Source organism: Musca domestica, unplaced genomic scaffold, assembly GCF_030504385.1.
Source record: "Musca domestica strain aabys unplaced genomic scaffold, Musca_domestica.polishedcontigs.V.1.1 183, whole genome shotgun sequence".
NCBI classification, from domain to species: domain Eukaryota; kingdom Metazoa; phylum Arthropoda; class Insecta; order Diptera; family Muscidae; genus Musca; species Musca domestica.
Genome location: NW_026712241.1, coordinates 977,326 through 1,034,762, shown reverse-complemented (window position 1 = coordinate 1,034,762; position 57,437 = coordinate 977,326). Strand labels below are relative to the sequence as shown.

The window sequence follows — 57,437 nt, the reverse complement described above, 5'->3', positions numbered from 1 at the left end:
AAAACACGAAAAAAAGCCAGAAAAAATCATGCAAAATAAAAGTTTTATTTTTTTATATACATATATATAAAAAAAATAGTAGAATTGTTATTAGATGATATAATTAATTAATGAATTCATTAGAATGAATTTAGTTTTTCATGCTTTCTTTCTTTTCTTCCGGGGAATTAAGTTTCAGTTTTTTTTTTTTTTTTGGAGATTTTTGCCCAAACCTCTTCAGTTGTAGAAAGTTTTGCGTTTCATACTAAAAAAGTAAAAAAAAAGAAAACCCAACAAAGAAAATATGGAAAAAATCAGAACAAAACAAAGCAAACCATTAGAACACAACCGCAAGAAGTTATAAAACAAACTAATCACAAGAAATATACATTGTTAAAGAAATGATAATAAAAACAAACAAAAAAAAAAAAAAAAAAAAACAAAAACATCATAATAATTGATTATAAATAAAAGATAACACACATACATACATACATAAAATAATAATTTTCTAAACCTATCCAGAGAAAGAAAACGAATGAAAACAACCACAAAGAGAAGAATGAATAAAAAAAGAAATACTAACAAAGAAGAAAAAAAAAATGCAAAAAAAAAACGAAACGACAAAAATTGAAAGATGAAACAAATTCAAGTAGTGTGTAGTAGTGCAAAAACAAAAACGTGTTTGTTGTTAGTTTAAATTTTAGAAAAGTTTTATTTTTCATCAAAATATTAATTGTTTTGCTATATTATTATTATTATGATTATTATCACTATTATTATTTTTCTATTATTCTAATTCTAATTTTTACTATTCGATTTAGTTGTGAAACATAGAAGTTTTTATTTTATTTTTTTTTTCAAATGAAACTATAGTTAATACAATTAATTATTATTTTGTTTAAATAATTATAAGTAACTATTATTATTTTGTTGAATAGAAAAGCCGAAAAGAAAACAATAAAAACAAATATTGTAATTTGAGACAAAAAAAAAAAAAAAAAAACTACAGTTGTTTTAATAATGTTCTCACAGGAATGTCAATGGAACAGCGGTAAGGGTATGGGGAAAGTGGGGTGGAATCGATTATTTGGCAATCTATGTCATTGTTTGGCATAGATAGCCTATGCTTAATGAAATTAAATTCGAAACCGCATAATACATATTAAAGCTTCATAGAATCACCATCTATTTTTTAATAAATTAGGTACACTAAGTTCTAGACCATTTATAGTGTTGTTGTCTTACGTTTGTAGCACATCGGTGCTGATGCTCACCTGCACAAAATTAATGTCTGAAAGAGCTCCGTCGATCAGTTACTTTACTTATTTGACAGGTCGAAATTTATTAAAAACAAGTTAAAAAGTATCAGTCGGTATTGCCGACAGATATATACCCTCAGCCTATGTTCGATTAAATAATCGAAATATATTTGACTAGTGTTACAATTATTCAAACGTTTGACCCTCTATGGAGCCGATTTCGAAGGAATGGGTCAATATTGCCCATTTCGTATCAGACTCAAAAATATGATATAAATATTCCGTTCCTGGTATGGATTATATCGACTCACCCCTTACTTTATATGAGATATTGTATAATTTTTAGAAAATGTTAAAAAGTGCGTGATTTACCATATAGAGTCTACCGAAATATTCCATTTTTATACTTCACCTGATATTGAGCGAAATATGGGGTAAAATTACAAGAAAAGTTATTTATGTCAAATTTTATGCGAAATCATAAATTCCGATAAATTTCAAATTCATATCAGGCTTCTTATTGAGAGAAATATTTGAGCATAGCAAACAGTAAAGAATTGCTAAATTGTTTCGAAAGTTATGACAGATAAAATTATTGAAAATTGTGACCCTTCGTATAAACTTCACAACAGATATTGTGTTTGCAAAAATATTTGTGTGTGTGAAATTTGAAAAGAGTTGGATGCTTATTTAGCTTTATTTGTGCGTTTTGTTTTTCAAAATCTTGAACCCTATGTATAGGGGAGGTACCAGAAGAAATGGTTCGATCTATACCACCTTTATAACAGATCTTGTGTTGATAGAAATATTGAGATGTGCCAAGTCTAAATAGAATCGGATATTAATTTGGCGTTTTATGAGCTTCATGGGTATTCAAAATTTCGACACTTTGTGGGGGAGGTACCAGAAGGAGTGGACCGATACATTCCATGTTAACACCAGATCTTGGGTTTATAAAAATATTGGAATGTGTGAAATTTGAAGACGTTCGGACTCTTACATCATAAAGTTGTTATAAAAGTTGTAATTATTCAAAATTTTGACCCTTTGTGGGGGAGGTTCCTGATGGAGTGGACCGATATTGTCCATTTTCGCACCTGACCTAGCACTGACGCAAATATTAGGATTTGCAAAGTTAGAGCAAAACCGAGTAATCGTTTCTCTTTCTGTGCAAAAAATATATTTTATATATATTTTTTGAAAATTTCGACCTTTTTTGGGGGAGGTACCAAAAGGAGTGGACCGATGTATTCCCTCTTAACACCAGACCTTGGGTTAATAAAAATATTGAGATATGTGAAATTTGACTATCGGGCTCTTACATCACATTCGGACTCTTACATCACATTTTATAAAAGTTATAATTATTTAAAATGTTGACCCTTTGTGGGGGAGGTCCCTGATGGAGTGGACCGATATTGTTCATTTTCGCACCTTACCTAGCACTGATGAAAATACTAGCATTTGCAAAGTTCGAGCAAAATCGGATTATCGTTTCTCTTTGTGTGCAAAAAATATTTTTTGAAATTTCGACCTTTTGTGGGGGAGGTACCGGAAGGAGTGGACCGATACATTCCATTTGCGCACCAAACCTTGTGCTAATAAAATTATTGCGATGTGTGAAATTTGAAGACTATCGGGCTCTTACATCACATTTTATAAGGGTTGTAATTATTCAAAATTTTGACCCTTTGTGGAGGAGGTCCCTGATGGAGTGGACCGATATTGTCCATTTTCGCACCTGAACTAGAACTGATGAAAATATTAGGATTCGCAAAGTTCGAGGAAAATCGGATTATCCTTTCTCTTTCTGTGCAATAAATTATTTTCTTTGAACATTTGGACATTTTGTGTGGGAGGTACCAAAAGGAGTGGACGGTATTGCCCATCTCCAAACTCGATCTAAGTTTGACAAAAATATTGCGATGTACCAAGTTTGGACCAAATCGGATACTCCCTTTGAGAGTTATCGTGCGCACCAGCCAGCCAGACAGACGGACGGACATCGCTAAATCGACTCCAAATGTTCTAAAACGGATTTGGTCCAAAGAGACCTAGGGTCTAAAACCGTTATTTCAACTAGGCACGTTTTGGCCGTATCAAATGATATATACCCTCTGTAGCCATATGGCTGAGGGTATAAAAAAACTAAAAAAGCAGCTTAGTTCGGCCGAACTTTTAATACCCTTCACCATTTGAAAGAATAAAAAAATTCCGAAAACTGACACTTAAATAAAACCCGTCATGTGGGGACTATACATAGGCTGTAGTACGCATTACGAACTTTAAATACGAAATTCGAAACAACTCCGTTGAATAATGTCTCGAATATTATCAAAATACTAAATAAAGCTGCCGTTGTATGTTGGCTATATTAAGAGGTGCATGTGCCGAGATAATTTTCCGTCACAAGTCTTAGTACCCATTTCGAATTTCAAATACGAAATTTGATGCAATTCCGGTGAATAAAGTTGCGAATATCCTGGAAATACCAATTATCTCGGGTTAGTGTTATATGGGTGCAATACTAAAACGTTGACCTATATAGATAATTCTCTTCCAGGGGTTAAGTAAAGAGAATTCCTTGTGCGGATTTTAAGCCAATTCCATTGAAAAATGTGGCTAAAATCATCAAAATACCGAATTGCGGGAGGTACAATTGTAGGGGGACATACGATATCGTAGACCTATATAGACAATTATTTTTCAGGGGCTAAAGTAGACAAGAAGAACTCCTTGTGTAGAATTTCATACAATTCTATTGAAAAATATGGTTAAAAATATGGTCAATATACCCAATAACGGGGGTACCGTTATATGGGGACTATACGATATCATGGACACATGTAGAAAATTCTCTTCCAAAGAGTAAAGTATCCTAAAATAATTCCTTGTGTAGAATTTCAGACAATTCCATTGAAAAAATGTGCCTAAAATCATCAAAATACCGAATATCGGGGGTTACCGTTATTGGGGGCTATACCGATAAAGCCCATCTTCGAACTTAACCTGCATGCAGACAAAACACAGATCTGTGCAAAATTTTAGCTTCCTATCAACAGACGGACAGGGCTAAATCGTCTTAGATTTTTACGCTGATCAAGAATATATATACTTGGTTGGGTCTGAAATTATGTTTTCGATGAGTTATAAACGGAATGACGTACTTAATATACCCTCCATACTATGTATGGTGGTGGATATAACATGTTAAATAATATAAGTCAGTTTTGTCTACAGATGTATACCCTCACCCATGTTGGATTATTTAAATAATTTTGACTTCTGTTATGATTATCAAAATTGTTGACCCTCTATTGGGTAATATTTTAAAATCTGCCACCCCCAATGTTTTTGCCACTGACAGGACAGGTGTGAAAAAGAAGAAGAGAACTTCTCCATCAAGTAACTCTAATAAAATTATAAATAAGAGTCTGATTGTCTTCAAAATTTTACACATCCCAACACAAGATCTGGTGATCGATCCACTCCTTTTGGTACCTTCTCCTAAATGGGTCGAAATTTTGAATAACCATTAAGCTCGTAGTGCGCGAAATTAGTATCCGATTCTTTCCAAACTGGAAATATCGCAATGTTTCTATAAATATAAGATATGTTTTGAAGATGGATCATGTCGGACCACTGCTTCTAGTACCTACCCTACAACGGAAAAAGGAGCTATACGAAGGTGTTGATCTGCAGGATAAATTTTGTGTCATTGTGTCATGTGTACGAACTTCAAATATCAACTTTGAAAAGAATTCGGTGAAAACTTTGGCACAAATTATTAAAATACCGAATGTTAATTATATGGGGACTACTCCTTAAACTAGGACCTATGTGGACAGTTATGCTATGATAGGATGTTTCTGATATTCTAAGAACACAAACTGCGAATTTACAGCAAATTTAGGATTAAATTATGTATAAAACAACCAAAAGTATGGTGGTAGAGTATAGTGGATATATCAAAACGTGGACCTATATTTTACCATTTTCAATACCTGCAGACCCATCTAGTCAAATTTTTATCAACCTACTACATTTTGTTTGAAGTTCAAATTGTAATTGAATGCGTCGAGTTTGAAAGGATTCAGATCCTCTCGTTTTATGAGCTTCATTTTATGAGCTTCGTTTTATGAGCTTAACATTTTGACTGGTTGTGGGGAAGGTACCAGAAGGAGTGAACCGATATATCCCAACTTTACACAAGATCTTCCGTTAGTAAAAATATTCGGATATGTGAAATTTGCAGAGAATCTGATGAATATTTCACAATTTATAAGAGTTGTAATTATTCCAAATATGGAGTCTGTGTGGGGGAGGTACTTGATTGAGTTGTTCGATATTGTTCATTTTCGTACCTAATCTAGCACTGACAAAAATATTGGTATTTGCAAAGATTGCAATTAAATTATTTTCTTTGAAATTTTTGACTATTTGTGGCGGAGGTACCAGAAGGAGTGGACCGATGTTGTCCATCTCAGAACTCGATCTAAGTTTTAAAATAGTATTGTAATGTACTAAGTTTGGATCAGATCAAATACTCCCTTCGATAGTTATCGTGTGCACCAGCCAGTCTGGACAGAGAGACGGACACCCCTAGATCGAGTCCAAATGTAATTCAATAGATTTGGGCCAAAGTGTCCTATGGCAGTATCAAATGATAAATACCCTCTGTAACCACATGACTGAGGGTATAATTAACAAGATATATTGAACCTTGCAAGTGTATAACACTACGAACCAGCAGTGATGGTCATCAGTCATTATGTGAAGATCTTCCGCTTTGTTTACTTTCGATATTTCCTAAGCTACCAGACTTTTTTACAATTTCTCTTGAATATTTAATTGCAGTTTTCTAATCACACTTTTCAAGCATACGGCTAAAATAATATCTGTATCAGACTAAGATTAGTTATGAACATAGCTGAAATCGGAAAAATGCAAAATAAAATAGCGATTTTTATCATCAACTCACACCCAAAAATATTAGATTTTGCTTTAAGAGGAAATACATCGACCTATACTCTTAAAGAAATTCAAGAAGTATGTCCGTTCGGTGGTGTAAAGATTTGATAAGCTAACAGTCATATGCTGATGGCATATATCCGTCGGATAATCGAATGACAATTTTCAGTTATGTTTTTTACTCATTACATAGCTAAACGCATAATGGATTTGGAAGAAGTTTTCTTATGAAAATTAACAAAAGAAAGGTTTAAAATTGTAGCATACCTTTAGGCGTTTATATGAACAGTACTGGGTGTTTCATGTATTTCTAAATTATAAATGCTAACTTCCTCGAAAAATTCAAAAATAATGTAAAAAGAAGTTTTTATTATTTTTACGTAGCATGATCATCTGTGCTATATAAAAATAATTTGAAACTAATTATATATTCTTCAACAACCACCACAACGATTTCGATTAAGTCAAATAATGCCACATAAAAACAATTTGTTTGTTGCGCAGTGTACATTTTTTATACGACAATTATCAGCAATGTAGAACAAGGCTAGTCAACAAAATGAAATTTCGTCAATGCTGATAAAAGCCACAACTTTAGCCCCCCAATGTAGTTCATTTCACTGCTTTTATTTTGCTTCATATATCTATAAACATTGAGATAAGAAAGTTGTTCACATAAATATCTGTGAAATGAATTAATAAATATTATTTACAGCTTCTGAAAGCGAAAATAATTATTTTGTATATACAAAAGTGAATGTACAATAACAAGGTAAAAAGTATCAGTCGGATTTGGCGACAGATGTATACACTCAGCCATTGTTCGATTATTTAAAAATATTTTGACGTCTGTTATAATTATTCAAATTGTTGAGCCTCAATGGAATAGGTAATATTGTCCATTTCGTATCAGACCTAAATAAATCTGATATAAATATTTCGACATGCAAGGTCTGGACTATATGAGATAGGTGATAAGTTTTCGAATATGTTAAAATGTGCATGAGTTACCTCATATAATCGACCGAAGTATTCTATTTTCATATTTCTAATAAAGATAAATATATTGGTATGGGCAAAATTACAAGAAAATCGAAAATTATATCTAAGGTTTCTGGTTGAGAGAAATATTTAGATATAGCAGATTGTAAAGAATCGCTGACATGTTTCGCAACTTATGACAGATAAAAGTATTGAAAATTGTGAATCTTTGTGAGTGAGGTACCGGAAGGGGTTCGCAGACATATATCATCTTCACAACAGATCTAGTGTTAGCAAAAAATTGTTGATGTGTGACATTTGAGGAGAGTTGGATGCTCATTTTGCTACCAGAATAAGTGGTCCGATCTCTACCATCTTTACAACAGATCTTGTGTTGATGTACATTTTAAGATGTCCTAAATCTGAATGAAATCGAATATCAATTTTGCATTTTATATGCTTTGTGAATATTCAAACTTTTGAGTCTTAGTGGGGGAGGTACCAGACCGATATATCCCATCTTCACAGCAGATCTTGTATTAGTAGAAATAATGGGATGTGTGAAATGTGAAGATAACCGGATGTTATTTTTTTTTGGAATTTGTGATCGTTTTTGTTATTCAAAACTCTGGCCCTTTGTAGTGGATGTACCAGAAGGAATGGTCCGATCTCAACCAAGTTTATAACAGATCTTGTGTTGAGGGAAATATTGAGATGTGTTTAGTCTGAATGGAATCGGATGTTAATTTCGCGTTTTATGAGCTTCATAGATATTCAAAATTTTGACCCTTGGTGGGGGAGGTACCAGAAAGGGTGGACCGATGTATTCCATCTTCACACCTGACCTAGCACTGATGAAAATATTAGGATTCGCATGATCGGGTTATCCTTTCACTTTTCGTGCAGTAAATTATTTTCTTTGAAAATGTTGACATTTTGTGTGGGAGGTACCAGAAGTAGTGAACCGATATTGTCCATATATGAACTAGATTTAAGTTTGACAATGATATTACGATGTACCAAGTTTGATTCAAATCGTGTACTCCCTTCGAGAGGTATCGTGTGCACCAGCCAACCAGATAGACGGATGCCCTTAGATCAACTTTAAACGTTCTGAAACGGATTTTGTCCAAACGTTTTGGCCGTATCATATGACTGAGGATATAACCAGTACGGACGGGACGGCCGGAGGGGACAATACTATACCATGCTCCTTATTTTATATTATGTAGAGCTACCAGTAAGAAATATACGTTTGTATTGAGTATTGGGAATTATGCCAACTATAATCGTTGGTGAATGCCTGTTACACCTTTAGAGCGGTTAAATATAGAAAATTGCAAACACGTCTGTTAAAAAAATATAGATTGGGAAGTATGGCCATATGGAAGCGCTATTTACATATTATGAGCTGAACATACATTTCTGAAGACAATTTCTTATTTTATGAGAGTTATGATTATTCCAAACTTTGATTCTTTCTCGGCGGGGTCTCAGAAACATATTTTTATTTTTTCTTCAAGATAACAATAACAACAAAGATTCGGCTGGGGCCTAATGGAAAATATTTAGAGAGGCATATTGCCATATAATTTGTTCTTTTGTTGCCACTTTTGACTAGATACATAAACATTCAATATATTATCTTCCATATAGGCATGCTGCTGTAAATATATTAATGCATAAACAATTTTGTTTCTGAAAACAAGTGGTCTACCTTGCAAACACATGCTATCAAACCAAGCTTGTACTGGACATTATATCATATGCTGTTCATTTGTGTTGCTATTTGTGTAAACAGACTTTAAGTGAAAATGTGTGCGTAATACATTTTCACATAAAGTCAGTGTACACAAATAACAACGACATTCCGTCATCGTCGTCGTCATCATCCTCTTCAACACACATCATGTTGCAGTTGTCAGACTAGAAATATTGAACTTGAGCTTGAAACGGAAACCTGAGCATTGTGATGAATTGTCAGACAACCGCAACAAGTTTCAACGAAACAAGGAAGTAAAGCATGACCAATGAAATGCTGAGGAAAATAATATTCCTACTCAAAATTGTATAATTTACTTTTTGATTTCAAAATAAACAAAATTCAACAATTATTAACTTTTATGAATATATTTATTAAAAAGGTCTCAGTGAGATGAAATTTACTCCAATAATGACGATTTATTTTAAAAATCGGTAATACAGCGGAAGGTTTTATTGAAAAGTATCCATCAAATATATTGTAATATGATATTTTTGGTTCTCAGGATTTTTCGGATACACCGATTTTTTGAAACATGTGGTTTCTTAAGAAGAAATTAGTCTCAGGATATTTGGGCTTGAATTGGCTGCGTCAGGCAATCCGTATTTATATAATTGTTCTTATCACACTTAGATCGAAATTAAATAAATTAATTAGTCAAATGGTACTTCCCTCACAAAGGGTCAAAATTAAAAACAAAAAGTTACAACGTATCAGTCAGGTTCGCCGACAAATGTATACCCTCAGCCAATGTCCGATTATTTAAATATATTTGGACTTCTGTTATGATTGTTCAAATTGTTGACCCTCTATGTAGTGGGTTCTGAAGGAGTGGGCCAATATTACCCATTTCGCCTCGAAGATTTGAAGACAATCGGACTCTTACATCACATTTTAAAAGAGTTATAATTTTTCATTTTATCCGTCCGTCCGTCTATGTATTCTTGTTAAAAAAAAGGCATTTATTATCCGATTGAGATGGAATTTTGCAAACAATATTTGTTTGGCCCAAGGACGATTGAAATAAGTGATAATCGTATCAGATTTAGATATATTAATATATATCTTCAACCGATTTCGGGTTAATTGTTCACCAAATGGACTGAATTCATCCAAGAAACCAATACTTCAAAGTTGGTGTAAATCGGTTCACATATAGCTATAGCTCACATACATATGTTTCATCCAAATTGATATTTAAGTCCCTCACATTCGTAATGTGCATTCGACAATGATATTTGGTACAATATATCTTATGGAGCCATTTTTTTGCGAGAAAGGCTAAGATTTGGATGTAGCTCCCATATATATCCTTAATCCGATTTCAGGTTTATTGTGCAAATTTGGGCTGATATTAACTAAATGGGCTCGGCTCCGATATATATTTTTAGCAATCTCAATAGCAATCTTATTTGGTATTAGAGTTCAAAATGTCTTTGTCGAATTTAGTGAAAATCAATTCGGAATTGGATATGCCTCCCATGTATTAGTTCCCTCTGAACCCAAACTATAATTGCTCTAAAACCAAATGTTGTTATGATCTACTTCAAATGAATTATCGGCTCGTATTAGGGTTCGAGCTCGAACCCATAGCTACTATAACAGATCATTGCCTGTATAGGTTCACGTTCTGCCATTTTTCGGTACTCTGACGAAACTTGAAATAAACGGCGAATAATGTAGCTAAAATTATCAAAATATTGTATATAGGGAGGTACCGTTATATCGGAGCTGTGCGAAGACCTGGACCAACATAGACAATTTTCTGTCACAGGCTATAGCATCCATTACGAACTTCATATACGACATTTCAAACAATTTCGGTGGGTATCGTACCTAAAATCGTGAAAATACCGAATATAGGGAGGTATTGATATTAGGGGCCTATACGAAGACCTGGACCTGTATAGACAATTTTCTTTTCCATTGCGAACTCTAAATACGTAATTTGAAACAATTCTGGTGAATAATGTCGCTAAAATCGTCAAAATACCGAATATATGGAGGTACCGTTATATGGGGGCTATATGAAAATGTGGTCCTACATGGCCCATTTACGAACCTGCCCCTTGGAAAAATAAAAATGTGTGCAAAATTTAAGCCTTCTATCTCAATTAGTTCGAAAGATAGCGTGATTACAACAGACAGACGGACAGACAGACAGACAGATAGACGGACAGACGGACATCGCTAAATCGACTTAGAATTTTAAGCTGATCAAGAATATATATACTTTATTTGGTCTGACATGATTATTTCAAGGAGTTACAAACGGAATGACAAAGTTAATATACCCTCCATAGTATGGTGGAGGGTATAAAAATAACTGTTGATTGTGGCAGTCGTTTATTATTACAATTTTGCCTGCAAATTCCACTCGAATGTTGTTAAAGGAGACCATAGAAGATATACTGTCGATTTCCACCCACAAAAAAAATCTTTAAATAGAGCGAGAATTGAGCAGCAAATTGAAGCTCTTGGCATTTAATGCGGTGAATTACTCACGATGATATTTCACAATGACAACATTCACACAAGCCATACCAATGGAGCTGTCTAATAACCAACCAACCGCAATTTGTTTCTCTTTACACAACAGTGACGCACCATCAGCGCGGCACAACATGTAACTGAAGAGTGCTTTCAAAGCTACATTGAGTACAACCAACCAATGTGACGTAACATATACATACCCACATAAAGCCAAACTCGAGTAAATGGTGTGCTATGCAATAATTGAACGAAATGTAAAACGCTCTCTAATATGTATGGCACAGTGTTTTTTGCTTAGCAGCACTCATTTTAGTTCGATCAACTTAAAATTCGATAGCAGTTGAACAGTTGACATTTTCTACTAAAATGTAGTATGATTGCAATACATTGTAATGAGTTGTCCAGCTCATATGACCGATCCATCTATTTTTTGAATATACAGGGTGAGATGCAAAAACTGCAACCAACTTCAGACTGCTGTCAGCCTAAGCCACTCGTCCGACTGTTGTTAAAATTATTCCCGTTACAGCTCATTACAAAAGCATTTTAGTGAGAATTTTTCAGAATAAAGTTATTCGTGATGGAATTTAAGCGTGATAGTGTGATTTCTTTATATTTGGCTGGAAAACCTTAAGTGGAATTTGGTTTTCTCCGATGAGAAAATATTCGTTATCCAGCAGTTTGTGAACAAACAAAATGATGGTGTTTACTTACAAAAGAGGTCAGCTGAAAATGTGCACCTTCGGTTGGCCACCAGAACTCAAGCGCCGGACATGGTGATGGTGTGGGCCGCCATAACAGCCGATGGTCGATCTCGGCTCGTATTAATCGACCCACCGTGGCATTAGAATAAATGCCGAGCATTATCTCGAAAATATTCTGGAGTGTGTATTAAAGCCTTGGGCACGCAAACACTTTTGCCGCAGATCTTGGACATTCTACCCACCCAAGAATGTTTACAAAATGAGGTTCCTCGAAAAAAAATTCCGGATACAAATCCAAATTTCCGGATACAAATCCGTTGTGTCTGGAGTATTGTGGAAAGCAAGGTTGGCACTAAAAAATACCAAAGTGTCGATCACCTCAAGCAAGCGCTTCGCCGGGAATGGGCCAAAATACCGCTGAGCAACATTCGGCCATCGTGTGACGATTTCATTGGCCGTTTAAAGGCCATAATTCTTGCCAAAGTTGACCAATTCAAAAAAATCTAAACTTATTCTATTTCCGATATTTTTAGCTTTCATTGAGTAACATTAAAAATAAAAATGTAAAAATGATGGCGTTTGACTTTCTTGCATTATTTTTCCCTCACCCTGTGTGGTGGACAATAACCGTAAAATCGTATGAATATGTATATCGAATGTATATAAAAATCTGAACCAATCTCGATAAATTTTGGCAGAGGTATTTTCGACCTGTATCTGATGTCCTGTATCAAATATCATTGTTGTGGAGTGCATATTACGCATGTGAGGGACTTAAATATCAAATTGGATGAAACATATATTTACGAGCTATAGCTATATCTGAACCGAACTTCACTAAGTTTGATGTACTTGCTTCCAGACTGAATTCGGTTGGATGTGCCAAAATGCAGGTTTATGTTACAAACAAATGCACAATGACATAATATCCTCACCACTATGTTGTGTAGTCTAGAAATTTTCGAACGAATAAAATAAATATTGTTACAAAAACAGGCTGTGAAATCGCCCTAAATTGAACATGTAAAAAAACAGTAAAATTCGTAAAAAAAGGAACATTAATTCCATAAATAGGTAAATATTTCTTATACCCTCAGCCATATGGCTAGAGAAGATATGTATCATTTGATATGGCCAAAACGTGCCTTATCGAAATAACTCTTTGGATCAAATCCGTTTCAGGACATTTGAGGTTGATCTAGCAATGTCCGTCCGTCTATCTGGCTGGATGGTCGCACGAAAACTCTCAAAATATCGTAAATCGTAATATTTTTGTCAAACTTAGATCGAGTTCGGAGATGGACAATATCAGTCCACTTCTTCTGGTACCTTCCCCACAAAATGTCAACATTTTAATAGAAAATAATTTAGATCAAGAAAGGATCATTCGACTTTTATCAAACTTTGCAAATGCCAATATTTTTTCCAGTGCGGGTTCAATTGTGAAAACGAACCATATCGGCTCGCTCCATCAAGTACCTCGCCTGAAAAAGGGTCAAATTTTTGAATAATTATAACTTTTATAAAAACTGACGTAAGAGTCCGATTGCATTCGAATTACACATATCACTATTTTTATAAACCCAAGGTCTGGAGTAAAGATGGAATATATCGATCCACTCCTTCTGGTACCTCTCCCACAACGGGTCAAAATTTTGAATATCTATGAACCTTATAAAACGCGAAGTAAACATACAACTCCATCATCTCAATATTTCTATCAACACAAGATCTGTTATAAAGATGGTAGAGATCGGACCATTTCTTCTGATACCTCCCCAAATAGGTTTCAAGATTTTCAAAAAAAAAAAAAAAAAAACACTCAAAGGAAGCGAAATACGCATCCAACTCTCTTCAAATTTCACACATACAAAAATTTTTGCCAATATAATATCTGTTGTGAAGATGAAATATATATGCGAATGCCGCATTCTCAGGGGGTCACAATTTTTAATGCTTGCAAAAAAACCAGAAATGTGAGATGAATATGGAATTTATGATTTCGCACACCAAAATTTTTATTTGTATAAAATGAAGCATGAAAACGGAATCGTTCGGTCGACTATACATGGTACCTCACACACATGTTAACATTTTCTTAAAATTATTACATATCTCATATAAAACAAGTTAAAAAGCAGTAAGTTCGGCCGGGCCGAACTTTGAATATTGCCGTTATATTGGTGCCTATACGACGTGGACCCACACAGGCATTATTTGTCATGAGTCATTACCAAATTCAAATTCGAAACTTGAAATAAACGCGAATAATGTAGCTAAAATCATCAAAGTATAGAATATAGGGAGGAACCGTTACATCGGAGCTGTGCGAAGACCTGAATCTGCGTAGACAATTTTTTGTCATATTCTGTAGCATCCATTACGTTAAGACATTTCAAACAACTTCGGTGAGTATTGTACCTAAACTCGTCAAAATACCAAATATAAGGAGGTACTGGTATATGGGGCATATACGAAGACGTGAACCTGCATAGATAATTTTCTGTCACAGACTCGAGTTTCCATTACGAACTCTAAATGCGTAATTGGAAAAAAAATTTGGTGAATAACGACGCTAAAATCTGACATGAGTATTTCGAGGAGTTACAAACGGAATGACAAAGTTAATATACCCTCCATAGTATGGTGGAAGGTATAAAAATGAAGGAAGTAACCAATATAGTCCAAACCTGTCATCATACGAAATGGCCCATTCTTTCGGAACCTACTCCATAGAGGATCAACAATTTTTGTTGGCATTTAATGGCCAAACGATAACAACTTATTTCGGGCGACATATCCTTGTTAAAGTAATGGGTTAGTAGGTTGATTTAGAAGTAGTTACCATTGCCAAAAAATGGTTAGGAAGCTCGATATGTGGTATTGGATGTTTTTGCTGGGATGCGTATTAGCTTGTGTTTATGTCACGGAAAATGAGGGGTCCTAGCTGTTGCGCATTTGAAAACTAACCTAACCTAAACTACTGTGCCCCAATACTATGTAAGCGCGTTTCGAAATCGTATACATACATGTATGTGTTTGTACATTTGCTGGGTTAGGTCTGTGACATAATCGTCGTCGTGTCGTACGCCAGCAACAACAGTAACATTGCGAGTATGAGTAAAGCCATAGTAACTCATTGACGCCAACCAGCCAACTAACCCATCACAAGCAACAAATACTAGCAAAAGTGTATCCCCACATGTTTGGACGAAAGAGAACCTAAGAGATTTCTTGACAGTGGTTGGTTGTTAACAGTAAACCCCCACAAGCAAGAGCAGAGCAGAATGGAGAGCAAAGACAAAAATGAACTGCTCCATTGGGAGCAAAAAAGAAACAGCGTTCGTGTTTCAATGATTTTGGATTATGCGGCAGCAGCGGCAAACAATTCATTCGCTTTTTAGCAGTGGCGGTGATATGCAGCAAATTTTCGCTTCTATTAACGCGCGTCTAACTCGTTCGAAAACGCAACAAATACACAAATAATAAACACAAAATAATACAAAAAAAAAACATATTTTGTCGTTTCGATTTGGCGGTGTATGTACGAATGTTTGTGAGTGTGTTCAAGGGAGCAATCAACTGCAAACGCACCAATTTAAAACGCGTCCAAATACCTCTCTCTCTCTTCTTCTTCGCCGGATATAAGTGTGACTGAGGCCATTCGCGCGTTGTTATGTGTTTGTTTGTATGTGTTCATGTGCTTAAATAAAATAAATGCGAAATTTATGTAAACAGATTTCAAAAAGGAAGTCATGTTTTTTTAAAAAAAGTTAAATAAATTAATTACTTGAAACAAAATATTTTATGAAAATCAAAATTGCATTGAAATTTTGCAGATCCTGCATTAAACCATAGAATTATTCTTTGAATATCAAAGGAAACAGCTGCAAAAGTAGTTACGTAAATAAATCGTTTCTTACAAAACAAGTTACGCCCCAGCTAAAATCAATGAGAAAAAAGCAAGTAAAACAACAGAAAAATACATCTGAGAATCGTGAAGCCAATGTTCTTGGAGAAAAAAAAGAAAACAACAATTATTTAGTGTTTAATTAAATATTATTGCAAGAAAAAATTAACATATGTTTAAGGAATAATAAAAGCCTATTCTGGAATTCCATTTCACCGGAGTACCCATTATGAAATAAAGAAAAGGTAATTTAGTGTTCAATATTTCAGCAGTTTTATATCGGTAATTCCATAAAATCAAAAAATACTATAATCTCAACAACATTATGCAAGTGATTTTGGTGTTATAAAAAAAATTCTGATAGGATTGCGTGAATTGAAATTGAAAACAGCAACAAAAACAACAACAACAACAACAGTACCCAAGCCAAACAACTCAGCACAACAGAGTGTTACAAACACAGCCAACCACCAACCCTCATTTAATTGCGTTTGGCGAGAGAGCGAGAGTACGTTTTGCGAGAACCAAATCTTGTTTGTAACAGAATAATGTTGTTACAGTGCTGTGCAAAATTTCTTCAGTTAAAGTGCAAAATGAGAACCACCGCTACAGGTTGTTCTAACACATGGAGAGTATATTAACTTCGTCAATCCGCTTGTAACTCCTCGAAATACTCACTTCAGACACAACAAAGTGTATATATTCTTGGCCACCGTAGAATTCTAAGTCAATTTCGCAATGTTCGTCTGTCTGTCTGTTGTAATCATGATATCTTTCGAAGGAATTGAGTTTGAAGGCTAAAATGTATATTTTGTCAGTAGCCTGGTTAAGTTCGAAAATGGGTCATACCGTTTTCGTATAGCCCCATATAACGGCACCTCTAGTTACAGGGTGAGATAAAAAAAGTGCAACAAAATCAGTCGCTAAAATTTTTATATTTTTTCTTTTTAATTTTATTGAATGAAAGCAAAAAAATGTCGGAAATAGCATCAAGTTTTGAAATAAGTTTAGATTTGTTCGAATTGGTCACTTAATGGCCAACCAAGCCGTCACACGCCGCTCGAATGTTGCTCTGCGGTATTTTGGCCAATTCCCGGCGAAGCGCTTGCTTGAATTGCAAATATTGCGTAAGCAGGCTCTCGTATATACCAAATATAAAAGATTTTTTTAAATAGAATCAAGACTGTCAAATTAGATAAACATCGGTTCAGATATACTTATTTCTCCCATGTAAATATATGTTTCATTCAGCCCAAATAGTATGGAATTTTGCATCTACTGGAAAAAAGTATGTCAAATTTGATAGAAATCGGTTCAGATATAGCTATAGCTTCTATATATCGATCATCCGATTTGATATTTTTGTCCTCCGCAGCCGTAATATTCAATCTGTAACAATGATATTTGAGGAAATATATCAAGTACAGCGCAGAAATACCTTTCTCAAATTATACCGACATCGGTTCAGGTTTGGATATAGCTCCCGTATCATCGTCCGATTTGCCTTTTATTGTGCAACAAGCGTGTAATATTAGCCCAAATGGGACGAAATTTGGTACTTACCACAAAATTGAGCATAGAAACAAGTATGTCAAATTTGGTAAAATGGGTTCAGATATAGCTAAAGCTCCCATGTATATTGTTCATCAGATTTGTTATATTTTTTATTTGTTGTATGACCCACCAAATAAGCAAAGGAGTATAGGGTATCATCGCCCGACTTTTAGTCTTTCTATACCGGTTTATACCTTATTTATTATGGCTTAATATACCGTTATGACCCCACATTCTGTTTGAACCAAATCCCTTTTCTGAACATTTATCCATATGGCTAAAGCACATAATCCATTTCATCATCGTTATGTCTCATCAGACTTACATCTACGTTACAGATGAGCCATATCGATAAATAAAATAAAATTCTTATATTTCTATTTACAATAAATCTAGAGAAAAGTCAACAGTTTGGAGAATAAGAGCCCCAAAAATGTCGATTTTGGGACTGATTTCCATCCAGAGTAAATAGGTTATATTTGCCCACAAGTTCAAAAATTAAAATTCCAAAGTTTATTGATCGTAATTTTAGTATAACGTTTAAGGCAATTTGTGAAAAGGGTTACATCGGTCCACACCGTCCCGTAACCTCCACAACATTTCAACGTGTTTTTTTAAGCCCGATAGAACTTGCAATTGTAAAAAATAACACAAAAAATTAAATATTAATCAATTTTTTTTATTTGAAAGATCAATACGTGACATTAACATTTGAAAATGATTTCGGGCATATGGGCACCGCGATTGTTCTTGACGAAGTGCATTCTGGAAGTCCAATTTTTGGCCACATTTTCGAGCACTGCTGCCCGTATGTCACGAATAACACGAACAATGCTGGCCTTCAAGGCGTCAATTGTTGCTGGTTTATCAGCATAACCCAGTGAGTTCACGTAGCCCCACCGGAAATAATCGAGAGGTGTCAAATCGCACGACCTTGGAGGCCAATTGACAGGTCCAATTCTTGAAATCAACTTATCGCCAAATTTTGATTTCATGGTTGCGTTCCACATCTCCTCCGGATCAATGTCATCTAATTTTTAAACAAGAAATTATTGATCATGGTGCGATAACGATCTCCATTAACCGTAACGCGAGCTCCGGCCTCATTTTTGAAGAAATAAGGTCCGATTGTGGATTGGTCTCACTCCATATGCGGCAATTTTGCTTATTTACAAACCCGTTAAGCCAAAAATGCGCCTCATCGCTGAACATAATTTTGTGATAAAAAAACGGGTCAATTGCCAACTGCTCTAGAGCCTGATTTTCAAAGTAAATTTGGATAATTTCGTAGCGTTGTTCAAGCGTGAGTCTATTCATGATGATTTGTCAGAGTATACTGCAACAAATAAAACAAGTAAAAAAGCTGTAAGTTCGGCCGGGCCGAACTTTTAATACCCTCCACCATTTGGTACAAATTTGGCAATTTCCAAAAAATAAAACCCGTTAAAAATTCTGCTAAAATCTTAAAAATACCGAATGCTTATACGACGACGTGGGCCTGTATAGGCAACTTTTGTCATAAATTATTACAATATTTAAATGCGAAATTTGAAGAAAAATCTGTTTATAATGTAGCTAAAATCGTCAAAATACCGAATATGGGGGGTACCGTTATATGGGGGCTATACGAAGACGTGGACCTGCACAGACAATTTTGTGGCATGGGCTGAAGTATCCATTACGAACTTCACATACGAAATTTGAAACAATCCCTGTAAATAACGTCGCTAAAATCATTAAAATACCGAATATCGGGGGGTACCGTTATATGGGGGCTATATGAAGACGTGGACCTACATGGCTCATTCTTTGACTTTGGATGAAGTATCCATTATACCATACCAAATACCAAATTTGAAACGATTCCGGTAAACAATGTCGCTAAAATCATCAAAAAACCGAATATCGGGGGGTACCGTTATATGGGGGCTACAGGAAGACGTGGACCTGCATATATAATTTTCTGTTATAGGCTGTAGCATCCATTACAAACTTCAAATGCCAAATTTTAAATAATTCCGGTGAATAATGTCGCTAAAATCATCAAAATACCGAATATCGGGAGGTACCGTTATATGGGGGCTATATGATAACTTGGACCTACATGGCCCATTTACGAACTTAACCTGCCTACTGGGAAAAAATACATGTGTGCAAAATTTTAGCCTTCTATCTCAATTTGTTCAAAAGATAGCGTGATTACAACAGACAGACAGACAGACGGACAGACAGACAGACAGACAGACACACAGACAGACAGACGGACATGGCTAAATCGTCTTAGAATTTTACGCTGATCAAGAATATATATACTTTGTTGGGTCTGACATGAATATTTCGAGGAGTTACAAACGGAATGACAAAATTAATATACCCTCCATAGTATGGTGGGGGGTATAAAAAGTTTCATCAAAATTTAATTTTTTGTGTTACTTTTTATAGCCTCAACCATACTATGGAGGGTATATGAATCTTGTCATTCCGTTTGTAACTCCTCGAAATACTCTATTGATCGAAATACTATTCTTGATCAGCGTAAAATTCTAAGACGATTTAGCCATGTCCGTCTGTCTGTCTGTGTGTCTGTCTGTCTGTCTGTGTGTCTGTCTGTCTGTCTGTCTGTTCGTCTGTCTGTTGTAATCACGCTATCTTTCGAACAAATTGAGATAGAAGGCTAAAATTTTGCACATATGTATATTTTGCCAGTAGGCAGGTTAAGTTCGTAAATGGGTCATGTAGGTCCAAGTTTTCATATAGCCCCCATATAACGGTACCTCTCGATATTCGGTATTTTGATGATTTTAGCGACATTAGTCACCGGAATTGTTTCAAATTTGGCATTTGAAGTTCGTAATAGATACTGCAGCAGAAAACAGAAAATGGGCCATGTAGGTCCACGTCTTCGTATAGCCCCCATATACCGTACCCCCCCCCCCCCATATTCGGTATTTTGATGATTTTAGCGACATTATTTAACGGAACCGTTCCAAATTTGGTATCTGAAGTTCGTAATAGATACTGCAGCAGAAAACAGAAAATGGACCATGTAGGTCCACGTCTTCGTATAGCCCCCATATACCGTACCCCCCGATATTCGGTATTTTGATGATGTTAGCGACATTATTTACCGGGATTGTTTCAAATTTCGCTTTTGAAGTTCGTAATGGATACTTCAGCCCATGCCAGAAAATTGTCTGTGCAGGTCCACGTCTTCGTATAGCCCCCATATAACGGTACCCCCTATATTCGGTATTTTCATGATTTTAGCTACATTATAAACAAATTTTTCTTCAAGTTTCGCATTTAAATGTTGTAATAACTAATGACAAAAGTTGCCTATGCAGGTATACGTCGTCGTATAGACATTTGGTATTTTTAAGATTTTAACAGAATTTTTAAAGGATTTATTTTATTTTATTTATTTATTTATTTATTTTATTTTTTTTGTAAATTGCCAAATTTGTACCAAATGGTGGAGGGTATTAAAAGTTCGGCCCGGCCGAACTTACAGCTTTTTTACTTGTCACAATTTAAAGTTCTATCTGACTTGAAAAAACACCCTTTAAATATCGTAACCGGTGACCAGACTGTTTTTAAAACTTCGCACACTCAAACATTTCAGTTCATATTATATCTAAAGTTCATATATTATATATAAATATGTAGTTATTATTGGTGAATTTGTGTTGTCCAACAATAAAAAATATATATATATTTGTTTTATATTTTGAATCCACTTTTCCACCGACTAGACCCTTATGATTTGTAGTTAAAACCCCTCTTCGTATTTGTGTTATGTTTTCACTCGTTTCCCAACACCGAATTTTGTACTCACAACCTTCGGTTTGGTAGTTGGCCGACGCTACTCATTATTTGGTAATAAGATAAGTAAGTTCTTTTTCTTTATACCTTCTAACGGAATATGCCATTATTTTGAACATACTGGTAATACAGTGGTATTACATTACTTTTGAATTGGTTATTCGGTTAATAAAACTTCCCAGTTTTTGTTGGGTAACGCCACATCATATGTTTATAACGTTTTTAGTTGTTATATAAATAGTTACAAACAAAATTTTACTCGCCAGTGTAAGAAACACATACATATTTCATTTGTTTAAATAGCATGTTTACTCGTGTCCGATACTTGTACTCAGTGACAACACTTGGGCAGATGTCAAATTCACAACTATTTGGACAAAACGGAGAGCATGTTTTTAATGCAAAAATGAAAACAAAGAAAATGAGAAGAGATTAAATCAAATATTATTCTCTGACATGGCATGTTTGTATTTGTTATCCCTTGCGAAAACTCTTTGTGGTTTTTCTCTCCCTCTCTTTCTCTTTTGCCATAAGAGTCTGTCTCTTTGTTGTTTACGGCCACACCACATGAATTAAGTAGTGATTATGAAACACATCCAATGAGTTATATGAATGTACGACTCATAACTTTTTTTTTTGCATTTGGCATTATGTGAGTACCCAGAGTGTTGCGGCGTGCTGTAGATATGTAGGTACACATCTATGTGGGTAGGTATGTCAATGTGTTGGCGGCGCCGAGTATCCATGATTGTGTGTCACCGGTCGTAACAATGGGGGGAGTAGCTAAGTTTTGTTTTTACAAATAAACAGCATTAAGACGAAGGCTAACCAGAGAATTGTGTAGGCATCAACGTTTTACGTTTCCATTCAGAAATTGCAAATGGCATTGTTGAGCTGCTTGATAGTTTGCTTGTTTAGCTGTTTGTCTGTCGGTCTGTCTTCTTCCTTGTATTTTGATTGCGACCATGTCATTGTAGCGTTTTACAGCTAATAACAATATTTTTACTGTTGCCGTTCAAAGAATGCTGATGTGTCGCCTTACACGAATGCAAGCGAATGAGCGAACGCTTGAAAGAACAGAGAAAACTCTCGCAAATGCAGAAAACAAACGCTTACGTGTTGCTGTATTTATAAACATCATTACTAACCGACAATAACAACACATACGTCAACGGCTGCAATAACAGAAGCAGCAACAGCGGCTTTACAATATTTTGTTCTGGTTGTATAATTGTTTTTTTTTTTTTTTTTTTTTGTTAGATTGTTTATACGAAAATTATACAAAACAATATCGGACACCGCTTATAGGTGTATTTTTTTTAAATATAAATAACTGAACCCAAACGAAAACGTCGTAGTAGAATCGTATTGTTTTGACAAAACAGGCTAGACTACAAAATGTGAAAAATAAAAAAAAAGAAATTGTGACTAATTGCTGGCATTCGATTATCGATTTGTAGGGAAATCCCAAGCTATTTATAAAAAGGAAACATTGCGTCGAACGTACAATGACGGTGCAAATTTCCTTCTCGCTGTTTCTTTTCACTTTCGCTAAGGAATTATTTTAAATAAATAATATTGATAAATTGTTAATTTGTAAAAAGACAAACATAAAGGAAATGTATGTTTTATTAATAATTATTTGATGAAACATGATTATGTAAACTAATGTATACATAGTATGTGTCGTATGAGCAACATTGATATTAAAAATAATAATTACTCATACACCACATTGGCAATGGCATCAAAACAGTGGAAAGCATCCGAAGACCGCAGAATTCGATAGTAAACCTATTAAAACGAAGATAACTAAAAAGTAGGTCAAAATATTTTCAAACTAATAAATAAATACATATTTACATATATCAACAAATACTTTCCAGCATGACTTATTCTTATGGATTTTTTTTTCAAATTTCCCCTAATGTGTTCCTTTTTGTTAGTTCCTATGTCAGATTGATAATTATACCCTCATATATACCATAAGGCTAGAGGGGGTACATTTCATTTGATGCGGCAAAAGCGTGCGTCCGTTTCAGGAACATTGAAGTCGATCTAGCTATGTCCGCCCGTCCATTGCTGATGCGCACGATAACTCTCGAAGGGAGTATCCGATTTGGTCCAAACTTGGTACATCGTAATATTATTATCAAACTTCGATCGAGTTCGGAGATGGGCAATATCGGTCGATTCCTTCTGGTACCTCCCCCACAAAATTTTCAAAGAAATTTCCTGCACAGAAAGAGAAAGGATAAGCTAATTTAGCTCCAACTTTGTAAATCCTAGTATTTGCAGGTACGAAAATGGGCAATATCGCCCACTTCATCAAATACCTTCCAGACAAAGGGCCAATATTTTGAATAATTATAACTATTATAAAATGTAATGTAAGAGTGCGATTGTCTTCAAATTTCACACATCACAATACCTGGCGAGATAAAAAAAACTGCACCAAAGTGAAAGTACATATTTTTACATTTTTTTTAAATTTTATTGAATGGAAGCAAAAAAATGTCGGAAATAGCATCAAATTTTAGAATAGGTTTAGATTTATTCGATTTGGTCACCTTTGGCACAAATTATGGCCTTCAAACGGCCAATGAAACCGTCACACGCCGACCGAATGTTGCTCCTTACTTTCCAAAATACTCCAGGCACAACAGTCCAACGGATTTGTATCCGGAGATTTTGGTGACCATTGTGCGCTGGAAATGAAGCGAGGAACCTCATTTTGTAACCATGCTTGGGTGGTGCGTGCTGAGTGCGTTGGAGCTGAGTCCTGTTGGAATTTTCAAAGTCTGCGGCCAAAATGTTTGCGTGCCCAAGGCTTTAATACACCCTCCACAATATTTTCGCGATAATATTCGGCATTTATTCTGATGCCACTGTCGATTAATACGAGCGGAGAGTGACCATCTTCTTCTGTTGAGTTCTGGTGGCCAACCGAAGGTGCACATTTTCAGCTGACCTCTTTGGCAAGTAAACACGATAATTTTGTTTGTTTACAAACTGGTGCAGTTCACCACTTTCGGCCAAGCGAAGCAACTCTTTAGCTCGTTTGAGTCTATTTTCTTTCTGTTGCGCTGTAAGTTCTTGCACTTTTTGGAACTTCAATGGCTTTAAACCGAGCTCATTTTTCAATATTTGCCGAATGGAATGTTGCTATATGTTCATGAACCTGTTGCTGGTTTCTTCCGTCCACTTCCTTGACGTTGGACTACGCTACCAGTATCACGGTAACGAGCGATGGTACGAGACACAAAAGATTTATTCACTTTAAATGCTGGAGTGCTCCAACGATAGCCACTTGTGTTTTTCCAGCCAAATATAAAGAAATTACGCTTGAATTCCTTCACGAATAACTTTTTTTTCTGGAAAATTCTCACCAAATTGGTTTGTACGCTTGTAAACAATATAAGGAGCTGTCACTGGAATAATTTTAACAGCTATCGGACGATTGGCTTAGAAATGACAGTAGTATGAAGATGGTTACAGTTTTTTCATCTCACCATGTATGTAATCGCTTTTTCCTGCTCATGAGGTTTGAAGTTTTAATTTCTTTCCTATTGAATTCTAGCAGGAGAAGAATGCAATAAAAACTTTCTTCATTCGTTTCGTAACGTTTGTGTTCCATCTGAGTTGTCACTCAATCAAGTCGAAGATAAGAAAAAAGTTTTTTTATAAACCAAAATGATCGAAAAATCTCCGTATAAAATTTCAAGGCTCCATTTTAAATGTTGCGAAATGTAGCTCAAAATATTGGAGTTCGTTCGTGTATGGTTAAATATAAATGCCCTAAAAATGTGGACCTAGAACTCAAAACTCTCTTAAAATTTCCCACTCTAAGATTTGTCGAAAATAAATAATATTTTTTAATAAAACATAATTTATGATATTTGTCTTGTGGTACATTTTGAATGTACACATTTTTTTTCTTTTGACAATTTACCTAAAATTACATTTTATTATAAAAATATAAACATATAATTTCCACTTTCAGTATATGCATTTCGAATATAATTTACTTAAAAAGTATAATACCTCGATGTATTGCCGATGGAAATATTGCCTAAAATGTAAAAAAAAAAAATTGGGAAGAAGGGTAATTTGCCCCTCAATGTAGGCCTTCTTGCGGTATTAAGGATCAACACCCTGATACACGCGTCTTCTTATTTTAGCTCTACTTTCATTATCTACTGCGTTGTTCTTGTAATTAATTAATAACCCTGGGTACCATGAACCCAGGGTTATCTATCACTAAGCCCGATTCAAAAGTCAATGCTTATATGATTTGTAAACAGGTGTATAACTTTATTTTCCATAATAGTATTGTAATAGTAATTCATGCATACACCCGAAATAAGTACAAATTGTTCATGCCCACATTTTCATTTGAAATTTAATTCGAATATAAATTCAAAATAAAATTCAAAGAAATTTGTATTTGTAAAATATTTATAAGTTTTCCTGTGACTGATGTAATCTGTAACAAAGTAGCACATAAACTGATACATATTTACATACATACATGTTACTTTCTACAATGCTGATTTGTCTGTCATCATGTCTTTGGTTTATTTTGTCACAAAATTTTTGATATCAGCCGACACAGACGATTATATAACATCAATATTTGATCAACTACTGTCAAGTAAAAGGAAAAAAAAAAATGAGAACAAATAGGGTGTTGATATAAGTGTGATACAATTGTGTTAAGGGTCTTTGTGCATTTGTTTGGAAGGAAGCGAGATACCCGCCTCTCCATGTATTTTTGTGAACAAAATGCAGGTCGCAATGAGATGAAATTTCCGAAACAATATTTGTTAAGTACAAGGACGAACCCTATTGAAATTGGTGAGAAGCGGCTCAAATTTAGATGTAGTTCCCATATATATGTTCATCCGATTTCGGATTAATTGTGCACCAAATGACCAATATCAGGCCAAATTATCAGAATTTTGGTACATCCGACAGAATTCAGTCAAGAAGCAAATACATCAAATTTGGAGAAAATCGGTTCAGATGTAGATATAGCTCCTATATATATATATATATATATATATATATATATATATATATATATATATATATATATATATATATATATATATATATATATATATATATATATATATGTTTAATCCGATTTGGGGTTTTAAGTCCCGCACATGAGTAATATACACTCCACAAGAATGATCTGCTCTATCAGATACATCCCAGCAATACTTCATGCAAATTTTATCGAGATCGGATCAATATCAGCCCGAATGAACTCAATATTGGCAGTTCTGACTGAATTCAGTCTAGAAACAAGTACTTCAAAATTGTTGAAAATTGGTCCAGATATAGCTATAGCTCCCATATATATGTTTCATCCCACAGCCGTAATATGCACTCCGTAACAACGATATTTAGGGAAATAAATCAAATACAGCCCAGAAATACTTTTGGCAAATTTTACCGAGATCGGATCGGATTTGGATATAACTCCCACATATATTTTTACCCGACATTAGGTTTATTGTGCACCAAATGGCTAATATCAGGCCAAATGTACTGAATTTTGACACTTCCGACGGATTCGAGATGAAAGTACTTCAAATTCTGGAGAAAATCGGTTCAAATATAGCTATATAGCCATATACATATATTTCTTCCCATTTGGTCTAAAAGTCCCTCACATACGTAATATGCACTGCACAACCATAATCATTGGTACCAGATATCAGATACAACTCAGAAATAAGTATCTTAAATATTGTCAACATAGCTTCCATATATATCTTCAACCTATTTCGGATTAATTGTGAACCAAATGGCCAATATCAGTTTCAATGACCTGAATTTTTAATACATCCGACTGAATTCTGTCTAAAAGCAAGTACATTAAATTTGCTGAAAATCGGTTCAGATATAGCTATAGCTCCCATATATATGTTTCATCCGATTTAATGTTACAGTCCCTCACTTGCGAAGTATACACTCCACAACATTGATATTTGACACCGGGCATCAGATACAGCTCGAAAATACCTCTGTCAAATTTTATCGAGATAGATTCAGTTTTTTCTATATCTTCGATATACATCTTCATCCGATTTTATTGTTCGCCATATATTTCCATTTGGTGAAACTCTGTTCGGTATATCTCGAATAATATAATCATAAAATATACAGCAATGTTATATGGTACTAGAGGTACAAAAGCCTCAGTCAAATTTGTTGAAAGTCGATTCAGAGTTGAATTTAGTTCCCAAGTTGTGACTACTCTAAAGCCATAATACGTATTCAAATAAGGTTCATAATTGGTATGATCTACTTCAAATAAATTCCCAACATAAGTTTTTTTGTTATGGGAGCTCTACCCAATACGCATAGCTCTACCCAAAATCGAATCTTAAATGATGTGTAAATGATCGAACATAATATGATGTGCCTTGTAAAGGCGAAGGTGTTTATTTGTTTGTTTCTCTTTTGCTTTAAAATTTACAGTAAAAAAACCCTGAGCGACACTGGTGAGAGTGTGATCCTTTCTCTCTGGCTTTCCTTTTAACTGCAAATGTTACATCATTAAGCTTCTCTCGAAAGAGTTGTAAACGAATGTAAAATGTAAACTAAAGAAAATCTTCAGATGCAATGTGGGAACCAAAAAATGAAATATTTTATATTACGTTTTTTTTTTTTTAAATTGACTTAAAATAATTGTGATTCAGGCCGTAAAAGTTCATGAAACTAATTTCATTCCTGTAACATTTAGTGTTTTTCGAACGTTATGCATATTTATGTATAACGCCTAAATCACACCCCTTTATTATCGAAATAAATGTTATAGTTCTTTGCACATGATTGCCTTCATTTAGTTTTATTTTTTTTATGCTCACATTTTAATGTATTTTTAATATGAATGCTAATTTTTTGTCTCAAGAGATATTTGTTCAAATTCATGAAATTTTTATTTTGTTACTAAATATCAAAAACAACAACAAATCTCAAACGAATGGCCCAAAACACAGACAGACAGACAGACAGACATTGGCAGAAACCGTATTGTCAAAATACAATATTGCAAATTTACATGCTGTTCGCGTCTGTCTCATCACAATGTCGACTAGACGATGTTGCCTACATATCATGTCCGATATGAAAGCATTACAAAATGTGCCAAGAACTTGATAGAATTTAAATAAATTGAATACTTTACTGTGTGTCGAGTAAATATATATTCGAAACATATTCATGTGGGTAAGGTTGACTAACTGGGGGTAAAATGAAGTTGTATCGTGATTTTGAAAACGTATTGCAAAGTAATTTGAAGAAATATATTTAAGCTTTTAACCAAAAACCGCAGTTCGGGATAAAATTAACTGCTCTTTCTTTCTTCAGTAACAGAATGATACCAGAGAGGGTCCTCTTTCAACCACTATGCACTTTATTACCCATCTCAATTTGCCTGTTAAACATTTTTATACCCTCAGCCATATAGCCATAGAGGGTACATATTATTTGACACTGCCAAAACGTGCCTAATACAAATTACGATTATAGACCATTGGTCTCTTTGGACTAAATCCGTTTCAGGATATTTGGAGTCGATCTAGCGATGCCCGTCCATCTGTCTGGCTGGTGTGCACAATAACTCTCGAAGGGAGTATCCCGTTTGGTTATAAAGATGGTAGAGATCAGACCATTTCTTCTGGTACCTCCCCCACATATGGTTCAAGATTTTGAAAAACAAAACGCTCAAAGAAAGCGAAATAAGCATCCAACTCTCTTCAAATTTCACAAACACAAACATTTTTACTATCCCAAGATCTGTTGTGAAGATGACATATATCTGCGAACCCCTTCTGGTACCTTACCCACAAAGAGTCACACTTTCCCATACATGCATCTCTCAAAACTTGCGAAACAAGTCAGCTATTCTTCACATCTTGCTATATCTAAATACTTCTCTCAACCAGAAACCTGAAATGAATATAGAATTTATGATTTCGCTTAAAATCGGATATAAATATTCCAATTTCTTGTAATTTTGTAATAGTCATATCATATTTCTTTAGGTCCGATACGAAATGGACAATATTGGCACATTCCTTCGAAACCTACTCCATAGAGGTTAAACGATTTGAATAATCATAACACAAGTCAAAATATATTTGATTAATCGAACATTGGCTGAGGGTATATATCTGTCGGCAAAACCGACTGATACTTTTTAATAAGTTTTATGAGAGTTTTGGTTTTTCAAAATTTCGATACCTTTGTGGCGGAGGTACCAGAAGCTGTCATCTGATATATTCACAACAGATCTTCTGTTAGTCTGGATTGATGTCTGTAATTTGAAGATAATCGAATGTTTTGTGTGTTTCAATTTATGAGAGTTATAATTATTCAAAAAATTGGATCAGTTTTCGGGGGAAGTACCGTCAGTAGGGGCCCAATCTATTCCATCTTCACACCTAATATTAAGTTAAAAGAAATATTCATACATGCCAAATTTGAAAGTAGTCGGATGCTCACTTCGCATTTTATGAGCTTCATGTTTATTACAAATATAGACTCTATGTGGGGAAGGTACCCGAAGGTGTGTTCCGTCTAATCCGTTCTTCATACCAGTTACTGTGTTGGTAGGAATATTGAGATGTGCGTAATTTGAAGAAAAGCCTGCTCTTATTTCAAATTTGATAATAGTTATAATTATTCAAAATTTTGACCGTTCCTTGAGGAGGTACTTGGTGGAGAGGGCCGATATTGTCCATTTTTGATTTACTAAAATTTGCACATAATTGGATGATTCTTTCCAGTTCTATAAGGTAAATTATTTTCTGTGAAAATGTTGATTTTTGTGAGGGAGGTGCCCGAAGGAGTGGACCGATATATCCCATTTGCGAATTCTATCTACGTTTGATTATAAAACTGCGATTTACCAAGTTTGAAACAAATCGGATTCTCCCTTCGAAAGCTATCGTGCGTACCAGCTCAGATTATCAAATCATATGGGGGTATACGAAGATGTTGACCTGTATGGCTATTACGAACTCCAAATACAAAACAATTCTGTCGAAAAATGCGCAATACTCGTAAATCATAAAAATTCCGAATATCGTTAGCTACAGTCATATTGTGGGCTATACGAAAACGTTGACCTCAATACATAATTTCGTATCAGAAAAGTTTTCAACACCATATACAAATTTTGGAAATTATTCCGTTGAACAATGTCGTTAACATCATCGAATATAGGGAGGCGCAGTAATATGGCTGCTATAGGCAGACATAGACCTGTATAAGTCATTTTCTGTCATAGGAGACCATTACGAACTCCAAAGTACAAATTTGAAAAATTTTCGATAAAAAGTCTTATCTTTAAATCTAGACTACTTTAAAGCCATTGCAATAGCGCGTTGGAGAGCCTTCGAGATGTACTTTCAAAATATTGCAACTCTCAAAATATTAATTGGCCAATTTTTTTATACCCTTCACCATAGTATGGAGGGTATATTCAGTTTGTCATTCCGTTTTTAACACCTCGAAATATACATTTTAGACCCCACAAAGTATATATATTCCTGATCAACATAAAATTCTATGTAGATTTATTAATGTCCGTCCTTCTGTCCGTCTGTGGAAATCACTCTAGCTTCCGAAAGAAATGAAGTAGGTTGATAAAATTTTACTCAAATGTGTATTATGTCTGCAGGACTTTTGGTATTGAAAATGGACCATGTAGGTCCACGTCTTTGTATAGCCCCCATACAACGGTACCTCCCGATATGAGGTGTTTTGATGATTTTAGCGACGTTATTTACCGGAATTGTTTCAAAATTAATATTTCAAGTTTGTAATAGATACTACGGCTTAGACAGAAAATGGGCCATTACTTCAAATTTTGCATTTGAAGTTCGTAATGGATACTACAGCCTATGACAGAAAATTGTCTGTGCCACGTCCACGTCTTCGTATAGCCCCCATGGTACCACCCTATATTCGGTATTTTGATGATTTTAGTTACATTATAAACAGATTTTTTTAAGTTTCGCATTTGAATATTGTAATAGCTTGTGACAAAAGTTGCCTATGCAGATCCATGTCGTCGTTTAGACCCTAATATACGGCTACATTCGTTATTTTTTAGATTTTAACAGAAATTTTAACGGATTTCATTTTTTTGAAAATTGCCAAATTTGTACCAAATGGTAGAGGGTATTCAAATTTCGGCCTTGCCGAACTTTCAGCTTTTTCACTTGTTTTTTTTTTGTATTTCTCCTAAGATCAGGTGTTTTCCGGAGGGGAAAATAAAATAGCCCACTATGGAACTCCAGAAAAGATCGTTCTGAGTGCTTACCAAAACGCTATTACTACGCTAAATCGATCGTGGAAAACTAGAAAAAATTGGTTTTCTTAATTTTTCAAAAGTTATCATCGAGTCCCATTGTGCCAAAACTAAAAACAGTACAATTACATGCGTTGGAAAGCCTTCGAGGTGTACTTTCAAGAACAACTACTTGGTAAATACTTTCTATGATATGTCCATGAAAAAATGATAGGTTAGGATGCCAAGTTGTAAGTAGTTACTTCTTTGAAAATGTATTTAATGAAGTCATCATTTGGTAATGACTAAATCTAAAATTTTTGCCAAGCTTTTTTTACCACGGAATCTCCCCTCCCCTTGGTTAACGGTATATTCAAAAATGTCCTATTGACCCCACTTAATAAAAATCATTTCCCACATGTGTGTGTATGAAATGATTATGACATTCATTGCTTTAAGTTGAGAATCGAAAGAATTTAAAATGTTTCTTTTTTTTTTTTTTTTTGGTTTTTGTATTATTTTGTCGTTTTGCTGATGCCGGTATCTATCTAGCTGTTTAATTTGCTGTTTAGATGCTGTCGCATTGATTGCGGGGTTGCTGTTGCCGATGTTGATGTTGATATTATTGCTGCTAAACGTTTCTAGAGCTAGGTGCTACGTAATTGGAAGTGTTATGAAATCAAGAAGGCAAACAATAAAACAAACCAAAAAAAAAAAAAAAAGAAACAACAAATTATAAAGTAGACAAAAACAAAAGAGGTGCTACCAACCAACCAGCCAGCCAGCCAGCCAACCAATAATGGCAATAGGTGTATCAAGAACAACAGTCGTCAAGTATTAGAAATACGACCCCCTTTATTGAAGAGAAATAGCAGAGTTGAATGAGAATGTGCATAGACGAATAAATTATTGCGTAATGTCAAAAATCCATTGAAGCAACAATGTTATAGCTCTTTGGAGAACAGGTGAGGCATTGGGTTACGGAGAAGAGAGCACAGCAAAGCAATCATTTGAACTGTGCATATTTGTGGAACAGCATCCAATGTCATTGCAGGTAGTCCCAAAGCTACCGCAATGGTGGCGTAGAAAGAAATAATGGCTGCGGTAATGCGACAAAACAAGCAACAGGCTGTTAGATTGTATGCAAAAGCCTTCACATGCAAGGCTATGTAGCTGAATATGTATTTGTGGAGATGTAGATTAGATTTGTCCGGAAATGTGTTATGATAAATATAAATATCGTCAATAACATATCGATTTTTTGTTTTGCCATTCATTCAAGTAATTTTAATCGACAATTTTTATATCTTAGACCTCAAGAAGACATTTTATTTGAATTCTAAAGTAAGATTATTCTTCCTTTCATTTGAAATTGGCATTAAAAATATTCAAATTAATGATCTGTAAAATTAATCAATTTATTACTTGAGTGAATACCAAGGATATCCCTTTCCCTCATTATAATGAAATTAACAAGTTAAAGAACATCCGTTAGTTTTTCCGACAGATGTATACCCTCAGCCAATGTTCGATTATTTAAATATATTTTAACTTATGTTATGATTATTCAAATTGTTGACCCCCTATGGAGTGGGTTCCTAAGGAATGGGCCAATATTTTGTATCGGACCTAAATAAATCTGACATAAATATTGCGACGGGGTAGGTTTGGACTACAATGGTTACTTCCTTTAATTTATATGAGATATGTAAATTCAAACTCCATATTTTTTTTTTTTTTAAACTTTATTGAAAGAAAGAAAAAAATCGGAAATAGCATCAAATTTAAGATTAAGTTTAGATTTGTTGGAATTGGTCACCTTTGGCAGGAATTATGACCTTCAAACGGCCAATGAAACCGTCACACGCTGCCCGAATGTTGCTCAGCGGTATTGTGACCCATTCCCCGCGAAGGGCTTGCACTTGGTGATCGACACTTTGGTATTTTTAGTGCCAACCTTGTTTTCCAAAATAGTCCAGGCAAATTGTCCAACGGATTTGTATCCGGAGATTTTGGTGGCCATAGTGCGCTGGAAATGAAGCGAGGTACCTCATTTTGTAACCATTCTTGGGTGGCGCGTGCTGAGTACGATGGTGCTGACCAAGGTCTGCGGCCAAAATGTTCGAGTGCCCAAGGATTTAGTACACCCTCCAGAATATTTTAACGACAATATTCGGCATTTATTCTGATGCCAGCGCGATTAATACGAGCTGAGAGCGACCATCGGCTGTTATGGCGACCCACACCATCCCCATGGCCGCCGCTTGAGTTCTGGTGGCCAACCGAAGGTGCACTTTTTCAACTGACCTCTTTGGCATGTAAACACGAACATTTTGTTTGTTTACAAACTGCTGGACAACGAATGTTTTCTCATCGGAGAAAACAAAAATTCGGCAGTTCACCACTTTCGGCCAAGCGAAAGCTCTTTTGAGTCTATTTTCTTTCTGTTGCTGTGAAAGTTCTTTAACTTTTTGTAATTGCAATTACTTTACCCCGAGCTTATTTTTCAATATTTGCCGAATGGAATATTGTGATAGGTTCAGCTCACGAGCTATTTTTCAGCCACTGCGATGATCAAAAGCCGATCAAGTCGCTTCTTTACTTTTCGAACCATTTCTGCTGATGTTGCTGTTTTCTTCCGTCCACTTCCTTGACGTCGGGCTATGCTACCAGTGTCACGGTAACGAGCGATGGTACGAGACACAAATGATTTATTCACATTTAAATGCTGGAGTTCTCTAACGATAGCCATTTGTGGTTTTCCAGCCAAACATAAAGAAATCATACTATCACGCTTAAATTCCATCATGAAAAACTTTTTTTGTGGAAAATTCTCACCAAAATGCTTTTGTACGCTTGTAAATAATATAATGAGCTGTCACTGGAATGCTTTTAACAGCTGTCGGACGAGTGGCTTCGAAATGACAGCAATCTGAAGTTGGTGGCAGTTTTTTCGCGTCATCCTGTATACTCTTTGTAGCCCTAGGGCTGAGGGTATAGAAAGAAATACCTTTTTTGAACCGCAAATACCAACTTTGAGAAATGTATTCTTTAATAAGTCCTCTGCTTTGTAATTTTTGAAAATTTGAAAATTTACAATTCAAAATCAAGTTTTGTTTAATTTAATTTTTAAAATTTTATATTGAAAACTCAATCCAATGGCATTGCCATTCTAAAAGATATGCATGCGTTCGTTCGGCAATTGTTCATCTCATCAGTTTTGCGGTATTCATTGACATTTCCTTTAAATGGTTAAAATGTGTGTCAGTGGTCATAAACATATCCCACCTACAGATCAACACATAGAATATAAGTATATGTATTTGAGTTTTATATGTACATACACAACGCACACTGTCCAGAACACGAGCTAGCGAATTTTATGCAGAGTCAACAATTTGCAATCTATTGCCGGCATTAAATGAACTGATTTAAGTGATGGACATAAACTAATCATTTGGCTCATGGCGGCGACAGGGCATTCGCGTGTTAGCATATCGTACACACATATATATATACATAACTAAGTATCCGGAGATGGACAGGCATTTGGGTTAAGGGGGCTATATATTCGAATAAAATACGCATAATCGGAATTAAGTAATTCAATTGACAACCCAATAAACCGTTTTGCTTGGGTTTCTCGCTCTGGGTGGAGAATTCGTATATAATAGTAAAACAGTTGGGAAAAGACTCTCTCTAAGCATGTTTTATCAGGGCTTCCCGCAATGTCAAATGACAGATGGTTTTTGGTATAACTCTTGTATAAGGTAATTTCCAACCGGGTTCAAAACCTTTGTAATATCAAAAATTGGGGGGTACCTTATACAAGAGTTATACCAAAAAATTAACCTATTGAATATTTTCTTTAAAGAACGAATGATCAAATTACAGCTGATTTGGTTGTAAATCGGGACCAAAACACCGTTATATGTGGGCTTTATATTTCTTTATAATTTTTGTTTTGTCGTGTAACCCGGGTTCCGAATTTCAACAATTTTAAGCACGGAAAATTTAGCGTAGGTCAGGGGGGCACTTGATGGAGTGGGCCGGCATTGTCCATTTTCGGACATAACCCATAAATGGCAAAAATAACGGCATTTTGTCTGTTTCTATGAGGAAAATGAATTTCATCTTTCATGATGTACCAGAAGGAGTGAACTTATATTGCCCCACTCCGAACTCGATAAGATTGGACCAGATCTCTCTTTGAGAGATATCATGCGCACCAGCCACCCAGACAAGCCGATGGACGGACGGACGGATGAACACCCCTGAATTGATTCCAAACGGGAACCTATAAAGGAAATAAAGCCATATGACTGAGTGTAAAAAATACCAAAGTGCCATTATGGGTGTCATAGAAAAAACGGAAACCTATATAGACAATTTTCTACTGCAAGCATTGTTATCTATTGTCTGTCTTAAATACCAACATTGAAGCAATAGAGAGAAAAAATAAGAAAATTTAGAAATCGTGGACCAATTCGGACAATTTTTTTATATCGGTTCCGTGTCCCATACAAACAATATTCCGTCAAAAAAGGGGTAGAACCCTTTACAAGCTGTTAATATCACATTCGGAACAATTCTATGGAAAACTATGGTTAAAATCATCAAAATGCCGAATATCGGGTGATACCTTTATAGGGGGCTTTAGGAAAACATGGACCTACACATACAATGTTCTACAACATGAGCCAGAAAGCATTAGGAACTAAAAATACCAAGTATGATTAGATTTGTAGAAAAATGTGCGAACAACTATACAAATACCGACTATCGGGAGGTACCCACATATGGGGGATATACAAAAATGTCGGACGACGATACAAACAATTGTGCTAAATTTCAAAGCTCTACGTCAAATAATGTGGGCTGTGAGGTGATTTCAACAGACAGACAGGCGGATATCGTTAAATCAACTTAGAATTTTATGCTACACATAAATATACATACTTTATGTGATCTACGACGAATATAACAAATTAATTACACCCTACTTTTATTGATGGACGGTATAATAACACACATACAAACATGGAATTTCATAGATATATGCCGGTATACACAAAATTAATTTTAAATTGTTTATCTTTCTCAATAATCAGATTACATTCATAGCGGATGACTCAACAACACATTGTTTGTTGGGTTATTACCCATTTCCATAGAAAAACATCGACTAGATAAATAATTCAGAATTTTGCACACTTTCAAAGAAAACTTTGTTTACATAACAAACATTGGCAAACACAACATCGAGTATAGGCAGGCTATCAAAGAAAACAAAAAAAAAAAAGAGAGAGAGAAAGATGGAGAGAGTTCACAAATAAGAACAAGACATTAAAAAAATGGGGGTATGTTGAGAAAATAATTACAAATTAAGAAAAAAAAAACACTCAACTATAGAAAATATTGCGCGATACAATTTTTATGTGTATGTATATATCAATGTATACATGCCAATGTGTAAGTATGTCAATATGCTAAGGCGTATCTTCAGATGCCGGCATAACAACTTTTTATATCGTTTGAAAAGAACAAACAAAAAAACAACAACAACAACGTGGAAGAAGAAGAAAAAAACGTGCGCTTTTGTATCAAAACAAAACTTTCGTTTGTTTGTGTTTACACACAAACACACCACGTTGTTATACATTTTAACATTGTAGAAAACAGAGCGAACCGTTGTGGTGAAAACTTCTTCTCTTTGTGGGTTATTTAATTTTGTTAAGAACACAATTGACAGAGAACGACATTGGGGGCCCTTAATCAGAGAACTCACTGGCCATATAAGAGCTAGAATATTACCAATTGAAGAGAATTTTGTTCGATGCATTCGAGATGGTGCAGAATGACGAAAATGCATTCGATTGTATAACGCATTGCCTCACACCCTGCGCTCGCTACATGCTCGGTCTCACGTACTCAGGTGCGAGTACAAATAAACTCACACGTAATCAAAGATTATCATTCTTAATGACAGATATTTGACGGAGGTATTGTTTTCTGTTGTATGTGACCTCTGGTAAGAAATATCTTTGTTATAGAACGCATATCGGATGAAACATATATGTATGGGAGATACAGCTTCGTCTATATAAATTTGAAATATTTTGTTCTAGTCACAACTTGTCCGCATGATCCAAGACACAGTTTGTGCATCGTACACTTCAAATTAAAGGAAATTATTTATGTGAGATTTATCGGAATTGAAACCTATGAACAGTGGTTCCAAATGTATGGAAATGTGTGACAAGTATGTTCCTGCACAACTAATCGATCTTATTTTATTTTAGAGTAGCATCATAATGAGTAAAAAATAATGTGGTATTAAAAATTTGAAGATTGGTTCACGTTTAGCCATAGTCCCCATATAACTGTATCTTTCGATTTAATGAAAGTTGAAGATTTTATGTACATTTTTATACCCTCAGCCATATGGCTAGAGTACGGCCAAAACGTGCCTTAAGACATTGCAGTTATAGACGATAGATCTCTTTAGACTTTCAGGGCATTTGGAGTCGATCTGACTGTCTCGAAAGGAGTACACGATTTTTGATTATTATCAAAATTAGATCCAGTTCGGAGATGGGAAGTATCGATCCACTCCTTCTGGTACCACGAAATTTTCAAAAAAAAAAAAAAAATAAATAAATAAATAAAAATAAATAAATAAATAAATAAAGAAACAAATGAATAAATAACTATTTTACTGCACAGAAGAGAAAAGTCAACTTCATCACGTACAAAGGGTCAACATTTGAATAATTATAACACCCAAGGTCTGGTGTGCAGATGGAATATATCGGTTCACTCCTTCTGGTGCCTTCCCCACAAAGGGCCAAAACTTCGAATATCCATTAAGCTTATAAAACGCGAAGTTTACATCCAATTCCATTGAAATGTGGAACATCTCAATATCTCAATCAATACAAGATCTTTTATAAAGATGATAGAGATCGGACCATTTTCTTGGTAACTCCCCCACATAGGGTTCAAGGTTAAAAAAAGAAGTAAAAAAGCTGTAAGTTCGGCCAGGCCGAACTTTGAATACCCTCCACCATTTGGTACGAATTTAATAATTTTCAAAAAAAAGGGATTTTAAAATTCTGTTAAAATCATGTAGCCCTATATTAGATTCAAATGCGAAACTTGAAAAAAATCTGTTTATAATGTAGCTAAAATCGTCAAAATCGTCGAATATAGGGAGGTACCATGCTGGTTTTAAAACGTGGATCTGCACAGAAAATGTTTTGTCATAGGCCATTATATCGAACTTCACGAACTTCAAATGCGAAATTTGAAACAATTCCGATAAATAATGTCGCTAAAATCATCAAAATACCGAATATCGGGGTGTACCGTTATATGGGGGCTATACGAAGACGTGGACCTGCACAGACAATTTTCTGTCATAGGCTGTAGTATTCATTACGAACTTCAAATGCGAAATTTGAAGCAATTCCGGTAAATAGGTTCGCTAAAATCATGAAAATACCGAAGATCGGAGGTACCGTAATATGGGGGCTATACGAAGGCGTGGTCCTGCGCAGACAATTTTCTGTGATAGGCTGTAGCATCCATTACGAACTTCAAATACTAAATTTGAAATAGTTCCGGTAAATAATGTCGCTAAAATCATCAAAATACTGAATATTGGGGCTATACCGTTATATTGGGGCTATACGAAGACGTAGACCTACATGGCTTATTTTCTGTCTTAGGATGTAGTATCCATTACGAACTTCAAATACCAAAATTGAGGCAATTCCGGTAAATAATGTGGCTAGAATAATCAAAATACCGAATATCGGGGGGTACCGTTACATGGGGGCTATACGAAGACGTGGACCTACATTGCCCATTTTTATGTTTTATGCTGTTTTATGCTGTTTTATGCTGTAGTATCTATTAAAAACTTTAAATACCAAATTTGAAACAATTCCGGTAAATCATGTAGCTAAAATCATCAAAATACCGAATATCGGAAGGTACAGTTATATGGGGGCTATCCGAAGACGTGGACCTATATGTATGTTTCATCCGATTTTGTATTTAAGTTCTTCACATCCGTAAAATGCTTTCCACAACAAAGATTCTTTATCCGATCTATCAGTTATAGCATGGAAATACCTCTGCTAAAATTTATAGAGATTGGTTCAGATTCGCATACGGCTCCAATATATATCTTCACCCGATTTCACGGTTATTGTGCCTAAAATAGGATGGATTTTGATGAATAATACGCATTCAAAAACAATCATATTTGGTATGTTTTAATTCTCATATATTCCCCATATGGGGAATGTGGCTCTTCTATATATGCACTGTGGTGTAGGGTATCATAAATCGGCCCAGCCCGACTTTTGCCTTCCTTTCTTAATTTTTGGATTCAATTAAATACTCATTGGAAAATCATTTTACCAAACTACTGTCGATTTGCTTAGAAACAGTTGTGCATATACTTTTGAACTAAATTTTTTTGGGGGTTCATTCGATGTTTATATAAAGATCCGTTTTGCCTTTGTGTTCAAAGTACCTACACATTGTTTGGCCGTCTGTCTCTTATCTTAAATTCGACTTAAAGTTTGACGTCAATTATTGAATACATACATAAATATACATAATAATACATGCCCATGAATTTCAAAGCTTCCACCCAAAATTAATGAACACACACACACACACATATGCATACATACATGCGTCCTGCAGCATTAGATTGGCCGCAAAGCGGCACAGTGTTTTAAAATTGTATATTACTTGAAAGAATTCCATAACAAAATATCCATAAAAATATCGGAAATAGCATCAACTTTTAGAATAAGTTTAGATTTCTTCGAACTGGTCACCTTTGGCACGAATTATGGCCTTCAAACGGCCAATGAAACCGTTGTTCTGCAGTATTTAGGCCCATTCCCGGCGAAGCGCTTGCTTGAGGTGATCGACACTTTGGTATGTTTTAGTGCCAACCTTGCTTTCCAAAATACTTCAGACAAAATAGTTCAACGGATTGGTATCCGGAGATTTTGGTGGCCATTGTGCGCTGGAAATGAAGCGAGGAACCTCATTTTGTAAGCATTCTTGGGTGGTGCGAGCTGAGTGCGATGGTGCTGAGTCCTGTTGGAGTGTCAAAGGTCTGCGACCAAAATGTTCGCGTGTCCAAGGATTTAGTACACCCTCCAGAATATTTTCGCGATAATATTTGGCATTTGTTCTAATGTCAGCGCGAATAATACGAGCGGAGAGCGACCATCGGCTGTTATGGCGACCCACACCATCACCATGGCCGGGGCTTGAGTTCTGGTGGCCAACCGAAGGTGCACATTTTCAGCTGACCTCTTTGGCATTTTGTTTATTTACAAACAGCTGGACAACGAATGTTTTCTCATCGGAGAAACCAAATTCGACAGTTCACCACTTTCGGTCAAGCGAAAGCTCTTTTGAGTCTATTTTCTTTCTGTTGCGGTGTAAGTTCTTTAACTTTTTGTAATTTCAATTACTTTACCCCGAACTTATGTTTCAATATTTGCGGAATGGAATATTGTGATAGGTTCAGCTCACGAGCTATTTTTCGGCCACTGCGACGCGGATTTCGATCAAGTCGCTTCTTTACGTTTCGAACAATTGCTGCTGATGTTGCTGTTTTCTTCCGTCCATTTCCTTGACGTCGGGCTATACTTTACCCCCCGTGGAAAAGAATTGTCTATATAGGTCCATGGTATCGTATAGCCCCCACATAACGATACCTCTCGATATTCGGTGTTTTGATGATTTCAGCGACATTTTTTCAATGGAATTGTCTTAAAATACACAGAAGGAGTTCTCCATGAGTATTTTACCCCATGAAAGAGAATTGTCTACAAAGGTCACGATATTGTATATCCCCCATTTAACCTTACCACCCAGTATTGGGTATTTTTATGATTTTAGCCACATTTGTTCAATAGAATTATCAAAAATTCTACACAAAGAGTTCTCTGTGAGTATTTTACCCCCTGAAAAAAGAATTGTCTACATAGACCTACGATATCGTATAGCGCCCATATAACGGTTCCTCGCGATATTCGGTATTTTGATCATTATAGTCAAATTTTTCCATGGAATTATTGGAAAATCCGCACAACGAGTTCCCTCTGAGTACTTTACCCACTGGAAGAGAATTGTCTATATAGATCCATGTTTCGGAACTTATAACGGTAACTCTTTTATAACGGTAACCCCAGATATTCGGTATTTTCATGATTTTAACGAAATTTTCCACCCGAATTGTTTCAAATTTCGTATTGGAAGTTCGTAATGGGCACTACAGCCTCTGACGGAATATTGTCCATTTAATTACGAGCTGGAACAAAGAAATTGACCAGTAATATCTAATTCCGAAACACTGTGCGTCGTTGTTATTATCAGAGATGTTCTTTGTTGATTCAATTCCATTTATTTGATTCGCAATGTAATTGCCTTTGGTTCAGTGGTTCATTTGATGGCAGCCGGCACAATGTTGACTGTTCTGGTTTCAGAATTAGAAGCCGGCAATATTCAAGTCGACCGAAGCGTCTTTCCACAGGCGACGTTCGGTTCGGTTTGTATGCTTTGCTATGTTTAGCGTCTGTTTTGTTTCTCACTCGCTGGCTGGGCGTGTGTGTGTGTGCGTTCCAGTGTGTGAGTAGGGGGTACGTGATTCAGTCAGTGTTAATTTTCATATTCATCATGTTATGCAATCCGGCTACTTTAAACTAAAAATGTGATGATGTGATTATGTGGTAAATAAAACAAAAAAATACAAATTAGAAATAAAAAAAAAAAAAAAAACGAAACGAAATGAAATGAAATTCCCAATTAAAAACAAAACAAGGGAATAGAAACAGATGTACACACATACTACTAGATGGATGTGTGCGTGTGTGAGTTTGTGTATCGTTTCCCCTTTTTGTTTGGGAATTGAAGTGTTTTTGGGGGAAACATTAAAATTCTAATTTATTTTGAAAACGATCCACTAAAGTTTGACTTAACTACATAAGGAGCAATGACATCCAGCCTTAGCCTGTTGTGATTTTTTGTTAATGGAAATAATTGGCAGTGACTGCATAATCGTATTCACGTAACTTTCAATATGTTTGCGTTTGTGTTATCGTTGTTGTTGTTGTTGTGCTTCACCATTCTACTGATTTTCTTATATTCTACTGAACGAGATAGATACGAACGTAAATACGTATGTACATACGTTCCTGGAATTGTCGTTACGAAACAATATGGTTATATACGTTTTCGTCGTCGTCGTCGTCGTCGAATGAATTGCTGCGTTTTACGTAACCCACAACTCTCTGTCGTTGTCATTTGCTTCGATATGAGAATAAATTTGTTGATGATCAAATTGTTGATGATCGTGGATGATGGCAACGTTTGACCATGGACATATGTGGTTCATAATACTCTTTACTGCATGCTTGCAATATGCAGTTTTTGCACTAGGCCATTATAGTCAATTGTTTATGTTTATGTTCAATTGAAAATGTTAGTATGGCAGATAATAATGCTGAAAACGATTGCATCAAAATATGACAGGGGTCACAGGAGGATTACATGATGTAATGTCCCCGTACCACATACCTGAAACAATAGAAACATAAGTGGCATATAAAAACTCCTCGATTGATGGAACCATAGCACAAATAGCTTCTGGAGCCCTTTGTTATATAAATGGATCGAAATGATAGTGGATAATGGGACTAGATTTATTTTCTGAAAGTCCAGAAACAAAATCTTTCAATTTTCGTAACCAAAATTGGGTCCCACAAAAAGAGATCCGGCAGATTGCAGAGTCGCCAAAGTTCATATTCAGTCATTTCAGGGATTCTATAAAACAACACTAGTTTCTGAAAACCTAATAACTGATTGTAAAGTTGTCGTTAGGTCTATTATTTCGAATAAAAAAAATCAAAAACTGTGTTGATTTGAAGAATAATAAACATTAATTACTTACTAAGTGAGTATTATGTGGCCGCCGGGCTATTTAGAGGTTACTGAAGTAAGGGTTCGCTGGTCACAACAATAAATGGGGCCTAAACAATTGCAAAACTTGTAGATTTTTGCAGGGCGAAAATTAGGCGATATTGTCATGTGAGGACTACGCCAAAGCCTGAATATTCTGAAGAGTCAACGTCCAAGTTATGGCATTAGGGAGTCATGCATGAAGTTATTTTTATACCCTACAACCACAAGGTGGTCAGGGTATTATGTCTTTGTGCATTTGTTTGTAACATGGAGAAGGAAGCGAGATAGACCCATAATTACTTTTGAGGATCTCCATAGAATTACTTTCTGAGTTGATTTATGCATGTCAGTCCGTCTGTCCATGTAATCTTGTGAACAAAATGCAGGTCGCATTTATTATCCGATTAAGATGAAATTTTGCACATATCATTGGTTTGGCCCAAGGACAAACCCTATTGAAATTGGAGATAATCGGTAAAAATTTAGATATAGCTCCCATATATATTTTCGTCCGATTTGCCTTTTATTGTGCACCAAACGTGTAATATCAGCCCGAATAGTATGGAATTGTGCACATATAACCAAATTAGGCCTGAAAATAAGTATGCCAAATTTGATCGAAATCGGTTCAGATATAGCTATATCTCCCATATATATTGTTCGTTAGGTCTATTATTTCGAATAAAAAAAATCAAAAACTGTGTTGATTTGAAGAATAATAAACATTAATTACTTACTAAGTGAGTATTATGTGGCCGCCGGGCTATTTAGAGGTTACTGAAGTAAGGGTTCGCTGGTCACAACAATAAATGGGGCCTAAACAATTGCAAAACTTGTAGATTTTTGCAGGGCGAAAATTAGGCGATATTGTCATGTGAGGACTACGCCAAAGCCTGAATATTCTGAAGAGTCAACGTCCAAGTTATGGCATTAGGGAGTCATGCATGAAGTTATTTTTATACCCTACAACCACAAGGTGGTCAGGGTATTATGTCTTTGTGCATTTGTTTGTAACATGGAGAAGGAAGCGAGATAGACCCATAATTACTTTTGAGGATCTCCATAGAATTACTTTCTGAGTTGATTTATGCATGTCAGTCCGTCTGTCCATGTAATCTTGTGAACAAAATGCAGGTCGCATTTATTATCCGATTAAGATGAAATTTTGCACATATCATTGGTTTGGCCCAAGGACAAACCCTATTGAAATTGGATATAATCGGTAAAAATTTAGATATGGCTCCCATATATATATCAGCCCGAATAGTATGCAATTGTGCACATATAACCAAATTAGGCCTGAAAATAAGTGTGCCAAATTTGATCGAAATCAGTTCAGATATAGCTATATCTCCCATATATATTGTTCATCCCATTTGTTATTTTTGTCCTTCTCAGCCGTAATATGCACTCTGTAACAACGATATTTGGGGAAATATATGAAATACAGCTCAGAAATACATTTGGTAAATTTCATCGAGATCGGTTCAGATTTGGATATAGCTCCCGTATATAACTTCGTCCGATTTGCCTTTTATTGTGCACCAAACGTGTAATATTAGCCCGAATAGTATGAAATTGTGCGCATATATAACAAATTAGGCCTGAAAATAAGTATGCCAAATTTTATCGAAATCGGAGGTTGTCATAGGTTCGACCAGATCAAAGTTAACATATTTTTTATGTGTTTTAAAAGTTTTGACAACAATTGACCACTGATGTCTGATTTTCTGCGAGAACATAAGAACTCATAGAAGAAATTTCTACCTTAGGAAAGTCATCCCAAAATACAAAAAAAAAAAATAAATAAATAAATAAATAATAATAATAATAAAACAAAATTACAAATGTTGCATTATTGCCATGTTAGGATCTTAGCATAGGCTTTCATAATTCATATGTACATTTATTGTAGCCAAATATATTTATTATACCAAAATAATACTAATTTAAAAATACCCTACGTCTTTTTGAACGGAATCCGTTTTAGGACATTTGGAATCGATGTAGTCATGTCCGTATGCCTATCCGACTGTTGTGCATGATAACTTTCAAAAGGGAGTATTTGATATGGATCGAGCTTGGTATATTGCAATATTTTTACAAAACTTAGACAAGGTTTAATTGATGGGCAAGAAAGGTCCAGTCAAACAAGAAACACATAAAAAAGCAGATAAGTTCGGTCGGCCGATTTCAAATGCGAAATTTGAAATAGTTCCACTCAAAAGATTCGCTAAAACCATTAAAATACAGGGAGGTACCGTTATATGGGGGCTATGAGATATCATGGATCTATATAGAAAATTCTTTTTCAGGGGGTGAAGTACTCAGAAGCAACTCCTGTTGTGCATTCTCAGACAATTCCATTGAAAAATGTGGCTAAAATCATCAAAATACTTAATATCGGGAGGTACCGTTGTATTGGAGATACTGGAGACCTATAAAGAAAATTATCGTCCAAGGGGTAAAGTACTCAGAAGCAATTCCTTGTGTGGATTTTCAAACAATTCCATTGACAAAATTTGGCTATCACCTTAAAAAACCCGAATATTGGGAGGTAACGTTAAATTAGGGCTATATGATATCATGGACCTATATAAACAATTCTCTTCCAGGGGATAAAGTACTTAGATGGAACTCCTTGTCTAGATTTTGAGAAAATTCCATTCAAAAATTTGACTAAAATCATGAAAATACCGAATATCGAGAGGTACCGTTAAATGGGGGATATTCGATATCGTGGACCTATACAGACAATTCTCTTCTAGGTCCAAAATACTCAAAAGGAACTATTTGTGCGGATTTTCAGAAAAATATGACTTAAATCATGAAATTACCGAATATCGGGAGGTACCGTTATATGGAAGATATACGATATCGTTGATATAGATCTACGATAATTATCTTCCAAAGGGGTAAGGTACTCAAAGAACTCCTTGTGTAGAAATTCAGACAATTCCATTGAAAAAATGTGTATAAAATCATAAAAATACTGAATATCGGGGGTGCCGTTATATATGGGCGGCTATACGATATCTCGGACCGATATAACCCATCTTCGAGCTTGACCTGCCTGCAGACAAGAGACATATCTGTGCAAAATTTTGGCTTAATATCTTAATACGTTTTGACTCTAGCGTGATTACAACAGACGAACAGGGCTAAGTCGACTTAGAATTTTACGCTGATCCAGAATCTATATACTGTGTGAGGTCTAACATTTTTATTTCGATGAGGTACAAACGGAATGTCGTACTATGTATGTTGGAGGGTATAAAAAACGATCACTTTCAGTAGAAAAAAAACATGTACTACAATCGATTGTGGTTAAGTTCCATCCCATGAATTAGTTCCATCCGATTTCAAGATTCAATAGCTCTATGCGCCGATCATATTTGGTATGATTTGATTCTCAATATAAACATATATTTGTTCCGGTTGGAACTGCATAGCGGTGTAGGGTACCATAAAATCCTCCCTGCCCGACTTTCTACCTTTCCCTACTGATTTTATTCTCCATCACGTCATACAGGATGCAAAACGTCCCAAATTTTGACATACCCACAATACAAACAACTGCAAAACCAAAACGGAACTATTCACTTGAAATTATATAAATAATGATTTTAATTTCTTCCATCTGGCTGACATTTAATTGCCTTCCTACCCGCGCTGAACAATGAATGAGATTTCAGATAATAGGTGTTAAATAACAGCCACAACACAAGTCAAACGTCAAAACGCACTTTTATTATCATTTAGTTGTCAATGTGCGCGACACTGCCTACCACCAACCAACAACTAACTGGCTGAGGAAAACTGTCGGTGCGATGGTGTCAACACAAACAAGAGCGGTGTTTGGGAGATGATAAACTAAACAAATCAAAAAAAGAAAAAGACAAGTCGAAAATGTGTCAGAGATAAAAACAAACAATAACATCAACACCATCCAAGGAAACCCCCCCCCCCCCAACCATAGTGTCTCTCTCTCTCTCGGCCAAGTCGGAAAATACAATGAATGAAAGAGAGCTGGATGAGAACAAACTTAAATTAAATATTTATTTAGTTGTTAACAAATCATAATACTTGAAATGAAAATTTAACAGTAAAGAGTCATTGTCGTATTTTTGTTTGTTTGTTCTCTATTGAACACTGCTAGACTCACAACAAAGAGCATTAGTGTGACGTTGACTCTCTTCTAACCTAAAATACATGCTCCATGCATCATTAAGAGAGAGCTCTTCCCCTCTGATTAGTATTTGTTGGCCTAGTTGTTGGGGTCACATTTGTGGGCGGCACATTGGGGTTTGTTATGCTGAAACGATTTTAAGAGATACGCTACGTTATGGGTGCCACATGAACAGAACATTTGGTCTCTTTTGCAGTGTTATCAACGATGAGCGATTACCATTCTCTCCTCTCTCTCTCTGGCCAGAGTGCTTGTTGTTATTATATTTAAATTTTATAACACCGAAATGCTCTTTTTTAGGTGTTACGGCTTCGTATTTGAGGGAATGTTACGTAAAGCCTATATCATTAGAGTAGGGAATGTATTTGTGAGCTTGGCAAGGCCTATGTGATTGTTATTGTTTTTTCATTTAACATTTTCCAAACTTTTTTCTTTGTTTTCAGATAATCATTACCAAAAAACACACACAATAAACAAATAACAGAGCACCAACACCAACCACAGCACAACGGCAGCGAGCAGCAACAGCAGCTAAACGGAACGGAGACGACTTTGACTCAACGCAGTCGTGTTACGTATGCGAAAGGGAACGGTTACATCAAACGTTGAAAGAAAATATATTTTTTAATAAAATATCGGAAGAAAAATTAACATGAAAAATTAAAAAAAAAAATACAAAATAAATAAAAATATCAAAAAGTGAAATATGATTTAAAAATTAAAGAAATATGCAAAAAATAATTCTACATTTTATTGAAAAGTGAAGTGTCTATTGTGAAATAAGCAATCAAAGTTACGTTTGAATTTTCAAAAGTGCAAAAAATTAAAAAAAATATTCGTAATTAAATTTTCTTGCAAAATAAGAAAAATTAAAGAAAAAATTATTCGGAAATAATTGCCGATATTCTATAATGTCTAAAAGTGCCACTGAGCAATTTCAAATTAAAAAGAAAAGAAAACATCCATTAAACGGTCCAGCCGTTGTTATTTCAAACACTGCATCGCCAGTAAATCAAAATCAAGATATTCAAACAGATAAACTACTACCCAGTTTTAAGCGTTACGTCAAAGACATCACATCGGACGCCATCATCAAAGAGAATTTCTCAGAATTCCAAATTGATGACAAGTTCTGAATCATTCGTCGTTGTATTTCAAACCAATTACAGCTGGTGACGAAACTGCAGACATCTATTTAGATTCGGATTGTATAGCTGCTGTGGCGGCGACAGTCAAATCGCACGCTGTTGCCACACCCCCTCAGAACAATCTCAACAGCACAGGCGTTGGAGCAGAAGCAGCAGCACCAGCAACAGCTATATCGTTGTCCACAAACTGTTTACGTGACAACGTGCAGGCACAATCATTGCTACGGGGAAAATCGTTTACATCCAATAAGGCCAACAACAAGACAATGCCACTGCAACACGGTTTCTATGCCAGAGGAGCCTCGGCCAGCAAAAGAGCCTTGAAATCAGCAAAAGTGCAGTCGAATTCTCCAACGTTGACGAGTAGACAGCCGACAACAAGGGATGCGAAACGACCCCGACATTCTTTGGGTGCCAACTCGGCAATTGATGATAATGTGAAAACTCTTTCACAGTCCCTGATGACAGGACAAACGGCTGACAAACTACACTTTTCCTATCTGGTGGGTGAGTCCTTAGCCCGTCATGGCCGGCTGCAGGAGGCATTCGACATTTATGCCCTCATAGCCAGTGAACAACCCAAAGGATTTATACCCCTGGAAAAACTGAATGTTTTGGCTACAGCTCTGCTGGAATACATACGAATGCTAAGCAGCAGTTCCAAAAAGTCCAGTGACAACTCTGACAAAACTGTGTCGTTGACTACAAAGCCCCGTGACGATATACCACAACTGACCAATCTTTCCACTACCACAACCACGAACCACTCTGGCCCCTCAAGTCTGGCTACATCGTGGCAACTTGCAGCAGGTGCATTTAATGCCAATCAAGGACACTCCAATTTAATAACGGATAATCCAACATTAGCTACAACGGAGAATTTAGATTTGCACAATCCTTCGCGAGAGCTAGCACGCAACAAAAGTCCCGTACTTCTGGACGATTGTGATCCGCTGTTGTGTCCGCTGTGTCGCGATATCTTACGTTGTCCGGTTACCGCGAACTGTGGTCACACATTTTGTCGTCAATGTTGTGATACCATTACCATGTGTAACATTTGCCATATTCGATTTCCGCGTCTGCACAAGGAAGAACCAATAACGGAAACATTGAACTTGACCACTCTGTCGACAGCAACAAGTACTACGACTAGCAGCAGCAGCAGCAGCAGTAGTCGAACAATGAGCGGTTTAACAGCGAGTATGCCAAATTTCTCAAACTCCCAGTCGCAATCACTTTTCTCCTTTAGTCCAACAAGCGTTGTAACCAATAGCATTGACAATGCATTGGGTCCCATGGCCAATGATGAAATGTCACGTTTACGCCTTGTCACATCGCCGCCATTGACGCCAACATTGGCCGGATCTCCGACAACGGTAACGACCACTACTATTGCATGCACTACCGATACGGCTACAACGACAATGGCTGCTACGTCTTCGTCTACGCTGAGTACTGGCTCTCGTGGCAGTTCCAGCTCCAATGATAATATGAAATTTATGCCCGACGTGTTGGTGAGACGTTTGGTTGAGAAATGGTGGGGACCTGATTTGCAAGCGAGAAAAATTCTAGAGACAGCAACAAGTTATATGCATTTAAATTTTCTCGACGATGCATTGAAATTCTGTAACGTCAGTTTAGAGAAAGGTAAGTTGAAATTTAAATATATATAAATAAAATGAATTAGAAAATATGTAAATAGATATAGATTAGGATAACCTACCCAACATACCAAAAATACAATACAGCTTGAGAACAATATTATAAAAAATAGAATTTTTCAACAATGCTTGAGAAAAACTTATGTTCCACAAACTTTTCTCAAATCTGTCCTTTGTTGACAAATTAGTTTTGATTTTTTGTGAAAATTTTCGGCAAGAAAATATTTTCTTTGGTAAAAAACAAAATCACGCGAATTTAGGACCCATTTCTGGACCGAACTCTTAAGGTATGGATGAATAATAAATCCGGGAATCTTTCACATAAATTATTCCAATCCCATTTCAGATTGGAAGCATCAAAAAAGTTTCAGGAATTCAATGGATGTGTAGTCTTAGTGGAAGATATGCAGAAGCTCAAATAAGGGAGAAGAAAGCGTCAGGGTATCAAGGCCACATGAGGCAGTGACTACTGGGATGTCCATCAAGAAAAAAAAAATGTGAAAAATGATTTAAAATTAAAAAAATAATATTTTATACTATTGCAAAAATAAGCTTAATATAATATTATTTTCGTAAGCTTATTCTACAATTACAAGTATAAGCTTATAAATAAGGGTTCCGTTTCGATTATTCTATACTTGTTACACAAACATTTTTCAATGTTTTCTCAAGATTTTCTCAAGCTTAAGGCTTATGTTCATAAGCTTTATTTAATATTATTCTCAAGCCATTTTGGTATGTTGGGTAATCACTAGACAATACAGAAATGTCATTTCATATGAATGATTGTAAATAAGTTTTGCTCTTTACTGAATGTCAAGTATTAAACAAGTGCTATTAGGGAGCTGGAACGCGTTTTTCATACAAGGTTAAGTTTAATTCAAAAAGTTTAAGACTGGGATGCAGAAAGTTTCTTGTGGGGTAGAGGAGGAGAGGTAGGAGTATTGTCTGGAAAATACAAGGAATGTGTATTTCAACATCACTAGTAGAAATGGCGTTTCTTTAATCTCACGTGAACATTAACAAGGTTTATCAAATTTTGTTTCGGTCTCCTATTTTGTATAGTACCCAATTAGCATTGATTCTGGATCTGGATTTAAGAAAGTCTCAGTAGTCTGAACGATTGCTATCTCACATGAAAGTGATAGATCTGCTTTACACTGATCGGAAATGACACAGAATTTTCCAAATTTAATAGACGGAAATTAGAAAAGACTCACATGTCAATATTTGGACTTTATCTTAAAAATACGCCAAACATTTTTAAGCTTTGACTATATGCAAATGGACCCCAATATTTGGAGATTGAATATAGATTATCATTTAAAATAGAGCCTTAAACATTTAAAGAGTGATTTGGATTATTGAATGAATTATGGCTTAAAAAAGTCAGGACCATCCACTTTTTCTTATAGCCCCGATTTCAAATATTTGCACAGATTCCAAGGAATCTTAATCCGAAAATTTAAAAAAATGTGGAAGAGCTTGTGACTTGCCCTATTATTTTGCTTACTTCGCGATGTAAACATTCAAGACGACCATAGAAGTGACTTCTTGTCTATACCCTCCACCATAATATGGAGGGAATATTATGTTTGTCATTCCGTCTGTAACTCATCGAAGTAATCATGTATACTTTATAAATATTCATGATCAGCGTAAAATTCTGATCCGATTTAGCGATGTCTGCCCGCCTTTTGTAATCACGCTATCTGCCAAAGGAATTAAAATAAAAGGGTGAAATCTGAACTCTTAACTTAGATGTAGTTCGAAGATGGGCTGCACCGGCCAACTTTTTCTTACAACCTGTACTCCGCCTCTTACCTATATTCGGTATTTTTATGAATTACCCCAATTTTTTTCTACGAAATTGTTTGAAATTTTGTATTTGAAGTTTCCAATGGGTGCAGAAGTGCCCACAAAACAAAAAAATATTTATATATTTAGGTCCTCGTTTTGACTTGGAGGTGTGGAGGGTATCAAAAGTTCGACCATAACCTAAGTTTTTCTTGTTTTGCTTTACTTTTATAATCTACTGTCACTACATAGATAGGTGAGAATTTCGGATAGATGGACATGCACGTAATGGATTTGTTGATCAACTGCAGAAAATATGAAAACCCCCTGACATCCTTTACCATAGTACACTTATTACTCCTTATACCCTACAACACTTTGTGTTGGGGGTATTATAAGTTTGATTGGGCCAAAAATTATGTAACACCTCGAAATATTGATTTCCAACATAGGAAAGTATATATGGATCTTCCTATCTCGCCGAGCTGAGTCGATCTAGCTATGTATGTCCGTCCGCCCGTCTGTCCGTCTGTCCATGTTAATTTGTAATCACTCTACAGGTCGCAATTATGGCCCGATCTTCACGAAATTTAGAATGTAGGTGGGGATAAGGTCAGAATAGAACCCTATTTCTTTTGGAGATGATCGCACAATATTTAGGGGTCGAAATGGACCAAAAACTGAAAAAATACTGAATTTGCAGTTGCTCTACAGGTCGCAATTATGGACCAATTGACGCGGAAATTAGCATGGGGCTAAATCTTCGGGCTGGCCAGAAGCCTTCCGATTTTGATGGTCATCGGGTAATATTTAGTGGGTGAAAAGGACTATAATATTTGTGATAAAAAAAGTCAAATTTCCATTATACCGCGAATATCTTTAGTCCCGGCGAAATCATAAATAGACGAACAGGTCAATTCTGACCGTTACGTAGATGCCGGTAGTAAATATATCGGATATGTATAGCGAAATATATACAATGTGTATATACAAAGCAAAGGAATGTTAGATGGAATGCTTATATCTGAAGTATGGCTGGACCGATTTTCACAAATTTTGTCAATTCAGAATGCCCGCTCGACATAAAAGTATAAAATCTGAAAAAAATCGCTTAAAAATAAGTCCAAAATGATCCTAATATAGATTTTTTAGTATTTTGTGAAATTTTTTTTATTTTTCCATATTTTTTATCGCATGAGATTTTTTCAATTTGACTTATAATATTAAGGTGTACATTTTGTAATATTTTTCCACCTTACAACACAGGTTTGGGATATTATATACAGATTGCAATTATCGTCCGATCCTCACGAAAAGGGTAGGGTTAGGCTCAGGAGGGCTAGGCCTATTGTTTTCAAAGATATCCGCAATATATTTAGGGGTTGAAATGGACCAACAACTAAAAATGTTCCTGATTTTGCAGCCGTTATAAAGGTCATACAGAGAGTTAAGGACAGCGTGTAGAATAGACCACTACTTTTGTCTGAAAAATATGAACAATACTTACAGGCGATATCCGAAATACACAAAATGCGAACTTCTGCCTTTTTTTGCTGATTTCTTTGACGAATATAGCCAAATATCGTAGACAAGAAGATCGTATAGAAGAGTCTAAATTTAGAGATACAGAGGAGCCTCTTGCTTTTGGAGATGATCGCAAAATACGACGGAGTGCGTAAATATTGGTGTCCCTTGTCAAAATGCTAATATCTGGGCAGTGCTTCGTCACATAATTTCAAAAGCGAAATCTTTAAAAATGGATTTGGACTGTAGTGTTGTAGTGTATCACATGGTCGGCCCTGCACGACCATAGCCTTTGCTTACTTGTTTTGAAATTTATCTTGGAGACTCAAGACCTCCAATAGTCTACCAGGACATTATTCTGTGTTTCATTTTCAAGATTTTTTTTCAAATTGATTTTTTTTATTGTTTAACAAGTGTTTAAGTTAGAATTGCATATTTCCAAAGGATCCTAAGTTCGCTTAGTACGGACCGTAGAGATACGTGTTCTTGAGCTAAAAGGTTACCTACAATTCCCCTTGGAGACAACGTTTACTTGTCGCTGAAAGCCTTCTTTGTCTAAAGATTTTCCCTACAATTCTCCTTGGGTTCTACGCTCACACAGCTCGGATCGTAGGCAGCTTTTCCAACTCATTTCTCTACAGGTCTCTCTGGGTACTCTATAAGCTCGTATTGCCTGAAAGCATCGGTGCTTCCAGCCACCTCGGTGCTTTGCGACTTTGTTTGCATATTGGCGCTATTTCGCTAGGTATGGTGCTAACCTCATAACAAAAATAAGTCGGGATGACGACTCTCACAAAATCCAAATAAACGACAATTTATCTACAAGGTGGAGCAAAAGTAACCCTCCTATCATTTTGCGCCCCTTACCTTGTACATGCATATGTATATACTTGACAGACATTCCGATGTTTTTTTTTTTTTTTGTCAGTAATTAAGACATTAGGGGCCAATCGTAAAATTTATAAAATTTTCTGATAGGAGGATTACTTTTGTGGCACCTTGTAAATATTAAAAATATTCCATCATATTTTCATTTATTTTCTGGCATTACGGCTTGTATGCCTGTAGGGACATTTACTTCTCCCACGGAGAGAAACATTTGTCCCAGTTGTCTGTTTGCTAACGCTTCAACATTTGGTTGCTTCGAACCGAATAAGGAACTATGTTCTTATATACAACAACAAAATACTATTCTGCTTGAAATAGTGTTTTCTACTTTAATCCTGTTTAAGCAAAACACTATTTCGGGCCATAATTAAATTTAAATAAATCCAAACTAAATTAGGGTTAAAGGTTCCCAACATGACAAGTTGTTATTTGATCCCAATATCTACAAGCAATTCTATATAAATCTTTGAGGATAAGGAAAAATAAGTTTTGTCAGCTAACACATGGCCATATTTGTGTGTTAAGCTATTTTTATTGATTATAAATTTAATCCGGTTGACAGCATCCTTTCGACTAGATAGAGAATTAGATCTCTGTGTGGGTGTATTCCATGCCATGTATGTCTCTATAGAGGAAATGTACTACATGGATGTATTTATTTTTATTATCCTTGGCTTGTATTCACATTGCTGTGATGTCACATAGTTCTGTGTGCTACATACCAAAAATAAATATCCTGCAGATATCCAAGATGTCCATATTGAATTAGAAGGTCATAGTATGTGCTCACAAGTAATAAGCAACAGGTTTTATGGGGAAAATATATCCAAAGGATTTAAAGGTAGTTATTCAACTTTAATGTCCATTTCTTAGTTCTTGGCATACCAATTATTTCGTTGTACCATCCATAATGACCAATACTCATAAACCAACCCGAATGATATATGTAACCTCCAATTTACACACAAACACAAAGGTTGTTTTAGTCAATTATTATGTACCTAGAAGCCCTTAACTTAGAGAGAGAGTGTTAATCATGACATATCATTAATATGTCATAATTAAAAAAGATATCACAATTTTTATCTATTTTCTAGAATGTGAATTACACCTCTAGAGACACATTTTTTAAAGTCATAGAAAAGAATATACATAGCACTGTGTATTGTGAATGTGGCCATTTCCCATTTGGGTTTTTGATGGCTGGCTGGCTGGCTGGCTGGCTGGCTGGGTGACATGGCAAGCATTCGTTTTCATTATCTTATGACGTGACGTTGTAAAGAAACACCATCAGATTTTTTGACATTTGAACATCAAAATAAACCAAAAGTAATGATTTAAAGCACACCATGTACAAGTGCTTTGGATGGGTGTAACGCCTTCTATATCGTCCCGACACATGTACATAGGCACATACGTACATATGTTCGTAATCATGACCATGTATTTGAGCAAAGTTCTGACATTTGTGATGGTTAACAATCAAAAACTGTCAACGATTGCTGTCAGCACAATAGTGTACATACAAGTTTCGAGGATTGCGCCAAGCTAATCGTGGGAGATGCTATTGAAATTTTATTTTTTGCTTAAATTCTGAATGAAAATAAATGGTAATGACCACAAGTCTGAAACCTCATTAGTAGCAAATTATTATTTCCCACAATCTTTGGAACTTAACAAAATTACATTTATTATACAAAGATTGTTGTAGTTTAACAACTGCAAGTCACTCTAGTTTCCTAACCATGACTTCCATTGCCTTCGTGGACACACACACACACACACTCACACAGACAAGGCTAAAAACTTTAAAATTCTCTAAAAAAATTCCCAAAGTTGCAGCGTATTGCTACGACTTGGTAACCATGACAGAACATCTATCCTTGAACTCTTTGGCCTAGCAGAGTGGAAATTTAGTTGCTAAAAGATTTCATAATTTATTAATGAAGTAGAGGACTACAAATCTTGGCCTCTTTCAAAGTTTTCAGCTCAAAGTGAAATATAAGAGAAATATAAATTTTGAATTTTACTCTTGTCGAAATGGTGCATTTCTTTTGCGGTATTACAAAACAAGTTAAAAAGTATAAAGTTAGTTTTGTCTTAGCCAATTTCTGGTTTCACATACATGTTGACTCGCAGCGATTATTCAAATATTTTGGCCCCTTACAGAGCCAAAATGTCGGAAATAGCATCAAATTTTGGAATAAGTTTAGATTTTTTCGAATTGAACACTTTTGGCACGAATTATGGCCTTCAAACGGCCAATGAAACCACACACGCTGCCCGAATGTTGCTTTGAGGTATTTTGGCCCATTCCCGGCGAAACGCTTGCTTGAGGTGATCGACACTTTGGTATTTTCTAGTGCCAACCTTGCCTTCCAAAATACTCCAGACACAATAGTCTAACGGATTGTTATCCGGGAATTTTGGTGCCCATTGTGCACTGGAAATGAATACAGGAACCTCATTTTGTAATC

At 35.5% G+C, this 57,437-nt stretch overlaps 1 protein-coding gene across 1 annotated transcript; it reads left to right on the top strand.

Annotated features, from left to right (window-relative positions):
* Nucleotides 1-15,538: 15,538 nt before the first annotated feature.
* On the top strand, nucleotides 15,539-50,779 carry LOC101898512 (serine-rich adhesin for platelets). Its single transcript, XM_059121059.1, is given in 3 exon segments — nucleotides 15,539-16,307; nucleotides 48,386-49,072; nucleotides 49,075-50,779. Coding segments are annotated over 2 exon segments (1,908 nt in total). The 5' UTR covers nucleotides 15,539-16,307; nucleotides 48,386-48,853; the 3' UTR covers nucleotides 50,764-50,779.
* The last annotated feature ends 6,658 nt before the right edge of the window (nucleotides 50,780-57,437 follow it).